This window comes from Piliocolobus tephrosceles, chromosome 9 (genome assembly GCF_002776525.5).
Source record: "Piliocolobus tephrosceles isolate RC106 chromosome 9, ASM277652v3, whole genome shotgun sequence".
NCBI lineage: Eukaryota > Metazoa > Chordata > Mammalia > Primates > Cercopithecidae > Piliocolobus > Piliocolobus tephrosceles.
In genome coordinates this window covers 100,990,335-101,060,060 of record NC_045442.1, presented here as the reverse complement: position 1 = coordinate 101,060,060, position 69,726 = coordinate 100,990,335, and the positions used below count along the sequence as shown (strand labels likewise).

At 43.1% G+C, this 69,726-nt stretch overlaps 1 protein-coding gene and 1 pseudogene across 5 annotated transcripts; one reads left to right on the top strand and one right to left on the bottom strand.

Moving 5' to 3' along the window:
• The window catches only part of LOC111546684, a 29,994-nt pseudogene extending 27,560 nt beyond the window's left edge, over window positions 1-2,434 (bottom strand).
• A 28,261-nt stretch (window positions 2,435-30,695) lies between these two features.
• MAP3K8 (mitogen-activated protein kinase kinase kinase 8) lies at window positions 30,696-57,514 on the top strand. 5 transcript variants are annotated; one of them, XM_023218095.1, is made up of 9 exons: window positions 30,696-31,136; window positions 34,232-34,462; window positions 35,966-36,324; window positions 44,141-44,308; window positions 45,916-46,177; window positions 47,307-47,413; window positions 53,806-53,958; window positions 54,973-55,219; window positions 56,388-57,514. In XM_023218095.1, exons 3-9 carry the CDS (start codon window positions 35,989-35,991, stop codon window positions 56,516-56,518), a joined length of 1,404 nt encoding a protein of 467 aa, XP_023073863.1. In that variant the 5' UTR covers window positions 30,696-31,136; window positions 34,232-34,462; window positions 35,966-35,988; the 3' UTR covers window positions 56,519-57,514. The 5 variants fall into 5 exon arrangements, with proteins under 5 accessions (XP_023073863.1, XP_023073862.1, XP_023073861.1 ...); XM_023218099.1 differs by lacking the exon at window positions 30,696-31,136 and adding an exon at window positions 31,391-31,506; XM_023218094.3 differs by lacking the exon at window positions 34,232-34,462 and having other exon boundaries at window positions 30,731-31,136.
• The last annotated feature ends 12,212 nt before the right edge of the window (window positions 57,515-69,726 follow it).

The window sequence follows — 69,726 nt, the reverse complement described above, 5'->3', positions numbered from 1 at the left end:
AATAAATAAATAAATAAATAAATAAATAAATAAATAAATAAATAAATAAATAAAATGGCATCAGGAAAAATAATTGAACAAGGATTATGATTTAAAAATAAATATGGAACCTGATTTCTAGAAATCCATTGAATAATTCCAAAGAAAAGATAACTTTGTAGCGTTTGTGTCGTTATTTACAATACGGGAGTCTTGGGGGCCGGTTGGGGGGGTGGTAAAGTATATGTGCAGTGTCTTCTGTGATAACTTACAGTATAATAAGTGATGTAACCCCTCCCCCACTTTTTTAAACCAGGCACAGGTTCTGAGTGCTTTATGTATACTGACTTTTTTAAACCTTACAACCCTGTAAGGCAGAAACTATTGTTTTCCTCTATTTGTTTGTTAGGAAACTATATGGCACAGAGAAGTTAAGTAACATTCCTAAAGTTACACAGGCAGTCAGGAGCAGAGATGGAAATTAAACCTATGTTTTCTGGTACAGGGTTTCTTTTTTGTTTGTTTGTTTTCTTTCTTCTTTTTTTTATTAATTATACTTTAAGTTCTAGGGTACATGTGCACAACGTGCAGGTTTGTTACATATGTATACTTGTGCCATGTTGGTGTGCTGCACCCATCAACTCGTCAGCACCCATCAACTCATCATTTACATCAGGTATAACTCCCAATGGCATCCCTCCCTCCTCTCCCCTCCCCATAATAGGCCCCGGTGTGTGATGTTCCCCTTCAAGAGTCCAAGTGATCTCATTGATAAATTTCCACCTATGAGTAAGAACGTGCGGTGTTTGGTTTTCTGTTCTTGCGATAGTTTGCTGAGAATGATGGTTTCCAGCTACATCCATGTCCCTACAAAGGACACAAACTCATCCTTTTTATGGCTGGGGTTTCTTTTTCTTATTACTTTTTTGTAACAGCTTTATTGAGACTTAGTTCATATATCGTACAATTCACCTACTTAAGGTGTACTACATTCAGTGGTTTGTAGTATATTCAGAGTTGTGCAAAAATCACCACAATCATTTCTAAGACATTTTCAACAACTCCAGAAGAAATCCTGTGTCCTTTAGCTCTTACCACCCACCCACAATGACCCCATTCCCTCCAGCCCTGAGCAACTGCTTATCTACTCTCTGTCTCTACGGAATTGCCTATTTTGGACATCTCATATAAATGAAATCATACTATATGTGGTGTTTCATGATTGGCGTCTTTCATTTAGCATAATAATTTCAAAGTTCATCCATGTTATAGTGTGTTTAGCACTTTATTCCTTTCTATGACTGAATAATATTCTATTGTTTTATTTTTTATTTTTATTTTATTATTTATTTATTTATTTATTTACTTTTTGAGACGGAGTCTTGCTCTGTGCCCAGGCTGGAGTGCAGTAGCTTGATCTCGGCTCACTGGAAGCTCTGCCTCCCAGGTTCACGCCATTCTCCTGCCTCAGCCTCCCTAGTAGCTGGGACTACAGGCTCCCGCCACTACGCCCAGCTAATTTTTTGTATTTTTGGTAGAGACGGGGGTTTCACCATGTTACCCAGGATGGTCTCGATCTCCTGACCTCATGATCTGCCCACCTTGGCCTCCCAAAGTGCTGGGATTACAGGTGTGAGCCATGGCGCCCGGCTTATTTTATTTTATTTTATTTTATTTTATTTTTATTTTTTTTTTTAGAAGGAGTCTCACTTTGTGACCCAGACGGGCCTTGAACTCCTGGGCTCAAGTGATCCTCCCACTTCGGCCTCCCAAAGTGCAGGATTACAGGCGTGAGCCAGCATGCCAAGCCATATTCCATTGTATTGCTATATATCACATATGGTTATCTGTTCATCAGTGAACAGGCATCTGGGTTGTTTTCACAACTGGATGGTGGGTACATGGCAAAGGTGTAATCTGTAGCAAAGGGGGCCAAAAAGATCTGGGCATGCTTTTTGACCAAGGCCTGTTGGTCACGGGGCAGAGAGATCTGGTGCAGAATGAGGGCTAAGAAGTCATGAGCAATCACAGCAGCTAGGTCCCACTTGAGCTTCCCCAGGACCATCACCTCCCAGTACGGCAACTGGTCGGTGTAGATGCACATTTTCTCGATGGTCCTGGGCCTGGTCTTGCGCAGCTTGGAGGTCAGCAGCATGCAGACCGCATCCGAGAGCTGCAACTGCGCCTTTCGGGTTGGTGGGGACGCAAGACAGGTAGCGACGCAGGTGGATCAGGGTCAGGGGAAAGACTTCCTCCTCACAGCGCTGCTCGTCACACACCTCCAGCATCCAGTAAACCAGCATCTTCCGCATGTGCGGTTTGCTGTTGTTTAGCACGCAGTGGAAGTAGGAGGTGCGGTGCACGTAGCACTACTCCAAGCTGAGCAAGGTCTGCAGGACACGCTGGTTCCCTGGAGGCTGCGGGTCCTGGTGCCTTCGCAGCACAGCAGCTCCATACGCGGGCAGCGCACAGGCAGGGCGGAAGGGTGGGCTCGCGCCCATCGTTTGTTTCTAAGTATTGTCATTCTTTGTGATACTATTATAAATAGAATTATATTCTGTGTTTCGTTTTGGGGTTTTTCATTGCACATGTACAGAAATTTAGTTTTTGTATATTGATCTCATAGTCTACAACCTTGCTGACTCAGTTATTAGTTCTAATAGGGTTTTTTTTGGTAAATGCTTTAGGATTTTCTATATACAAGATTGATATGGCGGGGCATAGTGGCTCACACCTGTAATCCCAACATTTTGGGAGGCCGAGGCTGGCAGATCACCTGAGGTCAGGAGTTTGAGACCAACCTTGCCAATGTGGTGAAACCCCGTCTCTACTAAAAATACAAAAATTGGTTCACACCTGTAATACCAGTACCTTGGGAGGCCAAGGCAGGTGGATCACGAGGTCAGGAGATCAAGACCATCCCGGCTAACATTGTCAAACTCCATCTCTACTAAAAATACAAAAAATTAGCGTGGTGGTGGGCACCTGTAGTCCCAGCTACTCAGGAGGCTGAGGCAGGAGAATGGCTTGAACCTGGGAGATGGAGCTTGCAGTGAGCCAAGATCCCGCCCCTGAATTCCAGCCTGGGTGACAGAGCAAGACTCTGTCTCAAAAAACAAACAAACAAACCAAAAAACAAAAATTAGCTGGATATGGTGGCAGGTGCCTATAATTTCAGCTACTTAGGAGTCTGAGGCAGAAGAATCACTTGAACCCAGAAGGCGGAAGTTGCAGTGAGCCGAGATCACACACCACTGCATTCCAGCCCAGATAACAGAGTGGGACTCTGCCTCAAAAAAAAAAGCAGAGGAAGAAGAAAAAAGTTGATGTGGTTTGACTGTGTCTCCACCCAAATTTCATCTTGAATTGTAGCTCCCATAATTCCCACGTGTTGTGGGAGGAACACAGTGGGAGATAATTGAATTATAAGGGCGTTTCCCCCATACTGTTCTCCTGGTAGTGAATAAGTCTCTCAAGATCTGATGATTTCATAAGGGGTTTCCCTCTGGCTTGGCTCTCATTCTCTTCTTGCCTGCCACCATGTGAGATGTTCCTTGCTCTTCTGCCATGATTGTGAGGCCTCCCCAGCCATGGGGAACTGTGAGTCAAACATCTTTCCTTTATAAATTATCCAGTCTTGGGTATGTCTTTATAAGCAGTATGAGAACAGACTAATACAGTGATCATGTCATCTGCAAATTAAGATAATTTTACTTTTTCTTTTCTAATCTGGAAGCCTTTGTTTCACTTTCTTGCCTAATTACCTTGGCTAGCACCTCTAGTACAATGTTGAATAGAAGTGGTTGGAATGCATCTCCTTGTATTGTACCTGACCTTAAAAGAAAAGCATTCAGCCTTTCACCATTACACATTATGGTAGCTGGGGTGATCTGTAGATGCCCTTTTCCAGGTTGAAGAAGTTCCTTCTTTTCTGTTTGTTAAGAATTTTTATCATGAAATTTTGGCAATATGTTCAGCTTACATTGAGATGATCATATGGTTTTGTCTGTTATTCTGTTAATAAAATCTATTATATTGGTTAATTTTCAGATGTTAAACCAACCTTGCCTTCCTGGGATTGATCCCAATTGGTCATGATATATCACCTTTTCATATGTTGCTGCATTCAGCTTACTTATATTTTTGTCATAACTTCTTAACTGGTTTGCATCTCTATCCCATGCTTCTTATATTCTAGTCTCAGCACACTGGCTAGAGTTTTGTGATCATGCCACACTTCTTTTTTATACCTTCCAGGGGTTTCTTTCCCACTTGAGTAAAAGATAAATTCTTTTATTTTTTTTTCTTTTTCTTTCTTTCTTTCTTTTTTTTTTTTTTTTTTTGAGACAGTGTTTCCCTCTGTCACCCAGGATGAAGTGCAGTGGTGCAATCTCGGCTCACTGCAGCTTCCAGCTCCTGGGCTCATGCAATTCTCCCACCCCAGCCTCCCACGTAGTTGGAGCTACAGATGTGCACCACCACACTCAGCTAATTTTTGAATTTTTTTTAGAGATGGGGTTTTGTTATGTTACCCAGGCTTACAAGCTAAATGCTTGCAAAACCAAATGTGAACACACTTCCTACATCCTTTCTAGCACATTTCCTGGCACTCTCTGCCTCAACTACTTTGCTCTTGCTATACTAATCTCCTTTCTATTTCTCAAACATCCAAGAAAATTTCCACCTCAGGATATTAGCACTTACTGTATTCCCTTCCTGGACGTGTACTCTCATGTATGGCTTACTGCCTTTCTTCCTTCAGGCCTCAGTTCAAATGTTGCCTTATTAGAGAAGCATTTTCTGATCACTCTATAAAATAGCAACCCTTTTACCTCTAAGCATGGCATGATGTTCTCCATTCTCCTAACTGCTCTTTTTCCATAGAATGTGTTACTATGACATTCTATATATTTTTACATGTTTGTTTGCTGTCTGTCTTTCCTCAAGCAGAATATAAGCATAAATTAATTCTTTTAACTATATAAGGGACAACTATTACTCATTTATCAGGCAGGCATGGTGGCTCATGCCTGTAACCCAGGCACTTTGGGAAGCCACGTTGGGTAGATCACTTGAGCCCAGGTGTTCGAGACCAGCCTGGGCAACATGGTGATGAAACCCTGTCTCTACCAAAACTACAAAAATTAGCCCAGCATGATGGTGCATGCTTCTTTTCCCAGCTACTCGGGAAGCTGAAGCAGGAAAAATCACTTGAGCCAGAGAGGTGGAGGTTGCAGTGAGACACGATCATGGAACTGCGCTTCAGCCTGGGCAACAGGGCGAGACCCTGTCTCAACAACAATGACAAATTTATTACTATTGGCAATGCTGTAGATTCTGGGAATACAACGATGAAAAAAAAAACAATAAAATCCTTCTTCTTATAGAACTTAACCTATAGTGAAGAGAGAAATTCAATAAACAAATCGAAGTAAAATATACAGTATGTCAGTAGTGATAAGTGCTATAGAGAAACTCGTGCAAGAAATGTAGAGATTGGGGTGGGGAGGAAATGGGGAGATGTAGGTCAAAAGATACAAACAAGTAGGCTGGGGGCAGTGGCTCATGCCTGTAATCCCAGAAATTTGGGAAGCTGAGGTGGGTGGATCACTTGAAGTCAGGAGTTTGAGACCAGCCTGGCCAACATGGTTAAACCCTGTCTCTACAAAAAATACAAGAAATTAGCCAGGCATGGTGGCACGCGCCTGTAGTCCCAATTACTTGGGAGGCTGAGGCAGGAGAATTGCTTGAAACCAGGAGGCGGAGGTTGCAGTAAGCCAAGATCGCACCACTGCACTTCAGCCTGGGTGACAGAGAAAGAGACTCCATCTCAAAAAAAAAAAAAAGATACAAACAAGCAGATATGTAGGATAAACTAGAGATCTAATGTACAGCAGGCACTACAGTTAGTAAAATTAGGCACTTTTGTTAAATAAACAAATTTTAACTGCTCTTGCCACAAAAAAAGGAATTGTGAGAATGTAGATATATTAATTTGCTTCACTATAGTAAGCATTTCACTGTCTATATGTATCCTAGTACATACAGACTTACTAGAGTCAGGGTTTCCACATGTTGGCCAGGCTGGTCTGGAACTCATGGCCTCAAGCGATCCACCTGCCTCGGCCTCCCAAAGTGGTAGGATTTGAGGTTGTAAACCTCAAATATATACAATAAAATTTATTTTAAAAAAAGAAATATAGAGGTCACTGTTGTTCTTTTTTAAAATAAATAAATAAATAAATAAATAAATTTTTTATAGAGATGGGTCTCACCATGTTGCCCAGGCTGGTCTCCAACTCCTGGCTTCAAGTGGTCTTCCTACCTCAGCCTCCCAAAGTGCTGGGATTACAGGTATGAGCAACCACCAGCAGCCACTGATTTTTTGTTTGTTTGTTTGTTTGTTTGTTTTTATTGTGTAGAAGACTGAAGTTTTATTACTACTCAAATCAGTCTCCCTGAGCATTTGGGGATCAGAGGTTTTAAGGACAACTTGCTGGTTGGGAGGAAGCCAATGGGCCAGAAGTGCTGATTGACTATGTAGGAGATGAAATCATAGGGAATTGAAGCTGTCCTCTTGCTCTGAGTCATTTCCTGGGTGTGATGTTCTTAATAAGAACATTTTCGATGGAGAAATGGGCATTTAAACCTTACTGGAGTAGATTCAAATACAAATGAAAGAGAAATTAAAACAGAGCACTGAAAATGATTTTAGGGATCTTACTATAAAGGTGAATAAAGAAATGGGGTGTGAAGAAACACCATGTTTGTATGTTGATCAAAATTATCCAGGATAAATAGAAAATAAGTTATATCGAAAAGAGAAGAGAAAGCTGCTGATCTATGTCTTTGTGTAAGTCTTGGAAAGGGATGGAGTCTAGTTCCCAAGCAGAGGAAATGGACTTGATGTAAGGCCTAAATGGGATGATTAGGCAGGTGGTATATTTGTTAAATGAATCACTCACAGTTCATCATAATAGTAAAGTATTTGCCCAAGGAAATTCCACCTGATGGCATAGCATCATAGGACTTCCCTTCATCTTCTTTTTAAACAGAGTCCATTTTTGTATGGCACATACAAAAATAAAAATAAATAAATACATAAACATATTGGGCCAGGTACAGTGGCTCACGCCTGTAATCCCAACACTTTGGGAGGCTGAGGCAGACAGATCACTTGAGGTCAAGAGTTTGAGACCATCTTGATCAACATGATGAAATCCCATCTCTATTGAAAATACAAAAATTAGCCAGGTATGGTGGCACACACCTGTAGTCTAAGCTACTTGGGAGGCTGAGACAGGAGAATCACTTGAGCCCTGGAGGCGAAGGTTGCAGTGAGCTGAGATTGCGCCACTGCACTCCAACCTGGATGACAGAGTGAGGCCCTGTCTCCAAAATAAATAAATAAAAATAAAAGCTAAATACATAAATAAGTAAATATATTGGGCCAGGCACGGTAGCTCACGCCTATAATCCCAGCACTTTGGGAGGCAAAGCAGGTCGATTGCTTGAGTCCAGGAGTTTGAGACCAGGCTGGGCAACATGGCAAAACCTCGTCTCTCCACAAAAAATACAAAAATTAGCCAGGAGTGGTGGCGGATACCTGTCATCCCAACTACATGACAGTTTTGAAACCATGAACTATCACAATCTTGCAAATTCTGGGAAACTGTGTTATTTTTAAAATCATGAAAATCTTGCATTTTCTCCATTATTTCTATGTTTGTTACAGTATAACAATGACACTTTTCCTAACTATACAGTTAAATTACTTTACATTTCTCTTCAAATTGGCTGAGTAAAATTGAAAGTCCTACACTCTCATGCCTTCCCCCAGCCCTGACTGCCAGAGATTCCTTCGCTCTTATGTGAGATGCACAGCTCTAATGCTGGGGACTTCTATTTTTCTTTTTTTTAAGACTGATTTTTGCTCTTGTCACTCAGGCTGGAGTACAATGGCTTGATCTTGGCTCACTGCAACCTCCGCCTCCTGGGCTCAAGCAATTCTCCTGTCTCAGCCTCCCAAGCAGCTGGGATTACAGGTGCATGCCAGCACACCCGGCTAATTTTTGTATTTTTAGTAGAGATGGGATTTCACCATGTTGGTCAGATTGGTCTCGAACTCTATCCTTGGCTTCCCACAGTGCTGGGACTACAGGCATGAGCCACTGCACCCAGCCAGGACTTCTTGATCTCCTTTGTCAAATGCCTGACTGTTCAGTGAATGATCGAACATGTCAGAGTCAAATAAAATACAGAGATGAATTTCTACATTTAAAAAGTCTTATTTGGGAAGCAAAAATTGCAATTCGGGCACACAGACCGGGTGGCCTTCAATGTGAACAACAGGCAGTTACAGCAACCAGGTTTGCAGAGAATTGCATTCTTGGAGCAATGTTTTGTACCCTGAGTGCTTTTCACCCCTTACTTCTCGACTGTTAGTTGGATATAACAAGGATGATCGATCCAATTTGTGTGATCAGCTTCCACGAACATTATGTTGTCTAAATAAAGAGAAACTCCTATGGATAAATTGCCCTTAGTAACCAAACAGTTGACTTCACACAGCCATTCAGTTCACATTTAAAAGGAAATCTCACAAACCTCTTTCACTGACTTCAGACCAATACATGCAGAAAGATCTACTTATATATTAGGGAAGCCAAAATATATGTTTATGTTAATTCCATTCATTTATTCATTGCTTAAGTCCAAGGAGAAAATTTCATAGTTCTGTTCCTTGTGGCTTAGCCTAGCATCTTGAGAAAGCATAACCCATAAGTATTAAGTAAAGCTCAGGGGATCTTCAGGATATAGTATAAAAGGCACTGGCCTGGGAATTAGAAGAACTGGGTTCTAGTCCTCCCTCTACTAGAAGACTACCACCTGTCATTAGGAAAGAAATTTAATATATTTTTCTTTTCTTTTCTTTTCTTTTTTTTTTTTTTTTTTGAGATGGTGTCACGCTCTATTGCCCAGGCTGGAGAGCAGTGGCACAATCTCGGCTCACTGCAACCCCTGCTCCCTGGGTTCAAGTGATTCTCGTCCCTCAGCCTCCCAAATACCTGGGACTACAGGTGTGCACCACCATGCTTAGCTATTTTTTGTATTTTTAGTAGAGACAGGGTTTCTCTGTGTTGGCCAGGCTAGTCTGGAACTCATGACCTCAAGAGATCCACCTGCCTCGGCCTCCCAAAGTGGTGGGATTACAGGCAGAAGGCACCACGCCCAGCTAAAAGCTTATTTTAAAATCGTATTTTCTTTGATGTAATCTTTATGAGTGGATTGTAGAAACCGTGGAATTGCTTAAGATTGACATGTTTTCTGAACTAAAATGAGTGAAATGTGTATATTCATCATCTGACAAGCCAATTGTTTAATGTATTCAACATGCTTGTTATGTAATCACTTCTGGTTGTATTTCTAAATTCTGGGCCTCCTAACTTCTCTAGCAGGTCAAGTCAGGAGGCCTTTCATGAACTATATCTCATGAACTACACATCAGCATGCCAATCTCAACCATTGACTAAGATTCACTCTTAGATTTTGCTGGGAAATATAAGATACAAATAAAATTGCCAAAGTGACTCCTCATGGTTATATTATGCAGAGAGACAGACTGTTCTTATGTTGTTTCCTTAGAAATCATTACAAGCTGCTTCACGTGTGTGTGTCACAATATATTACATGTGCAATATATTATATATGCAATATATTAAAAGATATAGGCCAGTCACAGTGCTCATGCTGTAATCCCAGCACTTTGGGAGGCTGAGGTGGGTGGGTCACCTGAGGTCAGGAGTTCAAGACCCGCCTGGCCAACATGGCGAAACCCCGTCTCTACTAAAAATACAAAAATTAGCCGGGTGTGGTGGCACATGCCTGTAATCCCAGTTGCTTGGGAGGCTGAGGCGGGAGAATCTCTTGAACACAGGAGGCAGAGGTTGTAATGAGCTGAGATCACACCACTGCACTCCAGCCTGGGCAACAGAAAGAGACTCCATCTTAAAAAAAATAAATAAATAAAAAAGATTTAAAGCAATCACTCAGATCCTCATATACAGATTGGCAGGGACTCCATCTTAAAAAAAAAAAAAACATTTAAAGCAATCACTCGGATCCTCATATACAGATTGGCAGGGCCCATTATCTCTGTCCTGAACTCTGTATCAGATTATTCAAGAATCTCATGGCCTGTAATTCCAGCACTTTAGGTGGTTCACGCCTGTAATTCCAGCACTTTAGGAGGCCGAGGCGGGCGGATCACTTGAGGTTGGGGGTTGGCGACCAGCCTGACCAACAAGGAGAAACCCCATCTCCACTAAAAATACAAAATTAGCCAGGTGTGGTGGCGCATGCCTGTAATCCCAGCTACTCAGGAGGCTGAGGCAGGAGAATCACTTGAACCTGGGAGGTGGCGGTTGCAGTGAGCCAAGATCGTGCCATTGCACTCCAGCCCAGGCAACAAGAGCGAAACTCTGTCTCAAAAAAAAAAAAGAATCTCAGGCACAGGCTTTGGCCATGCAAATGGACAGTCCTGTTAACAAACACCAAAGAAAGAACTGATAAATCTGGTCATTTCTGACAACACATGCGTTTTCTGCCACTGCTCTTACTATTATGGCCATGTGGAGTCACTGTTGAAAACTGATGGTTTCCATAGTGCAGTGCTTTCTCACCAATGCTAGGATGAAGCAATGCCCTGCTGTTTCAAATGTCCTCATAAAAATAGCTTACATTTACTTTGAACATACTGTGTGCCAGTATTGTGTTGTGTCTAATTACATCACAATATGCCTGTGAATGTTGTTATTATCCCCATTTTATGGATATGAAAATTGAGAAAATTAAATTCTATGACCAAGGTCATAGAATAAGTGGTGATTCCAACACAGATTTGACTGACTTTCTAATCATTATGATTACAGGTCCATCCCTTAAATTTGTTCAGGTTTTTTGATCTAGTAATTCCATTACTAGAAATCTATCTGAATTAGAGATGCACATGAAGGTACATACAAGAATATTCAATGCCATATATGTAGGAAAGTTAGAAGCAATCTACAGTTTCAATGTGAGGAGGGGACTAGTTAATTTGAAGACTACTGTTAGATTATAAATATAGATCTCTATTTATACATATGTTACATATAATTTATATTATATGTTATATATGTATTATATGTATGTATTATACTACACATTTATATTATATGTAATGTAATTTATGTTATATATGTAAATATAGATCTCTATTTATATGTGTTACATGTAATATGTATATATGTATATATCATATTTATATGCTACATGTCATATCATATTTATGTGTTACATATGATATATATTTATGTAACAATATATAAACATGTGTAATATATGTAAACATGCATGTTATATATAACACATATTACATAGTATGTAACATATGAGGAGATCTATGTTTATACATATATACACATATATGTATATACACATATACACACACACATATATATATTTATTTATTTTAGAGACAGGATCTACTATGATGCCCAGGCTGGAGTGCAGTGGTTGTTTACAAGCACAATCATAGGTCACTGTGGCCTAAGACTCTTGGACTCAAGTGATCCTCCTGCCACAGCCTCCAGAGTAGCTGGAACTACCCACATGCCACCATGCCCAGCTAACATATTACATTTATTAAGTGATTAATGTTAATATTAGCCACTTATAATTCTAAGTATTTTAGGGATCTTGGCTCAGTTAACACCCAGAAAACCCTAGGATACAGGTATTAATAGAATATTTTATCTAGTGTAAGACATCGTCATTATGAAACACTTCCATTATTTTGGCCAGGCGTGGTGGCTCACACCTGTCTGTAATCTCAGCACTTTGGGAGGCTGAGGCAGGAGGATCACTTGAGGGCAGGAGTTTGAGACCAGCCTGGCCAACATGGCAAAACTCTGTCTCTACTGAAAATACACAAATTAGCTGGGTATGGTGGTGTGCACCTGTAATCCCAGCTACTTGGGAGTCTGAGGCACGAGAATCACTTAAACCCAGGAGGCGGACGTTGCAGTGAACCAAGATCATGCCACTGCACTCCAGCTTGGGCAACAGAGTGAGACTCCATCTCAAAAAAAAAAAAAAAAAAAAAAAAAGAGGAGTGGCATTAACAATTTTCTTATTTCCTCTGTGATTTCCTTTTCTAAGTCATTGTTGCTATGGAGACGATGAAGGATCAGTGAGACTGAAAGTCATGTACCAGTGCCCACAGGCAAATGTTTTAAAGTGTGAACACTGGATTTTGGAATCTGACACTAATGTTCTTGCAGTTTGGCTTTGTATATTCCCAAATAAGTTTTCTTTCTGTTTTTGGGAGACTATAGTTTCTAAAGTTGGTCCAGGGAACTGGCTCGTGAGTCAGAAGTATTCGGTGAGCTTACTAAAATATAGATTTCTGGGCTGCACCCTTAAAATTACTTCTTCAGAATATCTAGAAGTGAGATTCAGGAATCTGTATTTTTTTTTAAACAATGTTTAGCATTTATAAATGGTTTTAGCTAAAGTATGAGAACCATTACTGAAGACCATCACTACATGTGTGCCCATAATTCATGGAATTCTAGATTTACTTTTTAATTTACTTTTCTTTCTTTCTTTATTTGAAACAGAGTTTCACTCTGTCACCCAGGCTGGAGTGTAATGGTGAACACAGCTCACTGCAGCTTTGAACTCCTGGGTTCAAGGGATCCTCCCCTGTCAGCCTCCCAAGTAGCGAGCCTCCATGCCTGGCTAATTTTTGTATTTCATGTAGAGACAGATTGTCTCCATGTTTCCCAGGCTGGTATCAAACTCTAGAGCTCAAGAGATCTTCCAGTCTTGGCTTCCCAAAGTGCTGGGATTATAGGCATGATCCACCACGCCTACTCTTTGTATTTAATTTTCTGATAAGGATGTGGTTTTCTTTTTTCATTTTATTTCATGTATTATTTTATTTTTATAGAGACAAAGTCTACCTATGTTGGCCAGGCTGGTCTGAGACTCCTGGGCTCAAGGGACCATTCTGCCTCAGCCTCCCAACGTGCTAAAATTACAAGCATGAGCCACAACACATAGCCCTATGTTTTACCACATGAAAAACATCTCCTCAAATCCAGTTATTGCTAGAGTTAAGCACTTTTCTCCATGCAGACCAAGTGAATGTTTTTTTCCTATGTTTGCTTCATATTAATTTTTGACTTAGATTACAGAGAGCTTTGTTAATTTACTTACGTGTGATTTTCAACTGTGATCCCCTCTTTAATAATGAGTTCTATGAACTTAGACCCCAATAATTCCATGAGTTCAGATGCACAGTCACCTGTACAAGTACAGCATCACTCGTTTCTATTCTTTGGTTTTTGTTTTGTTTTTTTGAGATGGGGACTGGCTCTGTTGCCCAGACTGGAGTGCAGGGCAGTCTGGAACTCCCAGGCTTAAGCAATCTCCTCATCTCGGCCTCCAGAGTAGTTGGCACTACAGATGGGCGCCACTGCGCCCAGCTAATTTTATTTATTTATTTATTTGTTTGTTTGTTTGTTTGTTTGTTTGTTTATTTTTGTAGATACAGCATCTTCCTATGTTGCCCAGGCTGGTCTTGAACTCCTGGGCTCAAGCAATCCTCGACCCTTGGCCTCTCAAAGTACTGGGACTACAGGAGTGAGCCACCGCGCCTGGCCCACAGTTCCTGCCACATTTGATACTAACTCATGTCTTCTTTTCTTCAAAATAAGAAAGGAAGAAAGAAAGTGTCATTGGAAGAGACAATAGAGAAGAGAGATTGCTGTCCCATGTTTCTTTCCTCTGCAGGCTGTTGTACCATGTCAGAGCCATCTGTCGCTGGCTCCCTTAGGAAGTGCTACTGCTGCCAGATTGTCTTGTGGGCAGAAGTGCCTGTACCTGCCAGTGGTTGCAAGGCAGAGGAAACAGCCTCTAGTTGGATGGGGACCAGCATCTGGGAAATACTCTGACTCCACTCCTGGGGATAGAACTCATGTTTTCTTCCTGGGTCAAGCAACTTCTCCTTGGTCTATGGCAATCCAGCTGGGTTAGGAAAAGAAAAGCCCGCTTGGGCAGCTGCATAGCTGTAAGGCTCAGGACATTAAATACTAGGCTTGCTCTTCTTTGTCCCAGTGTATTAAAAAACAAACACTCCGTGTAGTTCCCTGAGACACAAAAACAGGCCTTTAAGCTGACCTTTCTAAAGAAACTGTTATCAGGGCACAGTGGCTCACACCTGTAATCCCAGCACTTTGGGAGGCCGAGGCAGGCAGATCACTAGAGGTCAGGAGTCCAAGACCAACCTGTCCAACATGGTGAAACCCTATCTGTACTAAAAAAAAAAAAAAAAAAAAGTGGGGCGTGGTGGCAGGTGCCTGTAATCCCAGCTACTCAGGAGGCTGAAGCAAGAGAATTGCTTGAACCCAGGAGGTGCAGGTTGCAGTGAGCTGAGATCACATCACTGCACTCCAGCCTGGGTGACAGAGCTAAACTCCATCTCAAAAAAAAAAAAAAAAAGAAAAGAAAAGAAAAGAGAAAGGAAAGGAAAGGAAAGGAAAGGAAAGGAAAGGAAAGGAAAGAAACTGTTGCCAAGGGAGGTGACTCACACCTGTAATCCCAGCACTTTGGGAGACCAAGGCTGGCAGATCACCTGAGGTAGGGAGTTTGAGATCACCCTGACCAAAATGGTGAAACCCTGTCTCTACTAAAAATACGAGAATTAGCCAGGCTGTGGTGGCACGCACCTGTAATTCCAGCTACTCAGGAGGCTGAGGTGGGAGAATCGCTTGAACCCTGGAGCCAGAGGTTGCAGTGACCCGAGGTCATGCCACTATACTCCAGCCTCGGTGACAGAGGGAGACCCTGTCTCAAAACAAAAAAAAAAGAACCTGTTAAGATCTCCCTAAAGTCTCTGCAAACTATGTCAAACATTCAATAGTTCCTTAGTTGGGTATTTTCTTAAAATTTTCCTGTTTCTTATCAATGTTAGATATTTTTCCAAGAACTCAAGGGAGATTTGCAGTGGGATAATCCAGTTCACATGGTAAAAGTGAAACCACTACCACATAGCTTGTGATGCAATAAAGTAAGTGAAATAAAAGAGGCACAAAAGGAAACCGGAAGTTTCCATACCTTAAAAAGAAAAACCACAGTGATAAGGCTTCAACCTGCTGAGTCGGTTACCCAGGTTTCTCCAGGAACTGGAGAAACCTCCATGTGGGGTTTCTGCTACTAACAGAGCCCTACTGAGTTGAAAGAAAAATCCAACCACCACCAAGCGCTACTCTATTTTTCCAGCATCAAGGAGGTTAATTTTTTTCACTCTATTTATGCCTTTTATTTTTTTCCCATAATCAAGGAAAGTAAAGCTCAAAGGGATTAAATAGCTTTTCTAAATCAACAGCTAGTATCAGGCCAAAAAAGAAAAAAATTGGCATCTGGATGTTATATAACACTAAAGCTCACGTTTTTTTTTTCTTTTACCTCAGACTTTCCACCAGGGACTAAAACAGGTTCAAATACTGTGTAATTGATTATTTTTGATTATGGCGTATTTATGCGGACTATGTAAAGCAACATTTTTTTACAATATTCTTTTCTTTTCTTTTTTTCTCTAGACCAAGTCTCGCTCTGTTGCCCAGGCTGAAATGCAGTGGCAAGATCTATCCCGTATCAATTAATAAGAAAATTGAAACATGGACTTAAGTGACAAATGTTTATTCATCCACAGTGACTTTTGACTTATACCAGGTTGCTATAATCTGGAGCATTATGTTCATGTGAGTGTCACAGTCTCAGAAATATTCTCCCTGACCTAAGTAAGTTCTAGTCCAAAAGTATGTCTCCCCATCCCGTTCACTTCCTTCACTTTGTTCATTTCCTTCTTGAAACGTGTCATAAATTGTGCACTTATGTGTGTTTATTTATTTGTCCAGTGTCTCTCTCTCTCTCTCCCTGACTAAACTCTAGACTCCACGAAGGCCATGGAGTTTTGTGCACTGCTGCTCCCCAGCACCTGAAACTGTGGCTGGCATATACTACACACTCAAGTATTTGTTGAATGAACGGATGAAGTAGCAGAATTGTCTTTTAAACGATGTAGTGGTTATTCTTTTCTTCTCACTTGCAAAGCTGATTTTAGAAGCAGATACCAGAGATAAAGGTTACAAAATCTTAGTATCTGTGCTTTACAAAATCAGAACTATGTTCACTAAAATGTTGACGGCAATTATTGTTGATCTGAGTGTTGGGATTGGTGGGTAAATTTCATTATCCCTATTTTCTAGCAAGTCTTTAGTAAACAGGAATTGTTTTGAAATCAGATTTAAGCTTTTAAAAAGTATAAACTCTTGGTATGCTATCTAAATTGCTGTTCTTCTGAGAGAAGTTAGAGCTATAATCTGTGCATCAGGATGGGGAGCATCTGAAGTTTCCTCAAATGTAACTAACTAGAGCCAAGAAGATACATGTCAATATTCCAATGTCTCCTTCTGCCAGGAGGTCTCTGCACCCAGACTTTGCTCTGTGAATCTTGGATCTAACAGATAAAACTGGGGGATCCGACTGGGCAGCAGTTTACTTAGCTAGAACCACTCATGGTGGTGGGTTTCAAGCAAACAAGGATGTAGGAGGCAACCTGGTGTCAACTCAGGGCTGCATGCAGAAGTGAGGAGGGCTGGCCAGTGGCTTCATGGTTGACAGCAGCCCATGAGTAATGTGGGTTGTATCTCCAGTACCTATAGCAATCCCTGGAGCCCACTGATATGTGTAAGTGTCTCTTGAATAAGTGGGTGACTTAGCACCTGCTAAGTCTAAGAATATAATAATCCAATGGCTATATAATTTTGATGGCAATATATTTGAGTTAGAATTTTGGCCATGTGTATTATCTGAGTGATCTTGGACAAGTTACTAATCTCCAAATTTCAGATTCCTCAAATACAAAACAAGCCTTGTAACAGCAACTTTCAGGGTCACTGCATCAGGGATATTAACTGAGTAAATAAGCATGCTTTTCAAAAGCATTTTAGTACAGTATAAATACATGCAATACACGGTTTCACTTTTCTCCTATGGTTAGAGCCGTAGGTTAAGAGGTTTTGATATTATGAAAAGTAAAATGAAAACAAGATGGCTTTTCTTTTTTCTATTATATAATAAAGAAACCAAAGCTCTCCGAGTTTAAGTGACTTGCCCAAGGTCACATGGAGAGAAAATGGGGAAGCAGAGATTTGAATTTAAAAAGTGTTCTTTTCACTTGGTGAGTATTTCCCAGGAACATTCCCCTCTTGCTTTCTGAAGTTCAGATTTGAGGGGCCTAAGCTTACCCCTACTGAATGAGAATTTCCTAGGTGATACTCATGAGGCAAATGGGAATCACTGATCCTAAAACCAAGCCATCATCAGCATGGAGTTAAGATTCTGAGTGAATGTGTCCCCTTCACTGGCCCCCGTGACAGGCTGGCCATGCCCATGAAGGGCTATCATAAGGCGACAGCCTGCCCCTCAGGATAGGTGACAGATAATCTCCTCTTCCCTTGATTATGTTGTTGGAATAAGGATGGAGCTACAGTAACACCTCGACTAACGAATTGAGGCCACAGTCACCATTTATTGCCTGTGATTTTGCTACTCAGATAGCAGTAAGATAGACAGATGTGGTATTATACATTAGAAAAGGGCTAGGCGGCTGGGCACGGTGGCTCACGCCTGTAATCCCAGCACTTCTGGAGGACAAGGCGGGTGGATCACCTGAGGTCAGCAATTGGAGACCAGCCTGGCCAACATGGTGAAACTCCGTCTCTACTGAAAATACAAAAATTAACCAGGCGCGGTGGCTCATGCCTGTAATCCCAGCACTTTGGGAGGCCGAGGTGGGTGGATCACGAGGTCAGGAGTTCGAGACCAGCCTGGCCAACATGGTGAAACCCCATCTCTACTAGAAAAAAAAATACAAAAATTAGCCGGGCATGGCAGCGGGAGCCTGTAATCCCAGCTACTTGGAATGCTGAGGCAGGAGAATTGCTTGAACCCAGGAGGCGGAGGTTGCAGCAAGCCAAGATTGTGCCACTGCACTCCAGCCTAGGTGACAGAGCAAGACTCTGTCTCAAAAAAAAATAATAATAATAATAATAATAATAAATAAATAAATAAATAAACAAGCAAACATTAGCTGGATGTGGTGGCAGGCTCCTGTAATTCCAGCTACTTGGGAGGCTGAGGCAGGAGAATTGCTTGAACCCAGAAGGCGGAGGTTGCTGTGAGCCGAGATCACGCCTTTTTTTCTGTCTAAAAAAAAAAAGCCACACTTTGGGAGGCAGGAGGATCACTTGAGGCCAGGAATTTGAGACAAGACTGCGCAATGGAGTGAGATCCTCTTCTCTAAAAAAAAAAAAACAGTAAAAAAAAAAAATTAGCAGGGCATGGTGGTACATGCCAGTAGTCCTAGCTGCTCGGGAGGTTGAAGACGGTGGATTGCTTAAGCCCAGGAGTTTGAGGCTGCAGTGAGCTGTGATCACCATTGCACTCCAGTCTGGGTGACAGAGGGAGGCCTTGTCTTAAATAAATAAATAAATATTAGAAAACCTAAAGTAGGTCAGAAGTACCAGAAAATACAAACTCTGCCCATTGGCAGTGGTGTGCTAGTAAATATTTCAGAATCAGCTTTCTGAAAGCCCTGCCCTGATGTGTAGTATTTGCTGGTCTCTGTGATGTAAATTCTCCCACCATGACGTATTTCAAGTTACCAGTGTGAGGCCACAGAACGCAATGTTGGAAAGAGAGGTACATCATTATGCAGTGTTTCCACCACACGGATATGATAGACCTAAGTAACCCGGAGAGCCTCAAGAAGAGACAAATGTATCACAATGATCAGGAAGTGCTGAGTTTTTATATTTATTACCTTTGTCTTTAATATATACTTTACTTTCTTGGAATTTTTAAATTTTATTTTATTTATTTTTGAGACAGGTTCTTACTATGTTGCGCAGGCTGGAGTGCAGTGGTGCGATCTCAGCTCACTGCAACCTCTGCCTCCTGGGCTCAAGCGATCCTTTTACCTTAGCCTTCCAAGTAGCTGGGACCACAGGCATGAGCCAACACGCCTGGCTAATTTTTGTATTTTTTCTAAAGATGGGCTTTCACCATGTTGCCCAGGCAGGTCTCAAACTCCTGAGCTCAAGTGATCCACCCGCCTTGGCCTCCCAAAGTACACCCAGCCAGGAATTTTATTTTTGATAATGGCTATGTTCAACAACTCGTTCTCACAGATTCCTGAAAAGTTTAATGCTGGCTTTGCTTAAGGCCTTAACAAGGGGTTGCAGCAGGCTACTGTCTTTAGGAGTCTCTGGGCAGGGAACCGTTGTTGTAGGAAAAGTGTTGGCCTGAAGACTGGGATTTTTGCTAGAGCTGGCTGGGCAAATGGGAAAAGATGCCTCCCTCTTCTTCAAGCATTCTTGGGAATACTGTAGAAACAGGCCTGAAGCCCCAGCAGTACCTCCTCCCACCTCCTATTGTCCCATCCAGAACTTCCTCAGTATCTCTGGGTGAGAGGAGGCAGCATGTCTCTGTGTTCCTGCAAACCTGGAGAAATTAAGGCAGGACTACTTTAAGGGTAAGCAAAACTAGTGTTCTATTTCGAAGGTGTCCTGAGCTCAGCCCTCCCTCACATCCCTACTCCCAGGAGCCATAGCTGAAATTCCTTGACAGCCCCTTCCCTGAGTTAGAGATCAAAGATGCAAATATTAGATATGCAAACTGCCTGAAATTCATTGACGTCTTCAGCCCACGTAGGAAAAGAAGCTGGGCTGGGAGAGCAGGCTGAGGCATTTCACAACCGGTGCATGGCAACCCTGTTATCCTCCAATGGGCAGCAACAAACACCAGCTGCATACAGAGTTGCCTTTGCTGCAGGAGGCAGAGCCCCTGCCTGTAGATGCAGGAAGTTGTTTATTTGAGTTCAGAGTCAGTTAGACATGGATTAGAATCAGGTTTCCCTGGACATTTAACCTCTTTAAACTCATGTAAATCCTACGGATAAATGGAGAGAATAGGACCCACCTCAGGACTGTCGTGACAGTAAAAGGAGATAATCCATTTACAGGGCTTAGCAGAGTCCCTGGAACATACTACATGCTCAAAATGCAGCTGCTATTAAGGTTTTTCAAAAACTTTTTATTTATTTATTTATTTTTTAGATGGAGTCTCGCTTTTGGTGACCAGGCTGAAGTGCAATGATGCAATCTCAGTTCGCTATAACCTCTGCCTTCTGGGTTCAAGCTATTCTCTTGCCTCAGCCTCCTGAGTAGCTGGGATTACAGGCGCCTGCCACCACACACGGCTAACTTTTGTATTTTTAGTAGAGACGGGGTTTCACCATGTTAGCCAGGCTGGCCTCAAACTCCTGACCTCAGGGGATCCGCTCACCTGGGCCTCCCAAAGTGCTGGGATTACAGACATGAACCACCATGTCCGGACTTAATAGCATTTCTAACACCGTCAGAGTGTATGATGATGCTTCATTATTATGAAATTGATCAATCAAAGCATCTAAGTATTAAGGAAAAAATCCTTCTGGGCTAGGTGCGGGGTGGCTCATGCCTGAAATCTCAGCATTTTGGGAGGCCAAGCAGGAGGATTGCCAGAGGCTGGGAGTTCCAGACCAGCCTAGCCAATATAGTGAGACCCCTGTCTTTTAAAAAAATAAATAAATATTTAAAATATTGTTTTAAAAAGGAAAAAAGTTCTGATGGGCATTAAGCTATGGATTTAATTAAGAAAGGCAAGCAATCTCCCCTGCCCACACTAAAGAAATTGAATTTGTTAGCAATAGCTTTTAGTACTGCAGCATAACTGCTATGGCTTGGATATGTCCCCTCCAAGATTCAGGTGTTGCCAATGTGATAGTGTCGCTGGAAAGAGGTCCCAGTCCAGACCCCGAAAGAGGGTTCTTGGATCTCATGTAAGAATGAATTCGGGACAAGTTCATAGAGTAAGGAGAAAGCACGTTTATTAAGAAAGTAAAGGGGCAGTCGCGGTGGCTCACATCTGTAATCCCAGCACTTTGGGAGGCCAAGGTGGACGGATCACCCGAGGTCAGGAGTTCAAGACCAGCCTGGCCAACATGGTGAAACCTGTCTCTACTAAAAATACAAAATTAGCTTGGCATGGTGATGCATGCCTGTAATCCCAGCTACTCTGGAGGCTGAAGCAGGAGAATCGCTTGAACTTGCGAGGCAGAGGTTGCAGTGAACTGAGATCGCGTCACTGAACCCAGCCTGGAGGATGAGACTCTGTCTCAAAAAAAATAAAAATAAAAAAGTAGAGGAATAAAGAATGGCTACTCCATGGGCAGGGCAGGGGCTCTACTAAGGATCCTTATAGTTATTTCTTGATTATATGGTAAACAAGGGGTGGATTATTCATGAGTTTTCGGGGAAAGGGGTGGGCAATTCCATAACTGAGGGTTCCTCTGCCTTTTAGACCATATAGGGTAACTTCCTGCCATAGCCATGGCATCTGTAAACTGTCACGGTGCTCATGGGAGGCTCTCTTAACATGAGAATGCACTGTAATTTGCATATAATAAGCGGTGAGGACGACTAGAGGTCACTTTTGTCACCATCTTGGTTTTGGTGGATTTTTTGTCACCATCTTGGTTTTGGTGGATTTTGGCCGGCTTCTTTATTGCAACCTATTTTATCAGCAAGGTCTTTGTGACCCATATGTTGTGCCAACCTCCTGTCTCATCCTGGAACTTAGAATGCCTAACCTGTGAATGCAGCCCAGTAGGTCTCAGCATTAGTTTACCCAGCTGTATTCAAGATGGAGTCGCTCTGGTTCAAAAGCTTCTGACAACAGGATTAAGAGATGGCATCTTTAAGAGGTGAGTAAGGCAAGAGGGCTCTTCCTTTGGGAATGGGATTAAAGCCCTTATAAAAGAGACTTTGGGGAGCAGTGGCTCCATTGTCCTTTGACATTCCATCATGCAACAAGGCACCATCACGAAAGGGGAGAGCAGCCCTCACCAGACAACCAAATATGCCCAACCTACCAGTGCCCTGATCTTGTACTTCCCTGCCTCTAGAACTGTTCTTTATACATTCTCCTCATTATAAATTACCTAGTCTCAGGTATTTTGTTATAGCAGCACAAAAAGGGACTAAGAAAGGAAAAACCAAGGAACAAAATGTGTTTAACTCAGCTTAAAACAAAGTCTCACACGAAGATAAGAATGCCACATCCTTTTAAATCCACTTCCCAAACCACTGCATGGGAAAAACACCATTTCAAAAAGACAAATTATTTTTGAAGAGTATAATATTCTACTTTTCTTTCATTCATTCTTTTTTTTTTTTTTTTGAGATGCAGTCTTATTCTGTCACCTAGACTGGAGTGCAGTGGTGTAATCTTGGCTCACTGCAACCTCTGCCTCCCAGGTTCAAGCAACTCTCCTGCCTCAGCCTCCCAAGCAGCTGGGATTATAGGCACGCGCCCCCACACCAGGCTAATTTTTATATTTTTAGTAAAGACAGGTTTTCACCGTGTTGGTCAGGCTGGTCTTGAACTCCTGACCTCAAGTGATCTGCCCACCTTGGTCTCCCAAAGTGCTGGGATTACAGGCATGAAGGCATGAGCCACTGCACCTGGCCACACATGTTTTTTGTTTGTTTGTTTGTTTTTTAGGATAGGGTCCTGCTCTGTCACCCAAGCTGGAGTACAGTGGCCTGATCACAGCTTACTGCAGTCTCGACCTCCTGGGCTCAATCGATCCTCTCACCTCAACCTCTTGATTATATGGGACTACAGGCACCCCCACCACATGGGCTAATTAAAAAAAAAAGAAAGTCTTTTTTTCAGAGATGGGGTCTCTAAAAAAAGAGGCTGGGAGTTCCAGACCAGTCTAGCCAATATAATGAGACCCCTGTCTTTAAAAAAAATAAATAAATATTTAAAATATTGTTTTAAAAAGGAAAAAAGTTCTGATGGGCTTTAATCCACAGATTTAATTAAGAAAGGCAAGTAATATCCCCTCCCCCACACTAAAGAAATTGAATTTGTTGGCAATTGCTTGTAGTACTATGCTGCCCAGGCTGGTCTCCTGGGCTCAGGTGATTTTCCCAGCTCAGCCTCTCAAACTGTGGGATTATAGGGTGATCCATCATGCCCAGCCCTTCTTTTCTTTGTTTATGCATTTACGTTTGTATGTACAGGATGGGGATCAGATTGTACATATTTTTTTTTAACCAGTTCCTCCCCCTGCCCAAACAATATGTTGACAGCAGTTCCCTCCTTTCACAGGCAGAGCCTTTGCTATGCAGTATTTTCAGGCCCTGCATTGTAGTGGGGGGAGAGAGGACTGTGAGGTTAATATGTAAAGGAGTGAGAGGAGGCACTTAAGATTGCATATGGGAAATCTCCACCAACTCAACTGGGGCTACACCATAGCATTTAGCTCTAGGCAGTTTAGAGAGACACGGAGTTGGAGGGAGCATGATTGCTGAGTCTTTCTCCCCTTTTAAAAGTTTAGCAAGTGAGGCAGGGTGCTGTGGCTCATGCCTGTAATCCCAGCACTTTGGGAGGCTGAGGCAGGTGGATCACTTGAGGACAGGAGATCGAGACCAACCTGGCCAACATGGTGAAACCCCATCTCTACTAAAAATACAAAAAATCAGCCAGGTGTGGTGGCACATGCCTGTAATCTCAGGTAATCAGGAGGCTGAGGCAGGAGAACTGCTTGAACCTTGTGGGGCAGAGGTTGCAGTGAGCTGAGATCACACCACTGCACTCCAGCCTGGATGACAGAGCAAGACTCTATCTCAAAGAAAAAAAAAAAAAAAAAGGGGGGGGGGGAGGGGGGCAAGTGAAAGCTACTGCATGTGCATGAGGACAGAACCTTGCACAGTTCCTGAGTGCTAGCAGTCCTATGCCTTGTGGTCATTTCGGAAGGCCATGATCAAGAAAGGCTGCACAAGGAGTTTCCATTTGGGAGGTGGAACAGAGGAGCACAGACCAATAGTTTCTGTTTTTAAAGTGCCGTTCAAGAACCTCAAATTTGGGGAAGCCACAACACTAAGTAATAAAATTCTTAACACTTAGCATACAGAATAGTGCTTTTTAGGCCCTTTGAGAGACCTACATTTTAGTTTTCTGCACATGAGAACAGATGGTCTTGGTTCATACACAGGCCCAGTTTACACCCAGCTTTCAAGATAAACAACAGCCACAGCTGAGTGAATTTAGGAACTCCCCTTCCCTTCCCAGGGTTACTGGGGACTTCTCTCCCCTTACCCCACAGGAGGACCTCATCTCTGCCTGGGGCCCCGTTTCCCTTGCTCAGTTGCTGTTTTCACTTTACACAGTAAAGGCAAAAGTTGGTGTGCCCAGAAATGCTCCCAAAGGGGAGGAGAAGGCAAAAGGAGGAGGATGGAGAAGACTGTCCCTTTCAACCTTGTCTGCATTCCTCCCCCATAGTCCTAAGGTGGATGGGAAGGGAAGAGGGTTGTAAGAGCTGAGGACATAGCCTTGCCCATTGCTGTACCATGAATGCATTATACATACTCATCTCTACTCCTTAAGGCAGGCAGGTGGGCCTGTGGCTCCAGGGCCTGGTGTCTTTGCGATCTCACCTGGGCTGTCTTAGAGGGTTGCTGGGGGACAGCAGAATCTAATGAAGCACCCTGTGGTCCCCACAGGTCTGATGGATGGCTCTGCTCCACCTCAAGATGCTAAGTGAGGCTGAACAGGTTCTCATGACTGCGTGGTCATGAACAGAGGGCCCAGTCTGTGCTAGAGGCAGGAGTTATGTTTTAGGTATTGGAGCAGATGGCCATAGTCCAAGGAGCAGTCAGTGGCAGGGATGGGGCATGGGGTGGAGCTATCAGTTCCCACAGTGGAAAAGGCAACCCTAAATCTCTACCTCCATTAGATACTTCATTCTTTGGGCCGATGTGCCTTTTCAGTGGTATCCAAGCTAACTGCTCTAAGGATGCATGCATTTTCTGCATGTTACTTTGTCAGTTTGAAAATCCCACCCCTCCTTTTTTTTTTTCTGTCACTTAATTTGCAGCACAGTGACATGATCATAGCTCACTGCAGCCTCAACATCCTGGGCTCAAGCAATTCCCCCTCCTCTGTTGCAGGAAACTGAGGACCAGAGAGACTGATATGGAGAACAGGAGGATTGTTTATTTTAGGTACGCACTGGCTCAGTGGATTCACATCCAAAAAGCTGAGCATTGAACAAAGACTGAGCAGGGTTTTTATAAGCAAACTTACAAAAGCCAAACAAAAGCAATTAATCATACAGTGACAGGTCAGGTAATCTACAGCACAACTGTTGACTTAGCATAACTTGTGGCATTGCACAGCTGGTGACCTTGTAGCTGCATCAAAAGAAAAACAAGAACTGGCTAAATACAGACTTTTGTAAAACATAATCATGCTTAAGAAACCAGGGAAAGGAGTAACAGTAAAAGAATTTATCTTTTTCTTCTTTTTTTTTTTCCTTCAACCTTGCTCTGGAGGGGGGTGTTGCCTGGAGCCCATTCCCTTGGCCTTGGCTTTCTGGACAGCATTATCTTATAACTGTCCTTTGAAGTGAGCTTGCTAGGCAAAGGAACACTTAAAACTTGTTCTTTTCTTTTTAACCCTTGCCTTGCCTGTTACTTTTCTTATTTATTTATTTATTTATTTATTTATTTATTTATTTATTTATTTTTCGAGACAGAGTCTCTATCTGTCGCCCAGGCTGGTGTGCAGTGGTGCGATCTCTACTCACTGCAACCTCTGCCTCCCGGGTTCACTCCATTCTCCTGCCGAGTAGCTGGGACTACAGGCACCTGCCACAATGCCCGGCTAATACCTGTTACTTTCCTTACAGTGAATGCATGCATATTTATTTTTAAATTTCTGCCTCACCTCAGCCTCCTGAGTGGCTTGGACTACAGGCGCATGCCACTGTGCCTGGCTAATTTATTTATTTATTTTTTATTTTTTTTGTAGAGAGAGGATTTTGCCATGTTGCCCAACCTGGTCTTGAACTCCTGGGCTTAAGAAATCCTCCCCTGGCCTCCCAAAGTGCTGGGATTACAGGCGGGAGCCACCATGTCCCGCTTGAAACTCTTAATATGAAAAATTCGCCGGGTGTGGTGGCTCACACCTGTAATCTCAGCACTTTGGGAGGCTGAGGTGGGTGGATCACTTGAGGTCAGGAGTTTGAAACCAGCCCGGCCAACACACAAAACCCCATCTCTACTAAAAATACAAAAATTAGCCTGGCGTGGTGACACGTACCTGTAATCTCAGCTCCTCAGGAGGCTGAGGCAGAAAAATTGCTTGAACCTGGGAGGCGGATCTTGCAGTGATCCGAGATTGTGCCACTGTACTCCAACCTGGGCAGCAGAGTAAGACTGTGTCTGGAAAAAATAAAAATTAAAAAAAAATTAAAAAAAAAAAGAGAAAGAAAGAAAGAAAGAAAAAACACCAGAAAAACTTTAATTATTTTTATTTTATTTTTTATTTTTGAGATGGAGTTTCACTCTTGTCCCCTGGGCTGAAGTGCAATGGCATGATTTCGGCTCACTGCAACCTCCGCCTCCCAGGTTCAAGGGAGTCTCCTGCCTCAGCCTCCCAAGTAGCTGAGAGTACAGGCATGAGCCACCACACCCAGCTAATTTTTGTATTTTTAGTAGAGACGGGGTTTCACCATGTAGGTCAGGCTGGTCTGGAACTCCCAACCTCAGGTGATCCCACCTGCCTTGCCTCCCAAAGTGTTGGGATTACAGGCATGAGCCACCGCGCCCGGCCATAAAAACTTCAATTATATCTGAAATCCACTCACATTATCATAAGAAACTTACACATATCAACAACAAAAAAAGAGTTACTGGATTTTTAAAATCCAATTTCAAGTTGTTTACAACTTAAGACAATAATAATAGTTGTAAATTTATTAGCTATGTGTCTGTACAGCTTCTCACCTGAAGGTTATTATCAAAAGTATAAATAAGTTGTTATTGAAACATCTTAATTTGTATAGCTGTTTCAACATGAAACCATAAAGAAAAAGTTATGATCATGAGATTAGGCTCAAGTTCCTCTTAACTTTAAAAATATCTCATTTAAAGCTTTATTCAAATTATCTTCCTTCAATACTTTGTATTTTATTTTATTTTTTTACAAAAAACAACATATTTTCACCAAGCGACCTATAGCTATGCTCCCAATTTATTGCAGTTTATTTTATTCACAAAATTCCATATTTTACTAATATAAAAAACTGAGAAACAATGCCCCATATCATATTAATTAGTCTAGAGCACAATTGTGGTTACATAGGTTAATAGGCCAACAGGGTTACCTACCCATTGTTAATAATTTTGTTTCTGTGAGTAAAATAATTTGGATTTCCAAATTACAAATTACAAACCCATTAATGTCCCAACCTGTGAGTTGGAGCAAGCCTCTTCAGGTAAACTGCAATCGGTTACAACTTCATTTGCAAATGCATTTTGCTTGCTTCAAACAGCTTCTAGAGAGCTATTTCATAATGTGCTTTAGGATCGCTTCCAGAATAACCCCCTACGGTTGTGTGCACTCTGGCTCAAGGGACTTCTCATTGGTAGGTTTAAAACTCACTTAGCTTGCTCCTAAAAGAGCAGGATTGTTTTAGTAAGCCTGCATAAAAAACGAAAAGCCAGACCAAGAAAAATGCAAGGAGTCCAGGCACGGTGGCTCACACCTGTAATCCCAGCACTTTGGGAGGCTGAGGCGGGCAGATCGCCTGAGCTCAGAAGTTTGAGACCAGCCTGGCCAACATGGCAAAACCCCGTCTCTAACCCTTCCCAAAATACAAAAATTAGCCGGGTGTGGTGGCATGCACCTGTAGCTCTGGCTATCTGGGAGGCTGAGGTGGGAGGATCACTTGAGGAAGGTGGAGGTTGCAGTGAGCTGAGATCGCCCCACTGCACTCCAGCCAGAGCGACAGATCCAGAACCTGTCTCAAATATATACACATACATACATACATATATACATACAAACAAGAAGTCCACAAACGTTTTATTTCTTTTCAGCTGTTTTCTCCCTTTTGGCCATCTTGTTAAAAACTTTACAAATATTTTCTAAAGTTTAAAACCTTCTATTTCACCCCAACAGATGAAACCTACTCTGGCTTAAGCCAGAAGCAAGAGAGAACCCTGCTAGACCAGCCATTTCACGAGCTCTCCAAAATGCAGCTCTATTTGGGAGACTTCTATGTAGGAAGTAAGGCTAATAATGCAGTTCCCAGAAGATTAGGTGTGGTTTTAATGAGCTCACTCAAGGCGGGTGGGGAGGGGAGTGGTTCCATGGTTCTATTTTTAAAACTCTTGTAAAGATCATCCTTTGTTGTCTAAACACTGCAGAATAGAAAGAGACGTCTCCCAGTTTCTCACGTTACAATCAGAGGTAGCAACCTGTGCTAACCCGGTTTCCAGCGAAAAGGCCAAAAGTGTACTAATAACTTCGGCTTCAGCGGAGACTGAGATAACCCGCTTGAGCCAATGCCAAATTTCACTCATCCGGCGCGCAGGCGAGCGGGGCTTCTCCTCCCCAACCCTGGCCCAGGCTGCTTCTGCCGGGTCAATGCTGCCGCGTTGGTGGAAGCTGCCTTCCCTCGCTCCAAGATCAGAAAGGCGGAGGCTTCAGGAAGTGGTTCTCCTCTAGGTGCAAGGGACTGCCTGGATATTTGGAGGGAATGGCAAACGCCCTGCTTCATGAGGTGAATGAATATAAATTAAATCGCTCTCGTATTTAAAATAACTTGAGGGATGACAGTGTCCAGTCAATCGGCCCTCGATGTTGGATTAGCTACCTGGGCTTGCTGTCTGCGAATTAAGGTCCTGCAAAAAGCCCCTAGTTTGTCACCTCAGCTAACCTACCTCCTCCAGCAATTCTCTCAGTACATCCTCGGGTTGGAATTGTAATTCATTTTCCATAGCAGAAATGTGGAGGGCTCTAGAGAAGGTCCAAGGCAAATCGTTTAAAAAAATTTTATTTTTGGCCGGGCGCGGGGGCTCACGCCTGTAATCCCAGCACTTTGGGAGGCTGAGGCGGGCGGATCACCTGAGGTCGGGAGTCTGAGGCCAGCCTGACCGACATGGAGAAACCCATCTCTATGAAAAATACAAAATTAGCCGGGTGTGGTGGTGCATGCCTGTAATCCCAGCTACTCGGGAGGCTGAGGCAGGAGAATCGCTTGAACCCCGGAGGCGGAGGTTGCGGTGAGCCGAGATCGCCCCATCGCACCCCAGCCTGGGCAACAAGAGCGAAACTCAGTCTCAAAAAATTTTTTTGTTTTATTTTATTTTTTAAATTTGGGACAAGGCCTCGCTCTATCGCCCAGGCTGGAGTGCTGTGGCTCAATCATAGCTACAGCAGACTCAAACTCCTGGGCTCAGGGGATCCTCCTACCTCAGCTTCCGAGTAGCTGGGATGACACGCGTGAGCCACCATGCCTGGCCAATTTTTAATTTTTTTTTTTTTTGTAGAGACGGGGTAGCTATGTTGCCCAGGTGCTCTCCAACTCCTAACCTCCAGTGATCCTCCCGCCTCGGCCTCCAAAGCGCTGGGATTACAGGCGTGCGCACGCACGGCAATTTAGAAACTGCAGCGGGAGCACGTACCTGGGCACTGTGAAGAAAAGGGCATGGACTTGAAGTGTGACCGCGTTTGAATCTGAGTTGTGCCTGGGGCACCCCACCTCCTGGGCCTTAGGACAGAGAGAGAGGATGTCCTCCTCACATGGTCCCTCGCTCTCCGCGCTCTAGCCGAATGCCTGGCTCCTAGTGGGTGCTTGATACGTGGGAAATGTAGGAGGATGGGGCCGCGGGGTATTGGGAATGTCCCGCGGAGTGGATTTCGGGAGAGTGGCGCTTTTCTCTAGAACTCTCTTCCGGTTACACCTGGAGTAAACGCTTGCCACTCAAGAAGGAAAACCCCAGATGAGCAGCTAGGACTGAGGGGGTGGGCGGGAGGAGGGAGATCAGTACAGGTACGCTTCCTAACGAGGCGGTGCTACAAAAATAACCAATTTTAATAAAGACTACAAAGAAGAAAGCCAGGTTCTGCTGTCGGAGTGCACAGGCCCCCAGCCGAGCGCCCAGCACCCAGGTTCCGGGCCCACCCTGAGGCAGCCTCTTGGAAATCTCTAAGCTGGAACGTGTGCGTGAGCCATTGCCCTCTGTGTGTGTGAACTTGAAGCGAAATCTGGGCGAGGCGGGGCCGTGCTACTAGTAACCGGACCCACAGTCGCGGTTCCGAGAAGCCCCGAGGCTTTCCCGGCCTAACGCAGCACGGCTGGGAGGGCACGAGGTGCCTCTGTCCACACCCCAGAGCATGAGGCGCGCGGCAAATGGCCTGGTGACCGCCCTCCCCCTCCGCCCCCCGGGAGCGTGCCCTCCCGCCGGACCCTGGGACTCCAGAGAAGCGCGGAGGGCGCGAGTACACTAAGATATACGACCTTCCCTGGGGACCGGGAAAGGGCACAACCGCCTCTTGCAACTCCGCCACCAGGACGCCTTGGGTCACCAGACCGGGGGGGGAGAACTCATCCACATCCCAGGCTCTCGACTCGAGCCGCAGCTCACGTCCTGCGCCCCTCCCCGCGTGCCGCTCCGCTCCTCCCTAGTCCCGCCTCCAGCTCCGCCCCGGCGCCCAGAGGGCAAACGAGGGGCGGCGGGGAGCGGGGGGGTGGACGCGGAATTTCCCAGCGCGGGGGCTCTGGCTTCCCCTGCAACTAGGCAGTCTCTTTCTGTTTACGGAGAGAAAGGGGAAATGGAAAAGTCGGGGAGGCGGTGGCTGGCGTCCGCTGCGCCGCCCCTGGGCCGGCTCAGACGCCGTGAGTCAGGGGCAGAGCACGGCGGTCTGGACGTGCGGGCGACGCGGGGCTCACTTGTCCTCTCGGCTCTGGACTGCGCGCCACGCTCTGGGGTCCGGCGCCCTGGCTCCTGCTTCTGCCGCTGCCGCCGCCGGATCCCGGTGGCCCGGCGTGCCCAGCTCGCACGGGCCTGCAGCCAGCATCGCACCAAACCTTCGGGGGGCCGCGGCTAGAGCGCTTGGCCGGCGTGGGAGCGCCAAGGCCGCAGGTAACCCAGGGTTGGGGGTCTCCGGCGTGTCTTTCGGGTCGCGTCCCGCCTGGGTTCCCCGGGGATTCCCATGCAGAAATGGAGGGTGCCCCCGGCAGAGGGGAAAACTCTGGCGTGGGAAGAGGTGGGGGCGTGCCCACAGCTGCGCTCGCGGGTCGCCGGCTGCACCAGGCACAGCTGGAAAGCACCTTGCGCAAGGGTCTCACGGGGTGCAGACTCGCGACTCCTCCCCCTTCCTCCTCCTTCCCGGATCCGCAGGGCCAGGGCAGTGCTGGTCTGGGCAGTGCGCGGGGAAGCGGGAACCCGCTGTCACCGCGCCTCGCGCCGCCAATACCGCCTGGACGGCCGCGCTGTCCCTGCCCCAGACCCGGTGAGTGCAGCTCGGAGGTTGGAGGACCCGACCCTCCCAAATGCTGGGTGCTTTGATAATTTACAAGCTTTTTAGGCTCCCTTGACTTAGAGAACCAGGAGGAAGGGAGTGGGAGTGTGGGATGGCGGAGCCCAGAGACTTGTGAATGGCTGGAACTAAATTCAAGTTTGTAACCTGGACTGTATCCCGTGACTAAAGGAGTCATAGCAGAACACGAAGGCTGGGCTTTTGGTCTAAGAAAGAATACTAGGAGAAAAAAAAAAGTTATTTTCACGGAAGTTGTTTTCGAGCGATAATGCATGATCAGGGCTGACTGAAATTTTTCTAGCTCTAGGCGGAGAAGGACGCCCAGGGATTGCCCCCATAGTTAACAGGGGAAGTCACCCGCTGCCTTTAAGAGTGAAACGTTGCGATGCTTGTCTATTTCACTTTGGGGAAGACAAGATAAAAGGCTGCTCTTGATAAAAACAGGGACAGAAAGGCTCTTGCAGTTGCTTTACATACTTGTAGCCTGAGTCGTATGTGCCAAGGAACGTGTAATCCACTTCCAGCTGACGCCCCCAACTCTCTCCGAAGGTTTGAGGTTTGTGTGCAGGACGTCTGGCAGATGGCCCATAAGGACGTTGTCGTGTAAAGAAAATGGGAACGTTGAGGCATCTAGAGGTTTTGAAGCAGAGTGGCGGTCCTTCCTTCTATACTCCTGAAATGCGTAATTCCGGGGCTTTTTGAGAACAAAAACATAATCAGAGATGTGCCCTGAGGGAGAATATACTATTTTGGCAGGATATATCTATCTATCTATATAGATATAGAGATATATATATTAGTATAAATATATATATATAGTTTTTTTTTTTTTTTTTTGAGAAGGAGTTTCACTCTTGTCGCCCAGGCTGGATTGCAATGGCGCGATCTTGGCGCACTGCAACCTCCACCTCCACCTTCAAGCGATTCTCTTTCCTCAGCCTCCTGAGTAGCTGGGATTACAGGCACCCGCCGCCATGCCCAGCTAATTTTTGTGGAGACAGGGTTTCACCATGCTGGCCAGGCTGGTCTTGAACTCCTGACCTCAGGTGATCCACCCTTCTTGGCCTCCCAAAGTGCTGAGATTACCAGCATGAGCCACTGCGCCCGGCCTAAAAAAAAAAATATTTTCAATGGGAAATAACACAAGGAATAGTCATTCTTTGTGAGGCAGAAGCATATGCTGGTACGTTGGCCATTTTCATTCACACTTGCTAGGAAACACTCACATTTTGTTTATGTATGTGGAGGCAGCCAAGAGTATTATGTTAATGTTTAGGAACAGAATTTCCTCGTGATTTTATTGCTGATTTCTGAAATAATTCAGTGTAACTAGTTTTGACTGTATTTGCACATCTCTCCAATTCCAAAAGCTGGCATAATTTTCTGTTTGGTTAGGAAGCAGGAATTTTATGAGGACTTTTATTGTAAACTGTGTCAAAGGAAAAATCATCTTATACTAAACGTCTTTATTGCCAAACTAGAATACCTTCACAATCTGAACTTTCTCTAGGTGGCTACAGATCATGAATAACTCAGAAACCATTAGCTTATTGTGTGCTTCATTAAGGCTGGAAAGTGCTGAGGCTTTTTGCAGGAGCAGTTAGCAGGCGAACTGGTCAGCAGGGTTTCTGGGGAGCATAGATTTGCGTGACAGGGGCCCTGTGTTGCTAACGAATTAATGCAGGCATTGAGAAAAGTCTCAGCGTCAGACACTCCTCCACCTCCCGGGTCCTGCTTCCCTCCCTCTCCCCTTTCCAGGCAACTCAGAGTTTAGGGGTGTGGTTGTGTGTGTTTAAGCTCTTGGGTTTTACATATAAATGCTTGAGACTTTCTGCAGGATTTAAAAACCAAAACCTTGTATTACAGCTCTTTTAGGATTTGTCTTTTAGAATCTCCAGTCCTCGGTCAGGCGTGGTGGCTCAATCCTGTAATCCCAGCACTTTGGGAGGCCGAGACGGGCGGATCACGAGGTCAGGAGATCGAGACCATCCTGGCTAACACGGTGAAACCCCGTCTCTACTAAAAATACAAAAAAAAAAAAAAAAAAAAAAACTAGCCGGGCGAGGTGGCGGGCGCCTGTAGTCCCAGCTACTCCGGAGGCTGAGGCAGGAGAATGGCGTAAACCTGGGAGGCGGAGCTTGCAGTGAGCTGAGATCTGCCAGTCCTCACAGGAAAACCCCCCAATTAACAAAATAAAAGAATACTACTACTGATTTTTTTTTTTTTTTTTTTTTTTACCTCTAAAATTTGTCTTCCCGGATCAGCAGAGTGAATTTGAACTGTGTGGACATTTTTCCTCTTTCTTTCTTGAGTCGTGTTAGTACTGAGAACTTTTGTTTTTCTGTCAAGTCATCCATTTGATAAATAAGTCCAGGAGACTTGGATCCTTTCAACCCCTGAGGCCCCAAATTGGGCTGTTTTTGTTTTAACTTCTGTGTTTCCAGTAAATTCGACAAGCAGAAACTGCAACTAGATGGCTCAGTAAAACCGAAGTCAAATGTTCCTCCATTAATCTAAGAAGTTCCTTTCCTAACTCAGTAGACTCCAAGAACCTGAATCACAATCTCCCTCAAAGATGTACAAGATCTCGGGAGGGGAAGCTGCCCCCTCACTCTAGATTTCACTGTGTTGATAACAGCCATCAAAGCATTTCATGGGTTTCTGCCTTTTTTCTCTCTCTCTTTATGTCTTGTTTTAGATACAATCTTCTTACTGCGAAGAAGCCAGGGGAATAGGTAGCCACATCTCATTTGCAGATAAGAAAGGAAGCTAATGCAGTATCTGCAAAGCCAGGAGTCTGACTCAGTACTTTCCTCTCTCATGCATATAAAGCAGCTAAAAATGACACAGCTTATTTACCATGCCCCTGACACTGCACTGAGCACTTTATGAGCTTGAACTCTTTTAATCCTCACGACCACTTCATGAGGTAGGTGCTATTATTACTTCCATTTTACAGATGGGGAGAATTGAGGTTGAGAGAGGTTAAGATACTTGCTCAACGTCATGCAAGCAGTAAGTGGGAGTGTGGTGGGGAGGTGATGAGATTTGACTCCAAGCAGTCTGAGACCAGAGGAATGTTGGATTGCAGGATGCTAGACCACTTTCCTCAGACACAATTCATACGTCAGAAAATGACCATCAAGTAAGTGAATGATGACACTAAATTGCATGGTTCTTTTGTCAAATGAAATTCACTGAGAGGCAGATGGCTGGGTCATGCATGCAGGTGGCTCTGCAGTGGAGCATTTCCTGGAGCTTTGAAATGAAGCTCCAGGTTGATCAGAGATGCGTGGCTTTAGCCCTGAGTGTCCTGTGTGTTAAAGGCTTCTGCTTTTCGGAACTTGAAATACCTTTCAGAAAGAGGCTGTGCTTTTGGGAGTGCAATCGATGATTTAAGTAGACCAATGAGCCTTGAAATGCTCTTAGATCTCAGAGCTTTTGTCTTTTCTCCTTCAGAACAGAGTTGTTCTAAAATCCTGAGTAACAACGTCAGTTTTTACTCTTGCTTTACTTTCTTTTTCTCATCTACAGATCTCCAAGTGTGGCAGCTGATTTGTACATAAGAGCTGAAATGCAATTTTGGTTAATATAGTCACTTGGCCTTGCTTATGATATATTTGACTTTCCTGGCTTCTTTCTACTACTCACAGCTTCTAGAGGGCCGTTTATCTAGATATTAATCTTCTGGGACCCTCAAGATGTTTGCTTTGCACTATTAAAGAATTCTGGTCCTAAGGGAGGACAGCTGAATCATAGGTTAAATGCATCGTCATCTTTCTCATACTCATCGCTGGGAGAACAAGGTTCCCTGTCACCCTTCCAATTAGCTGTTTAACTCATTTGCATAAGAATCATTCCTGAAACTTGACCTATTGCCATCAAATTTGTTTAGATTGAAATCCATTTTTACAGCTTCTGGCTTTCAGGGCCTGAGTTTTATTTGCCAAGTTAGCTCCTGCATTTAGTAAAGAGCTTATTTTTCTTTCAAGTCACCAGAGGCATAAAAAAGCCATAGCGATTCTTGCAGGGAGGGTGCCACTTTGGGGGAATAGCTGGGTTGTGTAAAGTTGGAAGCCCTAAAGAGCCGGAAGCCTGAGGTCTTCAAAGATTCCTGAACTGCTCTTGATTCGTGTGTATGCGTAGTGAAAGTTTGTCTTCAGTGCCTGTAGCTGATACCACTGACTCCGTGAGTAACAGTAAGCTCTCTGGGTCTCAGGTTTCCCCTCTGCAAAGTGAGCTGGACTAAAGGTTATCTTAGGTCCCTTTCTGCACTGTCAACTTGAATTCACACACCCAGTTGACACAAAACCCTCGTTTTCTGAACAAAAGCATATAAAATCCTGTTGCCAATCCTTGTATGTTAGTTTCCCATTGGTCTTGAATGCAAATACAAATATCGTAAACTAAAGATTTGTGTGTTCTTTCCTAGACTCTCCAGAAAGCGCAACAGTAATGGAGTACATGAGCACTGGAAGTGACAATAAAGAAGAGATTGATTTATTAATTAAACATTTAAATGTGTCCGATGTAATAGACATTATGGAAAATCTTTATGCAAGTGAAGAGCCAGCAGTTTATGAACCCAGTCTAATGACCATGTGTCAAGACAGCAATCAAAACGATGAGCGTTCTAAGTCTCTACTGCTTAGTGGCCAAGAGGTACCATGGTTGTCATCAGTCAGATATGGAACCGTGGAGGATTTGCTTGCTTTTGCAAACCATATATCCAACACTGCAAAGCATTTTTATGGACAACGACCACAAGAATCTGGAATTTTATTAAACATGGTACGTTTCTTTCCGATCAGTTGGGTGCTGTGTGCTCAGCTTTCCTACTGCAGCTTCATTTAATGCAGAGTGGTGTTTGAATTTGGTTTAGATGGGCTGCCAGCTATGATTTTAAAAAATGTAATCATCAGTAAGAAGTACCTCCATGTTAAAGATGCAAAAAAAAAGTCTTCATTAAAAGTTCTATTTAAAGACTCTTGATCATATTTTAGTAGTATTTCTACAAATAGGTCATTAAGAAGGATGTATTTTGGCTGGGCACAGTGGCTCACGCCTGTAATCCCCGCACTTTGAGAGGCCGAGGTGGGTGGATCATTTGAGGTCAGGAGTTAGAGACCAGTCTGGCCAACATGGTGAAACCCCGTCTCTACTAAAAATACAAAATTAGCCTGACATGGTGGCAGGCACCTGTAATTCCAGCTACCTTAGAGGCTGAGGCACCAAAATCCTTTGAACCTGGGAGGTGGAGGCTGTGGTGAGCTGAGACTGCACCACTGCACTCCAGCCTGGGTGACTGAGTGAGACTCTGTCTCAATAACAACAACAACAAAGAAGAATGTGTCTTAATTTAACAATTCACTAAAAAGTTTATTCATCAGTTATGCAGAAAAGAAAGGCTTAATGAGACTTCTTCGTCTGAGAGGAGAATAAACACTTTGTCATTAATTAATCTTCTTGAAGGTTGAATTATTTGTTCCTTTCTTGTCACATCTTGAAATGTTATTAATTCATTTCTGCAGAAATGTAGTATGTAGGCAGTAAATAGCTATCCACAGATTCACTCTCTTTAATTGGCAAAGTATGAATGGCAAATGATATATTTGCTTAATCATCGCAAGTATGCAAATCATGCAAAATATTGTGGCAACATTTTGTTGCCCTAATAGTAGATCAGGTGGTGTGTTTAGGTGTGCCTAGGATTCTGTCAGGCTTTTAGTATGTCAGAGGTGAACGTAGGTGCTGGCTAAAGGTAACCTAATATTTTTAAAAAGAATAATTTGCAAAGGAGTAGGTGGTAACTTACAAAATATGCTTATGGATGAAAGTGACGCCCTTTCTTTTGGTGTATCTAAATGGCAAAATGGCTAATGTGGGGGGAAAGGCAGTGCTGAGTGAGTATGGAATCCAGACAAAGTACTTAATTATTTTGTTTTTTTTTGCATACCACATTCATTTAATTAAAAACAACACAGTAATTTAGGTCAGGTATGTAGTGAATTGTTTTGTCAGAAGCCAGTCATATTCAACCATAGCTCACCATGGAGCAAGATTATATTTTGCACTGTTGTGTGACTGCTTTGGTCTGGATCTATCAAGCTCTATTTAATAGTCGACTAAGTACTTTACCTTCAGAATATTTCTTCCTTTTATAAATGAGAAGTAATCATTTGAACTAGAAGGCATATCTGATTTTCTCAACTAAAGGATAGTTGGAGAACTCGATTCAAAGTTATATATATGTCTATACCGAGAAATATAATTGTTTGTATATTTCTCTCATTTTTAACGTATTTATTTGTTAAAATGGGAATTATTTTTTTTAATCCTGCTCCTTCTATAAAAATGAGTATTTTAAATGAAAATATGCAGAAAAAAAACAAATTATTCTTGCTTGTAAACATGCAAAGACTTAGGTATGTTTACCTATTCCCCTGGCCTGTCTGGGAATGTACAGAAAGAAATTCAGGAAAATTAGAAGAAATACAAAAAAATAGCCTTCTGAAGTCTTTTAGGAGTGGGACCAGAAAAGTTAATCCTAAAAAGGAGAGAGACTAAGACATTAAGAGGAGGGTAAAATTGTATCAGCAAAGGGTTTGAGTAAAATGTTGTCATTACCTGCCATGGGTCCTGTGCTCTTTAAATGAACAAGTACATAATTAAGGAGAATTTTTTTTTTTTTTTTTTGAGACAGAGTCTCACTCTGTCACCTAGGTTGGAGTGCAGTGGCGCAATCTTGGCTCACTGCAACCTCCGCCTCATGAGTTCACGTGATTCTTCTGCCTCTGCCTCCTGAGTAGCTGGGATTACCGGTGCCTGCCACCACGCCCGGCTAATTTTTGTGTTTTTAGTAGAGACAGGGTTTCACCATGTTGGCCAGGCTGGTTTCAAACTCCTGACCTGAGGTGATCCACCCGCCTTGGCCTCTCAAAGTGCAGAGATTATAGGCGTGAGCCACTGCGCCTGGCCAGGAAAAATTTTAAGAGTAAACAAATACATAAGTAAAGGCAGGGATCTTGAAAAACTTGAAAAAGATTTTTATTTTAAAAATGATCAAGAATATAACATATAAAACAAGAAGACTAAAAAACAGAATAGAATAAGAGGAGGACCTTAAAATCCATTGGATCGTAGACATGGCCTCACTAGGCAAATCGACCCAGTGGTTGATGGCTCTGGGGGACTGCAGTTGACTTTCCTGCCACTCACATTAAAGATGGACTACATTGCTGTGCCTAGTAGGTAACCCATCCGAGCTCCGTGATTCATAAATGATAGCCTAGGGATTGGGACTGTCATCTCTGAACATAGTCACTTCAAGACAGTAGTGAGGGAGGCAAGGCTTGCTTTCGGCTCCCTTTCACCCTCACATGGAACATTGGAACCACCCAATGTTCAAGATCTTTCTGTTCCCATCATCTTCCACCCACTACCCTATCAAAACTTTACTCATTGGGCTTCATTTGCTGCTCTCTAACTCTCGGCTTTAGGAAAATAGCAGCTGATTATCTGTCACACGATTGGTTCCTAGGTAAAATCCATCTATACAGTGTATCTACATAGGGATGGGGAAACTTTCATTCAAGTATTTATCTATTCATTTGCTAGACATAGCTTGGACATCTACAGTGCGTCAGGTGCTAGAGATAGTATGGAACAGTCTGTGCCTCTGGGAGCTTGCTGCCTGGTGCGTGCAGGATGCAGTTAAATAGGCAATTATAGTAGAATGTGCTGCTTCCCAGCATACCTGCACCCTGTTTGCTCTGGCAGTGCACAGGCAGGATACCTTACATAGCCATGAGTGTGGTAGAAGGAAGGAAAATGTCAGCACAGCCTTCCAAGAAGGATTGATGCTTAAGCTGAGGTCTGAAGCGTTGAGTTGGAGTCAGCGGGATGAAGTGGAGAGGGTTCCAACAGCATGTGCAGAGACCCAGAGACAGAGAGATCTGATGTGTTCAGGCAGCCAACAACCACAACACCATAGAGTTTTTTAGACAGGGTGCAGAACCAGGAATTACAAAAGTATCCTGAAGCACAGTCATGTTCAGTGATTGTGTGTGTGTGTGATTTTACTAAAAATAATGTTTGTGAAAGATCCCACCAACATCCAGCAAGACCTGGGGAAGAAGCTTTGGGAGCCTAACCTGGGAATTGCTTTGGGTAAGAGTGCTGCATGTTATTTAGAATCTACGCTGATTCATAACCTGGTCTGGGAACAAATAATCTAAAATGGGTTCCAAACACTCAACTTTGTGGTGGTTTTATGGGGACTGAAGGACCCCATTCCTTCACTTTTTTACAACTTTATAAGTGTGAAATGCTGAAGATGTTCCTTAGGGCTTAGTCATGGAGTTATGGCTTCTCAGAGTTGAAAAAGCGTTTAAGATACTTGAGTCCAGCCCTCTGTCTAGTATTCAAATAACCCTGTTTATCATCTCCAATAACTGGTAGAACATTTTGGTCTATTCTTGAAAATCTGCTGTGACAAGGAGCTTATTACACACTGGGACACAGTTTCCTATTTGTCCAGTCCTGACTGTAAGAAAGTTCTCTTCCTTATATAGAACCAAAATTCATCTCTGACCATTAGTGCAAGCCCTACTTGTTGGCCGTTAAAAAAGTACATATGATGAGCAGTTTTGAAGATGATGGGCCCTGAATTAAAGTACCTGTGTTATGTAGTTCAGCTCTGAAACGGATTAGCTGTGTGACGATGGTATGGTCATTTCACCCGTCCTTTCCTCAGTTTACTCATCTATAAAATGGATAACATCATGACACACCATAGGGTTGATATTTGGAGCAATTAATGAATACACATGACCTGGTTACACATAGTGAGTGTTAAATGGACGCAAGGCCTTTTGGGAGTTACTGTTGTATACAATTGTTACACCTTTTCCTTATGACAGTCCTTCCAAAATTTTTCAAATTGCGTGTTCCCCAGATCTTCTCTCTTCTTTCACATGCATTTCCAACTGTGTCCATGACTTCTCATGAATTGTGCTGTTAACTTTTCTCATCATCTGGGCAGGACGCTATGAACTCAAGTTGGTATTGGTGTCTATCTTGGGGCCATATTTTGAATGTGAGGATCCATTCGTTGTGATCAGCAGAGTAGGACAGAGCTAGCTTGGCCTTTGTGCTAGATAATATGCCTGCATGACTAGAGATCAATACCATGTCTGTTTCATAGTAGCATATCACACAGGTCACTTGTGGAATTTATTCTTACTATAATACTTAAAAATTTTTCTCAATATGCTGCTTCTTGGCCCGGTGTTGTTTAGTATAAATGACAGTGATCTGGATGAGGAAATAGAAAGTGTGCTTATAATGCCTGCCCTTAGAGATGATTTTGGTAAGTTGAAGAATTGGCAGAGATAAGCAGCATAGAGTTCCCTAAGATGGTTTGATAGGGCTGGGTGTGGTGGCTCGTGCCTGTAACCCCAGCATTTTGGGAGACTGAGGCCACTTGAGCCCAAGAGTTTGAGACCAGCCTGGGCAACATAGTGAAACCCCCATCTCCACAAAAAATAAAAAGTCAGCCAGGTGAGGTGGCACACACCTGTAGTCCCAGCTACTTGGGAGGCCAAGGTGGGAGGATCGCTTGAGCCTGGGAGGTTGAAGCTTCAGTGAGCTGTGATGGGGCCACTGCACTCCAGCCTAGGTGACAGAGCAAGACCCTGTCTTAAAAAAAAAAAATTATAAGGGCCCCTAGAAAGAAGAAAAACACCCATCTAAAATTTAAATACAGGGTTTGAGACCAGCCTGACCAACATGGAGAAACCCCGTTTCTACCAAAAATACAAAATTAGCTGGGTGTGGTGGCACATGCCTGTAATTCTAGCACCTTGGGAGGCTGAGACAGGAGCATCACTTGAACCCAGGAGGCGGAGGTTGTGATGAGCTGAGATCATGCCATTGCGCTCCAGCCTGGGCAACAAGAGCGAAACTCCATTACAAAACAAAATAAAAAAAGAAAGTTAAATACAGGGGATCCGGGGCTAGGGGAAGAACCAGGCGTTTGCAGAACTACAAACTGGTCAAGACTTGCACATTACACTAGAAATTCAGGGCCGGCCTAGGAGAACTCACTCCAGCCACTGCACTCAAGCCTGGGTGACAGGGCAAGACTCTGTCTCAAAACAAAAACAAACAAAAAAACCCAAATTGGGTTACAACAAATTTAGGTTGATAAAACTTTCACGAAAGTGAGTTAAACACAGAGATGGTTCACTGGAGGGTGCATTGAAATCAGGCCTGTAAATATTTAATGACAAGAAAGGGAAAATCAGCAAGTGCTCTTGAGTGTCTAAATGTCAAAAGGGACTAAATCCATCATGTTCTCAGCATGCTGCAAAAGAGGCCTCCAGCAACCAGAGGTGACATACTTCTTGAAAGGAAGTCATCTTTCAAACAAGGCAAGACCGCCATCTGTACTTATTCATGTTAGCTCTAGGGCCCTGCACAGGGTCTCACACAGCAGAAACGCTCAGTAAATAGTTTCTAAATTTAATGACTTCATATTTCTAAGCATTAGAGTTAGTCTCTGCTTTATTCCCTGACTAATAGTGAACACATCTGTTTGTGGGATGTGTAGCTAAACTTAGCAGTGGTGGAGCTGACTGAATGGCCCTTACAGTTACTAGAACTATTTCTGTAGCCGTGTCCCAAGTGAGAAGTCCCACGCATCTGCAGATGAATCAGGAGTTCATTCTCTTCCCATGTCGTAGATTTGGGGATTTGTCACATTCCCTTCAGCTGCTGCTGCTGCTGCTTTTGAATTTTAAATGGAAACAATTCTTTTAAAAGAATCAGGAGTTCATTCCCTTCCCATGTCGTAGATTTGGGGATTTGTCACATTCCCTTCAGCTGTTGCTGCTGCTGCTTTTAAATTTTAAACAAAATAGAAATGGGGGTCTCAGTGTGTCACCCAGGCTGGTCTTGAACTCCTGGCCTCAAGCAGTCTTCCCACCTTAGCCTCCCAAAGTGCTGGGATTATAGGCGTGAGCCACCGCACCTAGTTGTTCAGCTTCTTCTGTTACTTGAAATAAGTTAAGGTCCTTTAATAGTTTCACAATTCCTGAGCCAGGCGCCATGGCTCGCACCTGTAATCCCAGAACTTTGGGAGGCCAAGGCAGGTGGATCACTTAAAGTCAGGAGTTCGAGACCAGCCTGGCCAACATGGTGAAACCCCGTCTCTACTAAAAATACAAAATTTAGCTGAGCATGGTGGTGCACACCTATAATCCCAGCTACTCAGGAGGCTGAGATGAGAGAATCCCTTGAACCTGGGAGGCAGAGGTTGCATTGAGCCAAGATCATTCCATTGCACTCCAGCCTAGCCAACAGAGCAAGACTGCATCTCAAAAAAAAAAAAAGAAGAAGTTTCATAATTCCTGAATTCCGAAATCAGAAGCTGTAATATTATTGATTACATTGAGGAGAAACTGGTACTGAGGCGATTTATCCCTTGAAAGAACACATGTGACAGGCAGGTATTCCAGATCGCATTTCCCATGAACTACCATATTATTTTGTTATAATTTTGATTATAATTATTTTCTCTTCTAATTTTTTCCTCTTTAAAAATTGAAATATATTTTATATATAGCCAAATACACGGATGTTAAATGTCCAATTTTACGAGTTTTGACAAATGCATGTGCCTTTGAACCCACATTGCTATCAGAGTAGACCTCTTAATTTTTGTTTTATTATTTTAAAATTTATATTGTGTTTTTATTTCTTTCTGTAGAAATGAGGTCTCGCTATGTTGCCTAGGCTGGTCTTGAACTCCTGGCCTCAAGATATCCTCCTGCCTCAGCCTCCCAGTGTGCTAGTATTACAGGCGTTATCCACTGCTCCCAGCTGTCTCTCAATTTTTGAGTCAACTAGTTTCAAAACTTCTAAGAGTCAGCTTGCTCGTGAACCCTGGGAGGTCAAGGATCAGCCATCTCTTGTTCATGGCTGCCTCCGCAGCACCAAACACAGTGCCTAGCAACTTTTTTGCATGCAATAGATACAATGCATGCAATAGATATTAAGTGAGTAAGTAGATGAGAAGTAATTCAGCCCTCACTTAATTTGCATAGCATTGTCAACTCATAGCTCTGGCATACGCTGTGGTTTTCCAAAATCTTCCATGATCATCAGTTAATTTTGATGCTCTTTCTCTGTATGCATCATGTGTGAGTAATAGCTATGCGGACTAACAGGTTCGCACATTTTAATAGAAACAAGTCAACCTGCAGGCACGGTTTGTATTTACGCAATCTTTATTTTCAACCTTTTGGTTGCCATAGTCATGCTTTTTTAGATAAATAATTTTTAAAGTTCTATTTGGCAATTAATTACTCATGAGTAGGTGGAAATATGACCAGGTCTGACCAGGCACCTGTGTCTGTTACATGCTCTCTCTGACTTCCTCAAGCTCTAAATATAGGTCTGTACAGTTGGTAGGATTAAGCACGGTGACATTAATTTCGTAACTGTGTATCAGAATGCTGCTAAAATAACCAGTTTCCTAATGGAAACTTAGAAAAAGCCAACTTGACTGAAGTTCTCACCCTCTCACATTTTTATTTTGCTGTAGGTCATCACTCCTCAAAATGGACGTTACCAAATAGACTCTGATGTTCTCCTGATCCCTTGGAAGCTGACTTACAGGAATATTGGTTCTGATTTTATTCCTCGGGGAGCCTTTGGAAAGGTATACTTGGCACAAGATATAAAGACGAAGAAAAGAATGGCATGTAAACTGGTATGTGTTATGTAACTAGATAACCCACACTGTGTGTTTGGCATTCTGGCTTTTGTTTGTTTGTCCATTTGCATTAACCAAAGATTTTTATCCTTTGATTGGATCTTATCTAAGGGTGCACTGCCTCAAAGCATTTGTTTTTCTGAATTCGTTGGCTACTTGGGGCCATTCAGCCCCAAAATCTCTGTTTAGGAGCATAGTTGATTTTAATCTAGATGATTACAAGGAAAGTGCTGGTTTTCAAAGCACTGATTTGGATAAATAACCTCATCACTCTTGGAGAGAGGTAGAGAAGAGCCATCCTGTGAAATAGGAGCAATTCTAGGTGCTTCTCCTTTCATTCAACTGCGGAGGGGGCCAGGCAGAGGCAGAAACTGGGAAGGAGGTAGCCTTCTCAGGAAGGCAGATTTAAAAGGCTGAATTTAAATACATCAATGATTAAAAAGACCCTATCCCTTCTTTTTTTTTCTTTTTTTTTTGAGACAGAGTCTTGCTCTGTTGTCTATGCTGGAGTGCAGTGTCAGGGTCTTGGCTCACTGCAAACTCCACCTCCTGGGTTCAAACGATTCTCCTGCATCAGCCTCCCAAGTAAGTGGGATTATAGGCACCTACCACCATGCCCACCTAATTTTCGTATTTTAGTAGAGACAGGGTTTTGCCATATTGGCCAGGCTTGTCTCGAACTCCTGACCTCAAGCCATCCACCTGCCTTGGCCTCCCACAGTGCTAGAATTACAGGCGTGAGCTGCCGCACCTGGGCTGATGTGGTTTTTCATTTTGATTTAGATGGGAGTTACATTTGTACGTTCAGTTGATAATTCATTGAGTTGGACCCATCATTTTTACACGTTTTTGTATGTCTGTTTTGCTTTAATTAATTTTTCAAAAAGTACAATAAAAAATGCACTCACTTTTGATTTAACAAAAAATAAAATAAATAATTGCCAAATATTATGTCTTGGTCTCTCTTATTGTAATAAGAGAGTAGCTGGGATTACAGGCATACACAACCAATGCCTGGCTAATTTTTGTATTTTTTGTAGAAACGGGGTTTCAACATGTTGGCCAGGCTGGTCTTGAACTCCTGGCCTCAAGTGATCTGCCCACGTTGGCCTCCCAAAGTGTTGGGATTACAGGCATGAGCCACCGTGCCCAGCTCCAGTGCTTATTTTAAATACGTTGCTATAATAGAGTATGAACTGTGGCAACAAACACTTCATACTATCTCACAACAAACTGAAATATTGAAAATACAACCTAAAATCTAGGTACCATAGATACTGTTGTCTAATAGGTGGGAAATTATCTCTTTTTTGATTCATTCATAATTTGAAAACATTGGATGGATTTCTGACTTCTAAGTGAAAATAGTAACTCATTATTTTGTTTTTTATTTTCTTGTTCTGAATTTTATACTGAAAGCTGACTAACATAGTTAAAGGCAGATCTGAGGCGAACAGTATTGTAACTGGGCAGTCCATTTTCACACAGGGCAGAGTATTCTTGAGGGCATTTATTTGCTTTTGGTTTTTGCATTGACCTATATTATATATTTTTAAGATGACTTTGGGATTGTTTAGAATCTCACTCGTATTTTTGTGTTCTAGATCCCAGTAGATCAATTTAAGCCATCTGATGTGGAAATCCAGGCTTGCTTCCGGCACGAGAACATCGCAGAGCTGTATGGCGCAGTCCTGTGGGGTGAAACTGTCCATCTCTTTATGGAAGCAGGGGAGGGAGGGTCTGTTCTGGAGAAACTGGAGAGCTGTGGACCAATGAGAGAATTTGAAATTATTTGGGTGACAAAGCATGTTCTCAAGGGACTTGATTTTCTACACTCAAAGAAAGTAATCCATCATGATATTAAACGTGAGTATCTTTGGACATATACCTTTTTGGCTCAAAGAGACTAGTTATTCAGGAGACAGACAAGCTCCTTCCTGTAATCTAAAGACCTTCCATGAAGGGTGGAAAGCTCCCTCAGAGCACCATCCATCTTCTTTCTCCAGAGACATGTCTTAGAATCATGCGGGGTTACTAGAGCTTTCCAAGTCATATGGAAAGATTACTTTGAACAGTTGTTGAAAAGTTATACCTACATACCTATTAGGTACTACTCTGTTAAAAAGGCTTTTAAAATTGCAGTTTAGGCTGGGTGTGATGGCTCATGCCTGTAATCTCAGCACTTTGGGATGCTGTGGCACATGGATCACCTGAGGTCAGAAACTGGAGACCAGCCTGGCCAATGCGGTGAAACCCTGTCTCTACTAAAAATACAAAAAAAAAAAAAAAAAAAAAAAAATTAGCTGGGCGTGGTGTTGGGTGCTGGTAATCCCAGCTACTTGGGAGGCTGAGGCAGGAGAATCATGTGAATCTGGGAGGCGGAGGTTGCAGTGAGCTAACATGGCGCCATTGCACTCCAGCCTGGGTGACAAGAGCAAAACTCCGTCCCCTCCCCACCCAAAAAAATGCAATTTACTTAAAAACATACAAACACAGAGACAAGTATTTTTGAGAAACAAATACCTCTTTCATTTTGTATACCAATGTAACAATAATCCATTAAACACAACTTTGATAACTGTTTTCTAAGAGTCTAATATGATAAGGAAATAGGTAAACCTTTAATAGCCAGTACTAAATTAGAGTGGCATAACTTTTACTGGGGGAAAAAAAAAATGGGTATTTTACTTTTCTGCTTTAGAAAAGTGACTTGACAACAATATGCTTATGTCTTAGAGTTTGAAACTCAAGTTCTTGACCATTATTAATGGCTACAATCATTCATACCCACATTGGCTGAATTCCTGATGGATCCGAAGTGATTTTCACCTAAAATCTGAGATGCATTCTCCCCTTTTGAATATAATACACCCATCTCACTAGAGGAAGCATTTCAGTCTTTTCTGACTTGAGATTCATTGTTTCAGATAATGTTTTCATTTGACTTATGAATATATAAAAAATTTTATCTTAAAAAAATTTTCTCTCATTTTAGCTAGCAACATTGTTTTCATGTCCACGAAAGCTGTTTTGGTGGATTTTGGCCTAAGTGTTCAAATGACCGAAGATGTCTATTTTCCTAAGGACCTCCGAGGAACAGAGGTAATTATATTCACATGAAAAGGGTTACTATTTTATTAAGAATAAAAAGGAAAAATTGTTCTAGAATTGTCGTGGGAATGAAGGACAAAGAAGGGAAAGAAATCCATTGCATTAAATCATTATCCTTGGAACACGTTTAACGAGCACTTGCTCTGTGTCAAGTACTAAGTTTAGCACTTGATTTTTTATTTTATTTTTTGCTGTGTTATTTATAATACATAGTAGTATTTGTAATATAATATACATGTTGATATATATAATATAGATCATTTATAAACAATGTAATGACAAAATAGATCATATTGGCCCGGTGTGGTAGCTCATGCCTATAATCCCAGTGCTTTGGGAGACTGAGGTGGGAGAATTAATTGAGCCCAGGACTTTGAAACAAGCTTAGGCATCATAGCAAGACCCCATCTCTATAAAAAAAAACAGTTAGGGCTGGGCAAGGTGGCTCACACCTATAATCCCAGCACTTTGGGAGGCTGAGGTGGGCTGATCACCTGAGGTCGGGAGTTCGAAACAAGCCTGACCAACATGGAGAAACCTCGTCTCTGCTAAAAATACAAAATTAGCTGGGCGTGGTGGCAGGCACCTGTAATGCCAGCTACTCGGGAGGCTGAGGAAGGAGAATCATTTGAACTCGGGAGGCAGAGGTTGAGGTGAGCCGAGATCGCGCCATTGCACTCCAGCCTGGGCAACAAGAGTGAAACTCCAACTCAAAAAAAAAAATTAGTTCAGTGTGGTGGTACACCCCTGTAGTCCCAGCTAGTTGGGAGGCTGAGGTGGGAGGATTGCTTGAGCCTAGGAGTTCAAGGCTGCAGTGAGCCATGGGCACGCCAGCCTGGAAGACAGAACAAGACCTTGTTTCAAACCCGCCCCTCCGCCCCCGCAAATCTATACAGATCTATGAACTGTAGATCATATCCACAGTTCAGCTTTATGTTGTGTGGTTTTGGTTTTGGTTTTGTTTTGATTTGTTTTGTTTTGAGACAGAGTCTTACTCTGTCGCATGATCTCAGCTCACTGCAATCTCCACCTCCTGGGTTCACGTGCTTCTTAGCCTCCTGAGCAGTTGAGATTACAGGTGTGTGCCACCACATCCAGCTAATTTTTGTTTTGTTTTGTTTTGTTTTGTTTTTTCAGTAGAGATGAGGGTTTTACTATGTTGGCCAGGCTGGTCTTGAACTGTTGGCCTCAAGTGATCCTCCCGCCTCCCAAAGTGCTGAGACTATAGGTGTGAGCCCCCGTGTCTGGCCCACAGTTCAGCTTTCATAATAATTGTAGAATTATAGTTAACTTTATAATAAGTTTAGCCCTTAAAAAGCAGTATGCTATTTAATCCTTACAACAACCCAGTTGTTGTAAATACCATTATTGTAAGCAAATTCTATTGTTATTCTCATTTCACAATAAAGGAAATAAGTTTGCAGAGATTAAAATAAAGTGTCCAGAGTCACTCAGTGACAGACTCTGGACTTGAACCAGAGTTCTTTCTAAGTCTAACCCTAAGGTCTAACCCTAAGGTCTAACTGCTACATAACTTTAAAAAATATACTACTACATACATTATTAAAATATATTACTGATATAACTAATATCATTGAGTTTTGGCTCAGTGACAGTCTTAATTATCATGGTCATTAATATTTATGAGGACTCTAAAGGCCTCTCTTTGAGCCTAGGAATCCTATAATAAACCTCAAGTAGTGACCATAAATGTATCTTATTTAAATATGTAAAATAGCACTCATGTTTAACTCATCTGTGAAGCAAAAAACGACCCAGAAAAGCCTTTCTTTCCTGACTCTAAATGAGATTCTGAAAAATTCATTCGAGGGCTTCCAAATAATATATTTAACATTCACATCATTATGCTGGCTGGTTGATTCAATTAGCAAGTGTCCGTTGAGCATCTGCTATGTGGCAGGTTCTTGTGGGCACCAACAAGGAAGCATGAGACAAGGCAATGAGGAGCAAGCCTTAGTGGTACTCCAGCAATCCTCACTCTTTGGTAGGGGGACTTACTTTAAATTACCTTAATTATTGAAAGAGCAACCATTTAGGGATGGGCATGGTGTTCCCACACCTGTAATCCCAACCCTTTGAAAGGCCAAGGAGGTGGGGGTGGTTTGCTTGAGCCTGGGGGTTCGAGACCAGCCTGGGCAATATAGTGAGACCTCATCTCTTTTGAAAAAAAAAAAAGAAGGAAGGAAGATGGAGGAGGGAGGGAGGGAGAGAGAGAGTGGGAAGGAAGAAAGAGGGAAGGGAAGGGAAGGGAAGAGAGAAAAGAAAGAGCACAACAGTTTAGTTCGCAGTTGATTGTGATGGGCACAAGGTTGGATGCAAGCAGGAAGGTAAATGGGTGTAAAAGCCTCCTTGGCCCGTCACCACTACTCAGGGAAGCTTCACTGCCTGAGCCACTCAGCCCCATGCCCTTCTCTTTGCTGGAAGTGCCCATAAGAAATAGAGAGAAGGTCTTTGACTGCACCTCTGTGTCAAGGTTACCAGGTCAGTCTTGGTGTTCAATCAGATGACAACCCTTAGTCTAGTGTAGCTAGTATACGTGTTGCACTGAACTGGATTACAGTAACAAAAAAATTATCTTCCTTTCAAACCAAGATTCTTCCAGCCTGGGCAACATTATGAGACCCCATCACTACAAAAAGTAAACAAACAAACAAAACCTTTTCTTTTTGTAAAAATGGCATGGTGGTGCATGTCTGTAGTCTCAGCTACTCAAGAGACTGAGGTGGGAGGATTGCTTGAGCCCAGGATGAGGCTGCAATGAGCTGTGATTATGCCACTGCACCCATAGCCTGGACAGTAGAACAAGACCTTGTCCTAAAAAAAAAAAAAAAAAAAACAAGATTCTGTAAGTGCTTTCTCAACTCTCTCAAAGCCAAGGCTCTCCGGGGCAACAGAAGAAATCCTTGCTTTTGCAAATATTACCGAAGTTATTATTGAAAATACTCAAGCGGGGATTCTTGATAGTTTGTCTTTGAGCAGAACAACATTCAGAAGGGAAACTGTAGTTTGTTTGTTTGTTTGTTTTTAAGAATGCTTAGTCCCTAGATCTTAAAACTTTACCAAAATGTGAGATCTCATAAGACTTAATGCTTACGACATGTTTTCTTTGGAAAATGTTTCAGCATATTTGGCGTTAGTCAGGAGTTCAGATATGTAATATTCCACCACCCTTTTTCCTGGAACCAGTTTAAGAAACAAACTATTTATGGTATGAAAGATGGAAAATACTTTTCTCTTCCTGGCAGTGTGGTGAAGTTGAACATTTTGCAACATTGGAGAAAGAAGTGTTCTTTCTGGGGCTGTCTAGCAGAATGCATGGATGTGAGATAATAACATATTTTACTCCTGAGTAGTATTTGGATCAGGTTATTTTTGGCAAATGCAAATTGCTTTTTGTGAAGTGCAAAACTGAGCCTCGATGTTTATAAATATAAATCCTCTTCTAATCAGCCTGCATTTACTATCTGCCTAATACACACAAGTTGAAGTTTGGTAATGAACAAAGTTGTGAAGTCACCAATGAAACCTTTCAACAAGCTTGCTTTTACTCTTCCTACTTAAAGAGCTAGGAGATCGAATTAGTCAGTCAACTGTGCAGATTGGCTGATGTTAGAATTTGATCATGTGGCTACTGCACAGTCATAGACAATTTCTGATTTCTGCAGTATAGCTCCCAAATGCAAATCCTGCTTACCCCTGTTTGATTTCTCTCTCTAAGCATCGGTATTCAGAGCATTCTATTGTAACCATGTAATACACATACAGGGTTAATCTGGTGTACACAGAATCGACTGTTTTTGAGTTACATGGTACAGAGAAAGAATACATTGTGAATGTGAATAACAAATCAGAATTACTTTTAGAACTTGGTCCTTTTTGAAAAGTCCTTCTAAGTCTGCTTGGTTTTACCTTTGTAAGTTAACTATATAATCATCACACGCACATATACGCACACATACGGTCTCTTTCCCTTTCTAATAAACATGTTGAGAGGTGAAGGGTTCGATCGCTGACATCAAGGTTTTCTCTTGCTGCAGTGCCCAGCCCCAAGGGTGCAGAACTCTCAGAAAGCCCTGTCTTGGCCCCACTAGGGCTGTTTCATGCCTTCTAATCAGCCAGAGTGCTTGAACGTCATGCTCTGCTGCTCCGTGATCTATCTGGTAGTTGGTAGAGCTTGAAGAACAAGAGCCCTGAGCCAGGGTTTCTGCCTGAGGGGCAGCACCCAGGCCACCAGGCTTACAGATGCTCCATCTCCCCAGGCTGCCTAGGCGTGCAGTCACGTAGAACCTGCAGAGCCACCTCTGCACAACCCCTGTTGCCTACACCAGCAGTGAGCACTTGGCCCAATCCTTGCTGTATTGGCGGGGAGGAGGGGGTACAGGAGAGAAGGTAGGCATCCTCTCTGGACAGTTAATAATACCCACTGCATTTCTTTTTCTTTTTTTATTTGATTGTGGTGAGAACACTTAGCATGAACTCTACCCTCTCAACAAATTTTTAAGTATACAATACACTATTGTTGACTATAGGTACAATGTTGTGCATTAATTTTTTAACTTGGTGATCTAATTAGTAGCAAAGTCCTTCTGGAAAATCCTTTGGCTTTGCTGCAGGGAAAGCTTGAGAACAGCTCAATTTGACCTGTTTGCTGAGAGCAAAAGGAAGCTGGCCCGGAAGTGGCTTGTAGGAAGGAGTTGAGCAGGGTTAGAGTGGGGAGACTGGGCAGTTTCTTCGGTTTTTGTAAGCTACTTACTTACCCTGAAATGTATTCCGGGAACACTGACCTCCATTCTCTTATTCACGTGGCAGACAGTGTACAAGCTATTTCAAGCAAAATATTGATAATTAGGATATTAACTAGTATATATCTGCAGCAGCCATGAATACAAATAACTGGTCACCAGTGTTTGCTGTATTCCTTTTTAAAAAAATGTTTAATTAAATTAGGTAACTAATTAATTTGTAAAGATGGGGGGTCTACATCTTGTCCAGACTGATCTCAAACTCCTAGGCTCAAGCAATCTTCCTGCCTCGGCCTTCCAAAGTGCTGAGATTCGGTGGCTCATGCCTGTAATCCCCGCACTTTGGGAGGCCGAGGCAGGTGGATCACGAGGTCAGGAGTTTGAGACCAGCCTGGCCAACATGGTGAAACCCCATCTCTACTAAAAATACAAAATTAGCCAGGCGTGGTGACACACACCTGTAATCCCAGCTAGTTGGGAGGCCGAGGCAGGAGAATAGCTTGAACCCGGGAGGCAGAGGTTGCAGTGAGCCAAGATCGCACCATTGCATTGCATTCTAGCCTGGGTGACAGACGGAGACCCTGTCTCAAAAAAAAAAAAAAAAAAAAAAAATAAACAAAAAAACCCAAAGTGCTGAGATTATAGACATGAGCCACCATGCCCCACCTCTCTTTGTTTCTTTCTTAAGTTTAGAAATAAATGCTTCTTAGAGAAACTATTTATAAAACCAACCCCGTTTATTCAGCATGGACTCATGAAACCAAAAATAACTTATACAATGTTAATATGGCTGCATTTAATATTTAGTCACTGGGCTACATGGTAGGTAAAAATAACAGATAGTTTGTAAAAATGACTCTTTAGAATCACTTTTACAACATTACACTTTATTTTTTAAGTTTTTCCCTTTCAAGACATTTGTGTTAATACCCTATAGACTTATATCGCCTTTTATCATTGCAGATATTTAGAGGGTTAGCAATGTAACAACAAACAGATCAAGAAGTCTATTTGTAGTTCATTTAAATATAAAAGGAATTGGCTCTTAGTAGAAAACTTAGCTACACCTGATCAGTGTACTGCAGAACTTTGATGAGTGGCAGTCCCAGATAGATTCCTGGTTCTAGTCTCTTTGCTGCCAGATCAACCAGAAAAGGGTGTTTTTTTGTTTTGTTTTGTTTTGTTTTGTTTTGAGACGGAGTCTCACTCTGTCTCCCAGGCTGGAGTGCAGTGGTGCGATCTTGGCTCACGGCAGCCTCTGCCTCCCAAGCTCAAGCGATTCTTCTTGCCTCAGCCTCCTAAGTAGATGGGATTACAGGTGCCCACTACCATGCCCAGCTAATTTTTGTATTTTTAGTAGAGACCAGGCTGACTTTGAACTCCAGACCTCAACTGATCTGCCCACCTCAGCTGGGATTACAGGTGTGAGCCACTTTGCCCAGCCAGGTGTTCTTTATCAGACTGCAGGGACACCTCCAGCAAGAGCTGCATGGTTCCTGGGGAATGCCTGCATTATTCTCCTAGTTTAAGGCGAATGAGTCAATTTCCAGAACGAGTAGGGAAATGAAACCCCACACAAAGGAGGGGAATGAAGCTGAATGTTTCCCACTTCTTTTTCAGATTTACATGAGCCCAGAGGTCATCCTATGCAGGGGCCATTCAACCAAAGCAGACATCTACAGCCTGGGAGCCACGCTCATCCACATGCAGACGGGCACCCCGCCCTGGGTGAAGCGCTACCCTCGCTCAGCCTATCCCTCCTACCTGTACATAGTAAGTGGGGTTCAACCAGGCCTGGGGGCAGGGTGGGGGCTGAGTTATGCATCCCACAGGCTGGGAGGGACTGCTCTGCCTTCTATACCACCCCCATCTGAATGAGGGAATGGTGAAATGACAGGTAGCTACAAGTTCTTCCCATGTAGAAGCAAGCTCCATTCTTGCAAAGAAAACATAGCTATTTTAGTGGGAGCTTACTAAAATGTGCATTGGGCATAATTATGCTATTCCATTTTATGTGTAATAATGCAATACTACTAGCATCAGAGTAGCGTAAATGTATCAGCCACCGAAGTTGTATATGTTCTTTGAACACTTAAAACATTTTTTATTATTAATGTTCACACCAGCGTGGCTTGTAGTGGAACATGCAATTCCCATTTTATTGTTGATAAATTCAGGAGCAGACACTTCCCTGTTACTACATAGTGACTTTTGGGCCACTGATTTGAAGTTGTCACTGACATTCAAACCTAGCATTTATCTTTTGCAACATTAAACCAGAAGATGGGTTTAACCTGGTATCCTTTAGAAATTAAAGTGGGCCAGGCACGGTGGCTCACGCCTGTAATCTCAACACCTTAGAAAGCCAAGGCAAAAGGATCTCTTGAGCCTAGAAGTTCAAGACCAGACTGGGCAGCAAAGCAAGACCCCATCTCTACAAAAAATAAAAAAAAAAAAATTAGCTAGGTGTGGTAGTGTATGGCCTGTGGTCCCAGCTGCGTGGGAGGCTGAGGTGAGAGGATCACTTGAGCCCAGGAGTTCGAGGCTACAGTGAGTTGTGTTCATGCCACTGCTCTCCAGTCTGGACAACAGAGCAGAGACCCTGTCTCAAAGGGAAAAGAAAAAAGAAATTAAAGGGAAGCTTGCTTGCTTAAGGGCACGAACTGCATTTGTTGCAGGGCATGTGGTGGGAAACGGATTACTTTCTAGGTCCTGTTACTAGCGTGCGTTTGCTGTTGGGGGTGTATCTCCATACCTTTGATGCTAAGAGAGCTGGTTTGTTCCTAGATCCACAAGCAAGCGCCTCCACTGGAAGACATTGCAGATGACTGCAGTCCAGGGATGAGAGAGCTAATAGAAGCTGCGCTGGAGAGAAACCCCAATCACCGCCCAAGAGCCGCAGACCTACTAAAACATGAGGCCCTGAACCCGCCCAGAGAGGATCAGCCACGCTGTCAGAGTCTAGACTCTGCCCTCTTTGAGCGCAAGAGGCTGCTGAGTAGGAAGGAGCTGGAACTTCCTGAGAACATTGCTGGTGAGGACACCCTGCTGTGTGCCGCACCCTTGCTTTCCCTTCTGTTTCTGTCCACATCCAACCTCTAATGTAGTTCATGAAAGCACTTGGAAAAAAAGGAAATGACTTCTTGAGTACCATACCTTGCTTGAGAAATTTCAGCAAGATTAACAGAAGCATGTTTTTTTTTTTTTTAAATTGGCTAATTTAGCACCAAATTGTAATAGATTTTCAGTGCAAGTGTAGGTAGCACAGTCACTGGAAAATGCTTCTGACTTGCTTTTCTACAACTTGCTTTTTTGCAACATTTGTCTTAACTCACCTTTTTTTTTTTTTTTTTTTTGAGATGGAGTCTTGCTCAGTTGCCCAGGCTGGAGTGCAGTGGCATGATCTCAGGTCACTGCAACCTCTGCCTCCTGGGTTCAAGTGATTCTCATGCCTCAACCTCCTGACTAGCTGGGATTACACGTGCCCACCACCATGTCTGGCTAATTTTTGTATTTTTAGTGGAGACAGGGTTTTACCATGTTGGCCAGGCTGGTCTCTAACTCCTGACCTCAGACAATCCACCTGCCTCAGCCTCCCAAAGAGCTGGGATTACAGGTGTGAGCCACTGTGCCCAGCCTAACTCATTTATATTAAGCCACCCCAGTCCTTGGTGGGGGAGCATCATGGCACTGCCCTGCACAGATAAAATACTGAGTTTGAAGTCAACTTGCATTTCCATCTTCCTTGGCTTAAAATCTTGCCAGTTGTAAATTTTTCCAACTTAAGAAAGTCTGTATGCATTTCAGGAGCATTGAATATGCATAGACAGGGGTTTCCATTTTTATTAAAAATCTGTGGCATTCTTAATCCATTTAGGTCCAAACCCAGATGTCAAGCCTGGCACACTTGTTTATATTTCTTTGCTGCTTGTCTGACTTTTGTGTATTTAAAGAGAATGATCTGGCTGTTGGAAAAATAGGCCAGGATTTCTAACTTATTTCTTGTCTCCATTGACTCCCGTTTGAACTTTTTGTTCTATGTCCTATTATGTGAACTTATCCGTGAAGTTCAAAGACCCATCTTTCACGCTTAAGACACTGTTTTATTAGGCCCCAAAGGATTTATTTCACTGCAGAAGGAACAGGTATTTATTATTTGACAGGTTTTCTTGTAACTTACTTTTTAATGTTTTCCTTTTCAGATTCTTCATGCACAGGAAGCACTGAGGAATCTGAGATGCTCAAGAGGCAACGCTCTCTCTACATAGACCTCGGTGCTCTGGCTGGCTACTTCAATCTTGTTCGGGGACCACCAACACTTGAATATGGCTGAAGTGGCATGTTTTGGCATGCCACTGCAAAAAACATGTCATGTTTGCTCTAAATTAAGACAGCGTTATTCTCCTTGGGGGCTGGTTCTGCTGCCTTGACACAGGGGCCCTGTACAGTGAATGGTGCCAGTTTTGAAGGAGCAGTGTGACCTCCCGTGACCCATGAATGTGCCTCCAAGTGGCTCCTGTGTGTTTGACTTGTGAAGCTATCTGATACGCACCAGGTCTCAAGGTTCTCATTTCGCAGGTGATGTGATTCTAAGGAAGGAATTTGAGAGTTCACAGAAGGATCGTGTCTGCTGACTGTTCCATTCACTGTGCACTTTGCTCAAAATTTTAAAAATACCCATCACAAGGATAACAGAGTAGCCTAAAATTACTATTCTTGGTTCTTATTTAAGTATGGAATCTTCATTTTACTCAGAATAGTTGTTTTGTGTATATTGGTGTATATTATATAACTCTTTGAGTCTTTATTGGTAAATTCTGGTATATATTGAATTCATTATAATTTAGGTGAATAGAACAACTTGAATATCGTAGCAATAAGCTGGACTAGTGTCTTAAAAATGGCTAACTGATGAATTAGAAGCCATCTGACAGCAGGCCACTAGTGACGGTTTCTTTTGTGTTCCTATGGAAACATTTTGTACTGTACATGCTATGCTTAAGACATTCAAAACATGATGTTTTGAATGTGGATACAACTGTGTAAACCACATAATTTTTGTACATCCCAAAGGATGAGAATGAGAAGAAAAATGAACACTTTTGTAAATTATTGATGATGCTCCTTTTGTAACTCTTATGACTCAATTTTCTTTTAAGCATTTGTATATTAAAATAGCATACTGTGTATGTTTTATATCAAATGCCTTCGTAAATCTTTCATATATGTGTGTGTATATATATGTATTTGTAACATTGTAAAGTATGTGAGTAGTCTTAAGTAAAGTATGTTTTATATTATGCAAATAAAACCCAACAGTTTTGTCCAATGTGACTGGTCAAATCAACTGAATAAATTCAGTATTTTGCCTTAGTTGTTGTGAAGCCTGTGATTCTCAACTGGGACTGAGGATGGTCTATAGGAGTTGAGATATAGATTGGAAGGAAATGTGTATCATAAGAAGGCAAAAAATACCAGGAGCTTTGCAAATTGTGTTAACACACTCCTTTTCTATTGCTCTTGTATGAAGCTATTGTCAACTGGAATGGTTTGCATCCCCCAGTACACTGAGGTAGAAAAAGTAATTGTGGTTGTGCCTGTAATCCCAGAACTTTGGAAGGTTGAAGCGGGAAAACTGCTTGAGCCCAGGAGTTCGAGACCAGCCTGGCCAACATGGTGAAATCCTGTCTCTACAAAAAATACAAAAATTTGCCAGGTGTGATGGTGCACGCCTGTAGTCCCAGCTACTCAGGAGGCTGAGGTGGGAGGATCACTGAAGCCTGGAAGGTGAAGGTTGCAGTGAGCCAAGATCATGCCACTGCACTCCAATCTGGATAACAGAGGGAGGCCTTGTCCCCCCCAAAAATAAAATAATAATTGTGAGCCACTGGTTTAGGGTTATGTGGTTCTATTTTGCACCCTATTTTTATACATTTATACTATCCTTGAATACACGCTTGCATACTCTTTGTCCATTGTTATGTGGCAAGCTAATAACTAGCCATTGTAGAAGGTGGCTTTAACTCACGTACATCAAATCTAGTGAAAGCTGTTGAATGGAAGTCGATCATCTACATAGCTAATAGTATTAAACACTTTTACATGTGTTATGTAGAACATGCCATCCCTTGTAATCCATGTAAATACACATGACATATGCATTACTACCTCTTTTTTCTCAGAGAAGGAAATTGAGGCATAGCGAGGGTAAGTAAAGTTCCTCAAGACCACAAAGCAAGTGAAGAAACAGCTGGTATTTGAACCCAGGCCTTTCTGACTCCAATACACATGTTCTCCCTCGTATGTTGCTGCTTGTAAGTGAGAGATTAACACTGCAGAAGAAACAATTTCCTTTTCTGCAGAGGCAGATTCATGAAGCTAATGAAGCTTCAGCCTCAGGGCTCCTCACTTGCGTGGGCGCCTCCATAGTTCTGCGCCTAATTTTTTTTAATGTATTTTTTATTTCAATGACTTTTGGAGTATAAGTGGTTTTTGGTTACATGAATGAATTGTATAGTGGTGAATTATAAGACTTTAATGGACCCATCACCTGAGTAGTGTATGTTACACTCAATATGTAGTTTTTCATCCCACACCCCTCCCCCTTTTATCTTAGTTTATGTATGTATGTATGTATGTATGTATTTATTTATTCATTTTGAGATGGAGTCTCATTCTGTTGCCCAGGCTAGAGTGCAGTGGCACAATCTTGGCTCACTGCAACCTCCGTCTCCTGGGTTCAAGCAATTCTCCTGCCTCAGCCTCGATAATCCCAGCAGCTGGGATTACAGGCGTGCACCACTATGCCCAACTAATTTTTGTATTTTTAGTAGAGATGGGGTTTTGTCATGTTGGCCAGGCTGGCGTGGAACCCCTGACCTCAAATGATCTGCCCACCTTGGCCTCCCAAAGTGCTGGGATTACATGCTTGCTAGAGGTCACACAACCAGTGCTAGTGTCTTATCTTCTGATTGTCAACACCTCCTTTGTATTTTCCTTGAGGTCTGTAAAATATTCAGAAGCAGATGATGGAGACTGTACCAGGAATTTACTGGACCTGATGGGAATTTGCCTAGCCTTGGAGAGATGCTTCTCATCTGGGGATCAGCCAGTGTTCGTGGTGCTAAGTTTCTACTGATGACTGCCATGTCACTGAGCACCACGGTGGGACCTGGAAGGGATTCTGTCAGTCCCCTGGGTTCCTTGCTGATGCATGCTCACTGTCTTGCAGACACAAGCAATTTGGTCTTTTATTGACAGCAAGTTATGAAAGTCAGTGTTTTCTGGAGGGCCTGGGGGATATTTTTCATAGGCCTGCAATGTGACTAGGAGTAAAGATTGCTTGATGCCATGCCCCATGGGCACCCAGGAGGGAATGTGCCCAGCAGGAGAGCAGGCCTATTAATGGAGAGTTGAAGTCTCATGAGGACCAACTCTGGGCAAGGAACTGCGCTGGGCCCTGAAGGGGACACAAGTGAGAGAAGACTCTAGCCCCTCTAACTTACCCACTCTTTGCTGAAAGGAAGCACGTTCCATTTTGGAATTGTTAGGAGGTTCTTCGATTTAATGTATATCCCCATCTGCCTCCAAAAAGGCTTTTTTCATCAAGTATTTACTTGAAATTTTACCTTTTGCCTGTGAGCTGGCTTTCTAAATGTCCATTGAATCGCCAATGCATAAGAAGATGATGACTAAAAGAACATGGTTTAGGCATCAGCATCAGGTTTCAAAAGCTTGCTTTGGGCCGGGCGCAGTGGCTCACACCTGTAATCCCAGCAGTTTGGGAGGCCAAGGCAGGCGAATCACCTGAGGTCAGGGGTTCAAGACCAGCCTGGCCAACATGGTGAAACCCCATCGTTACTAAAAATACAAAAAAATTAGCCAGGCATGGTGGTGCATGCTTGTAATCCCAGCTATTTGGGAGGCTGAGGCATGAGAATCGCTTGAACCTGGGAGGTGGAGGTTGCAGTGAGCCGAGATTGCGCCACTGCAGTTACTGAAGCCTGGGCAACAAGAGCAAAACTCCATCTCAAAAAAAAAAAAAAGTTTGCTTTGGGCCAGAGAGAGGAGAAATGCAAAGTAGTCATTTACCAAGCTTTTTTTGTTTGTTTGTTTGTTTTGTTTTTTATTTTTATTATACTTTAAGTTCTAGGGTACCTGTGCACAATGTGCAGGTTTGGTACGTATGTATACATGTGCCATGTTGGTGTGCTGCACCCATTAACTGGTCATTTGCATTAGGTAGAACTCCTAATGCTATCCCTTCCCGCTCCCCCCGCCCCACGACAGGCCCCGGTGTGTGATGTTCCTCTTACTTACACTTGTGTCCAAGTGTTCTCATTGTTCAGTTCCCACCTATGAGTGAGAACATGCCGTGTTTGGTTTTCTGTCCTTGCAATAGTTTGCTGAGAATGATGGTTTCCAGCTTCATCCATGTCCTTGCAAAGGACATGAACTCATCCTTTTCATGGCTTCATAGTATTCCATGGTGTATATGTGCCACATTTTCTTAAGCCAGTCTATCATTGATGGACATTTGGGTTGGTTCCAAGTCTTTGCTATTGTGAATAGTGCCGCAATAAACATATGTGTGCATGTGTCTTCATAACAGCATGATTTATAAACATTTGGGTATATACCCAGTAATGGGATGGCTGGGTCAAATGGTATTTCTTGTTCTAGATCCTTGAGGAATCACCACACTGTCTTCCACAATGGTTGAACTAGTTTACAGTCCCACCAACAGTGTAAAAGTGTTCCTATTTCTCCATGTTTTTGTTTGTTTATGTTTTTGTTATATGTTATATGTTTTCTTTTTTTAATGTTTTTATTGATTTTTGTCTAAGATGAGTTGGCTATAGATGTATAGCTTTATTTCTGGGTTCTCTATTCTGGGTTCCATTAATCTATGCAATTGTTTTTATACCAATACCATGCTGTTTTGGTTACTACAGCCTTGTAATATTATTTAGGGTCAGGTAATGTGATGCCTTCAGCTTTGTTCTTTTTCCTTAGGATTGCTTTGGCTATTTGGTGGTTACATATGAATATTAGGGGTTTTTTAAAATTCTGTGAAAATGACATTGGCGTTTTGAATTGCATTGAATCAGTAGATTGTAGATTGCTTTGGGCAGAATCATCATTTTAACAATATTAATTCTTCCGACCCATTAGCATGGGATATTTGTTCATTTGTTTGTGTCATCTCTGATTTCTTTCAGGAGTGTCTTGTAGTTTTCCTTACAGAGATCTTTTACCTCCTTGGTTAAATGTATGCCTAGGGTTTTTTTTTTTTTTTTTTTTTTTAGTAGCTATTGTAAATGAGATTGTTTTCTTACTTTGGTTCTCAGTTTGATTATTACTGATACAAAGAAATGGTATTGATTTTTGTATGTTTATTTTGTATCCTGAAACTTTCCTGAATTCATTTATCAAACGTAGGATTTTTTTTTTTCTTTAGGGTTTTCTAGGTATAAGATCTTATCATGAAGCATTTTTGTACTCATCTGTGAAACACCCTTGTCCTGATTTGTGCTCAGCTCTCTCTAGGCAGGGTGTGCAGATACAAGTGTGGACAGGACGGAGAATCATGTCCCTGTTCTGCTGGGCAATGGTCCTCAGCTCCGGGAGCAACAGCTGCATTTTCAACAACTGGAACTTGGAGTACAGATTTCTTCCCACATTGCCTATGTTTAACCTCAATGTGGGAAATCTGTTTTGTCACACTTCAGAATCACAGTGAGAGATTACCACTCATAGCCAGCACATATAAGCATGCGCTGTGTTTATTTTCAGGGTTGGGATAAATTCTGAGCACTTAACCAATTTCGAGATATCTGCTTCACCACATATTACAGAACCAAAGGTGATAATAACTGGCTGTCTGGCTGCCTGGAGCATAATCGCTGATTGAATGACATCTTGTTCATCCTGGTGACTGTGCAAGGAGGTCAACTGGAAATACAAATCAATGCACAATCAGCCAAGAGCATAGCGGTCTCTCATTACGGCTCTACACCAAGGTACCCTGAGTTGGCCTAGCAATTGTATCATTACATGAATAACATTAAAGATTAGAGGATATATGGACTTTCCCTACAAATATTGGCTATTATTATTGTTTTAATTCATTAATGGTAAATGTTCTTCTATGAAGCTTAGTGAAATTCCACTTTACCTTTCCCATATATTTGTAGAATTTCAGACAGCATTTCATTGGAGCATATCTTCATACTGGTCCATTTATAAACCTGAATAGACTTGACTCTTTTCAGCCTAATTAACATTCTTCCAAGGCATCAAGTTAGATGAGAAGGAAGAAGAATATTTTCAACAAAAAGAGAGGTAATAGGCACTACTGAAGGAAGGCTTGGAGCTGGTAGTGGAGTTAACTTTTGGTTCATTCTTGCTTTTTGCAAATGCACCAGTGACAGTAAGCCCACAGGACTGATACTAATGGAAAGAGGGCTGAGAATGGTGACTCGTGCCTATAACCCCAGCACTTTGGTAGGCTCAGGCAGGAGGATCGCTTGAAGCAAGGAGTTCAAGACCAGCCTGGGCAGCAGAAAGAGACCCCATCTCTACAAAAAATGAAATAAAAAATTAGCCAGGCACGGTGGCATGTGCCTGTAGTCCAAGCTACTTGAGAGGCTGAGGCAGAAGTTTTCAGCATAGAAGTTCAAAGCTGCAGTAAGACATGCTCATGCCACTGCACTCCAGCCAGGGCAACACAGCAAGACCCTGTCACACACAAAAAAGATAATAGAGAGAGGCTATAGGCTGACAACAGCTGGCACTAAGACAGTCTTCTGTCAATGTCTGGGCTTGTGGGAAAAGGAAATGGTGTCAACCTCCCATACACACACAACTCATCTCTTGCTACCTATATCTTTCTTCTGATTGGAAATTTGCATCTTGCTCAAGTTTTGCTCCCAAAAGGACAGAGGGCTAGGAGCTGATTCCAAGCCTAGGAGGCTCCCAGAATCTCTCACAGTTTCCCTGTGTGGACTAATTTGTGAGCCCTTGCCAGGACCAGCGAGCAAGAAAGCACCAATTGTTTCTATATTAATTAAGTTACTTAGGGACGAAAGAGAAAGAACAAAGGAATTAATTCAGATTTTCTCACTGAAACTGAAAGGTCCTTTTTTGGTCTGGCCAGTAAGCAAGAGGGAACAGAAAGATTTGGCTCGTGCCTTCCTCATTTGCCTCTTCAGCTTGTCCCTCTTCCTCTATACACTTCCCTACATTTTACATTCCCCAATTCTGTTCTGCAGAAGCAATTGCTTCTAGCAAAGATAGTCTACGCATACACAAACATATGTGATGATATAATGATTATATAACACTCTTCTTTATAAGCAACAACAAAGGTGCACATGGTAGCATACTTTATACATAGCTCTCTACATTTTTGTTTTATTTTGTTTTTTGAGATGGAGTTTCACTCTTTTTGCCCAGGCTGGAGTGCAATGGCATGATCTCGGCTCACTGCAACCTCTGCTTCCCAGGTTAAGTGATTCTCCTGCCTCAGCCTCCCAAGTAGCTAGGATTACAGGCGCATGCCACCACGCCCAGCTAATTTTGTATTTTTTAGTAGAGACTAGGTTTCACTGTATCAGCCAGGCTGGTCTTGAACTCCTGACTTCATGATCCATCTGCCTCAGTCTTCCAAAGTGCTGGGATTACAGGTATGAGCCACCTTATCCAGCCCATCTGTTTTTTTGACAGACTATTTCCCAAAAATTACGAGGAAGTATGTAATTCAATTAGATGAATTCATTAATTAATTTTTTTTTCTTTTTTCTTTGAGACAGAGTACCACTCTGTCACCTAGGCTGGGGTGCAGTGGCAAGATCTCGGCTCACTGCAACCTCTGCCTCCTGGGTTCAACCGATTCTCCTACCTCACCCTCCCAAGTAGCTGGGATTACAGGCATGCACCATCATGCCCAGCTAATTTTTGTAATTTTGGTAGAGACGAGGTTTCACCGTGTTGGCCAGGTTGGTCTCGAACTCCTGACCTCAAGTAATCTGCCTGCCTTGGCCTCCCAAAGTGCTGGAATTACAGGCATGAGCCACCACGCCTGGTCCAATTTATTTTTTGAGACAGGGTCTCACTCTGTTCCACAGGTTGGAGTGCAGTGTTGCAATCACGGCTCACTGCAGCCTCAAACTCCTGGGCTCAAGTGATCCTCCTGCCTCAGCTTCCTGAGTAGCTGGGACTACCAGCACGCACAACCATACTCAGTTAACTGTTAATTTTTTTGTAAAGACAGGATCAGCTGGGCACCGTGGCTTACACCTATAATTCCAGCACTTTGGGAGGCCAAGGCAGGCTAATAATGAGAACAGGAGTTCGAGACCAGCCTGGCCAATATGGTGAAGCCTCATCTCTACTAAAAATACAAAAATTAGCTGGGTGTGGTAGCACACACCTGTAGGCTGAGGCAGAAGAATTGCTTGAACCCAGGAGGCGGAGCTTGCAGTGAGCCGAGATGGCACCACTGCACTCCAGCCTGGGCAACAGAGCGAGACTTCGTCTCAATAAATAAATAAATAAATAAATAAATAAATAAATAAATAAAAATAAAATAAAATAAAATAAAGAAGAGACTCTACCATGAATGCAAAATCAAGGTGATACAAAAGGAGAGGAATCAATGAGATTTGGCGCAAGAAAATAAAGTCACGAGCCGCTCATTGAGGTGAACAATGACACAGAATGTTGCCATACCTGCAATGGGCTCAAGAATTGTGGGATGCAGCCGGACGTGGTGGCTCACACCTGTAATCCCAGCACTTTGGGAGGCCAAGATAGGTGGATCACTTTAGGTCAGGAGTTTGAGACCACCCTGACCAACACGGTGAAACCCTGTCTCTACTAAAAATACAAAAATTAGCTGTGTGTGGTGGCATGCGCCTGTAATCTCAGCTACTCAGGAAGCTGAGACAGGAGAATCGCTTGAACCTGGGAGGCAGAGGCTTCAGTAAGCCAAGATCGTGCCACTGCACTCCAGCCTGGGCGACAGAGCGAGACCTTGTATCAAAAAAAAAAAAAAAAAAAAAAAAAAAGAGAGAGAGAGAGAATTGTGGGATGTGGTTATGGGTAGATACAGTGAACTAACTCTATGGCACTCAAATTCCTTTTTTTTTTTGAGGCGGAGTCTCACTCTGTCACACAGGCTGGAGTGCAACGGCACGATCTCGGCTCACTGCAACCTCGGCCTCCCAGGTTAAAGCCATTCTCCCACCTCAGCCACCTGAGTGGCTGGGATTACAGGCGCGTGCCACCACGCGCAGCTAATTTTTGTATTTTCAGTGGAGACAGGGTTTCACCATGTTGGTCAGGCTGGTCTTGAACTCCTGACCTTGTGATCCGCCCACCTCAGCCTTTCAAAGTACTGGGATTACAGGCATGAGCCACCATGCCCGGCCTCAGGGAAACTCCTTTTTTTTTTTTTTTTTTTTTTGATACGGAGTTTTGCTATTTTTCCCTAGGCTGGAGTGCAATGGCTAAATCTTGGCTCACTGCAACCTCCACCTCCCAGGTTCAAGCGATTCTCCTGCCTCAGCCTATCAAGTACCTGGGATTACAGGCACGTGCCACCATGCCCAGCTAATTTCTGTATTTTTAGTAGAGATGGGGTTTCACCATGTTGGCCAGGCTGGTCTCGAATGACCGACCTCAGGTGATCCACCCACCTCGGCCTCCCAAAGTGCTGGGATTACAGGCATGTGCCACTGTGCCCGGCTCAAACTCCTTTTAAAAAAATTTTTATTTATTTACTTTTCTGAGACAAAGTCTCCATTGTCCAGGCTGGAGCGCAGTAGCATAATAATAGCTCACTGCTGCCTCAATCTCCTGTAATCAAGGGATCCTCCCACCTCAGTCTCTCAAGTAGCTAGGACTACAGATGTGCACCACCACAACTTGCTAGTTAAAAAAAAAAATTGGTAAAGATGGGGTCTTGCGATGTTGCCCAGGCTGGTCTTGAACTCCTGGGCCCAAGTGATTCTCCTGCCTCAGTTTCCCAAGGTGTTGGGATTACAGGTGTGAACCACTATCGCTGGCCTCAAGCTTCTTTAATTAAATTAAATTAATTAATTGTTATTCATTTCATTATTTTTTGCTAGTTAAGAGTCTTTCTCGGACCAGGCTTCCTAGAAAACTGAGCATCAGGCAAAGCTTAATTAACTGCTAACATGTCATGGGAGGCCCAATTCCAGGTTAGTGAGAGTAAGGAAAGAGGGAAGTGGGAAGTGGGAAGAGGGAATCGCCTCAGAAGGGGAGGGGAAGCAAATAAAAGGAGACATGTTCCAGAACTGGTCATGGCTTCAGGAAAACACACAGCTAGTTGCTTAGTCACACGGGTTGTCTTCAGAGAAGCCATACAGAACAGTGTCCCAGCACAGCCCATAGAAGGGGAAAAGGGAGATGAATCTATTTTCTCTCTCTCTCCTCTCTCCTGTCTCCCACTGGTCAGGTTCTCCCATGAGTGTTCACTCTCCCTTCTTTCTGGCTTGTGTCTCCAGACACTTTTGCGCAGCTGCTGGGAAAGCCAGTTTGCACATGCTACACATCAGCACTTCCTCCAAATCCATCAGTGAAAGGAAAGACTAGAGCCTTCTAGGTCTGGTCATGCCTGGGCATCAGGGCTGCTGCAACTCCCATCGGAGTGGGAGCAATGGGGGCTGTGTTGGAGCTGGGCATCCCCCTGGGTGGAGGCTTGGGGGTTGTCAGTCCAGCTGATGATGTGGCACTGAGAAGAGTGATGGCTGGTGGTGGGGGTCTCCATGAGTGAGCAACCAAGGGCGCGGGAGACAGCTGGAGCCAGGGGAACCTGAGGAGGTGTGTAAACCGTGTCTGATACAGAGTTCCAAAAGAAAAGAGATAAGACATTCAAATTAATGTGATGTTAGAAAAATCTATTCATAAAGGCACTCTCTCTAGAGATAGCAGTCTAAGGGAAGCATGAGGGATCATTTGATAGCTCTGGGCTGGTAGTAGCTGAGCTTTTACCAAGTCCAGGCTGGAGGGATTTAGGGAAGAGTGTAATTACTGGAATCAGAAGGACATTCATGTAGAAGAGGCCACCTTGAAGGGAACAACGACCTTTGGTTCAAGGGACACCACCAATCCCAGGGCAATCTCACAAAGTAGGAGTTAGGGCTGGTGCAGTGGTCCATGCCTGATATCCCTGCACTTTGGGAGACCAAAATGGGAGGATCACTTGAGCCCAGGAGTTCAAGACCGGCCTGGGCAATAGAGTGAGACCCCATCTCTAGAAAAAAATAAAAAATTAGCCAGGCATGGTGGCTTGTGCCTGTGGTCCCAGTTACTCAGGAGGCTGAGGCAGGAGGATCTCTTGAATCTGAGAGGTACAGGCTGCAGTGAGCCATGATCACACCACTGCACTCCAGCCTGGATGACAGAGAGAGACCATGTCTCAAAAAAATAAAATAAAGAAAACAACAAAACCCTCACAAAGTTTGAGGGTAAGAGTTCCAACCAGAAGCCAGAGAGTAAGAGATTATTGGGGTAGTTTCTACAGGTCAGCCTCCTGGGGCTCAGAGCTGGGTGGGGAGGTGAGGAGAGTGGATCTAGGGGGTGTATGGAGCATCTAGTCTAGCTAGGTCTTTCTCACTCCTGACTTTTTTTTTTTTTTTTTTAATTAAATGAGAGCTGACATAGCTGTTTGCAGGGTGAGTAAGGTGAGTAGGGTGGCTGGGCGAGGGAAGAGTGTCCCAGGCAAGAGAAGAAAGGTGAGCAAATGCCCAGGAGCAGGAACAAGCAAGGCAAGTTCAGGGAACATTGGCAGGGGGTGGGGAGTTGTCCTATCCACTGGAAGTTGAAGAATTAGAAGAATTACTGGTAAGTGGGTGTGGTTGTACTTTGAAGAGCCTGGAAATAAAGCAGGTCAATTTCCCTTTGGTGTGGCAGGAAAAAGATTGCTATTAAGGTTTTGAGATGAAAGCAAAATTAAATATCAGCATAGGCAAAATAATTAACTTTATTTTATTTTATTTTAATCCATTTATTTATTTTTTGAGATAGAGTCTTGCTCTGTCACCCAGGCTGGAGTGCAGTGGCGCCATCTCGCTCACTGCAACCTCTGCCTCGTGGGTTCAAGTGATTCTCCTGCCTCAGCTTCTTGAGTAGCTGGGACTACAGGCTCTCACAACCATGCCCGGCTAATGTTTGTATTCTTAGTAGAGATGGGGTTTCACTATGTTGGCCAGGCTGGTCTTGAACTCCTGACCTCAAGTGGTCTGCCCAGCTCAGCCTCCCAAAGTGCTGGATTTACAGGGGTGAGTTTCCACGCCCCACCGCTGTTGGGTTTTAATAATGTATTTAAGGTTCATGTTAGTCCATTTCAGTTACTTATCCTTAATTAATTAATTTATTTAGTAGAGACAGGGTCTTGCTCTGTCACCTAGGCTAGAGTTCAGTGATGCAATCAGAGCTCACTGCAGCCTCGAACCAGGCTCAAGCAATCCTCCTGCCTCGGCCTCTCATAGCACTGGGTTTCAGGCATGAGCCACCGTGCCTGGTCGCTTACCCATTAATAAACATTGTATGGTAAAGGTAACTAATTTGGGAAGCTAGTTATAAAGTTATCTCAACTCAGCCACAGGTATTAGTTTCCAGAGTGAGTTCTGGATGTCATGTAACTGTTGAAGTTTACTCAGGGATGTTGGTGTCTGCACTCGTCTGTGGTCTTACACATCCCTATGTTTGAAACGGATTAGCCAAGTAGTTTTAAAGATGACACAGAACTTGTGTCACTTCAATTCTGTCATTCAGTGTGGAATTTTTGTGTTTAAAATTTAAAACTGTGAAACAAAGAACAAACTGTGAGGTAAATTTTTCTTTTTGGTCTGGTAAATGCAAACTTTCATACATGAAGTATTTTAAATCTGACTTACATCTTTAAAATTAAGATGTATTTTTCTAATTTTAATTAATAATTGTTGGTTTAAAACTGATACATTGGTCAAGAAAATAACTGGTTTTCTTTTTGTGCGTGTGTGTGAGCCAATATTAGCAGTATATGACTTGAGCAACAACCTGGTAAAGAGGGAAAATGAGTCTCTCACAATAAAGAAAACTTTTTCAGCCAGCACAGTGGCTCACGCCTGTAATTCCAGCACTTTAGGGGGGCCAAGGTGGGCGGATCACATGATGTCAGGAGTTCGAGACCAGCCTGGCCAACATGGTGGAACTGTCTTTATTAAAAATACAAAAATTAGCTGGGCCTGATGGCACTTGCTTGTAATCCCAGCTGCTTGGGAGGCTGAGGCAGGAGAATTGCTTGAACCCAGCAGGTGGAGTTTGCAGTGAGCTGAGATGGGGCCACTGCACTTCAGCCTGGGCAAAAGAACAAGACTCTGTCTCAGAAAGAAAGAGAGAAAGAGAGAGAGAAACAAAGAAAGAAAGACAGAGAATAAAAGAGGGAGAGAGAGGAAGGAAGGAAGGAGGAAGGAAGGAAGGAAGGAAGGAAGGAAGGAAGGAAGGAAGGAAGGAAGGAAGGAAGGAAGGAAG

Bases quoted from the DNA above. Each gene is read 5' to 3' on its own strand.
- MAP3K8 (XM_023218093.3), top strand. From the start codon at position 31,215: ATGGAGGGTGCCCCCGGCAGAGGGGAAAACTCTGGCGTGGGAAGAGGT. The intron at 44,309-45,915 runs GTATGTGTTATG...TTTGTGTTCTAG, and splicing joins AAAGAATGGCATGTAAACTG to ATCCCAGTAGATCAATTTAA. The intron at 53,959-54,972 runs GTAAGTGGGGTT...GTTTGTTCCTAG, and splicing joins ATCCCTCCTACCTGTACATA to ATCCACAAGCAAGCGCCTCC.